At 30.0% G+C, this 66126-nt stretch overlaps 1 protein-coding gene across 1 annotated transcript; it reads right to left on the minus strand.

The window, feature by feature from the left end:
- Positions 1-22217: 22217 nt before the first annotated feature.
- On the minus strand, positions 22218-43854 carry LOC142222103 (uncharacterized). Its single transcript, XM_075292064.1, has 7 exons — positions 43804-43854; positions 28334-28418; positions 27623-28050; positions 23658-23781; positions 23409-23593; positions 22981-23134; positions 22218-22917 (listed from the first exon to the last, which is right to left on the minus strand). The coding sequence occupies exons 1-7, from the start codon at positions 43810-43812 to the stop codon at positions 22451-22453; spliced, it is 1452 nt and encodes a 483-aa protein (XP_075148179.1). The 5' UTR covers positions 43813-43854; the 3' UTR covers positions 22218-22450.
- Positions 43855-66126: the final 22272 nt, after the last annotated feature.

Below are 66126 nucleotides of genomic sequence, written 5' to 3' on the forward strand. Positions count from 1 at the left end.
TAGCCGACTATCAAACCTTTTTTCGGAAGGTTCAAGTATAATTCACTTTGGGTTGAGTGAATTACCCGAATTTATTCTGATAATTTTGCTGCAAGTAGAGAATGCTGATGAGGAATGTGGTAATTTCGAAACATCAATCATCTTGCAGTCTATAGGGCTTTGGTCAAATAAATTCCTTAAACATTATTTTCCTCTGTTGGTTAAGCTACACTTGTAGTTTAGTCAATGCATGGTTTTAAGCTGAAATCAAAAACAACAATAATATTTTATTTCTTTAGCAAATTTTGTCAACATTTTATTTCTTAGAAAATGTTGTCAAAATTTTATTTCTTTAGACAATTTTGTCAAAATTTTATATCTACAGAAAAATCTATTTCTATAAAAAATTTTGTCAAAATGTTATTTTTTTAGGAAATTTTGTCAAAATTTTATTTCTATAGAAAACTTTGTGAGCATTGTATTTCATTCGAAAATTTTGTCAAAATTTTATTTCTGTATAACATTTTGTCATAATTTTATTTCTGCAGTACACTTCTTGCTTTATAATAGTCATAAACCATTGTCATTTCCTCAACGTAGTCATTTGCGTTCCTGTCGGTTTTCATTTATGAAATTTTATTTCTATAGAAAATTTTGTCAAAATTTTATTTCTATAGAAAATTTTATCAAAATTTTATTCCTATAGAAAATTGTGTCAAAAATATTTTTTTATTGAAAATTTTGTCAAAATTTTATTTCTATAGAAAATTTTGTCAACATTTTATTTCTTTAGAAAAATTTGTCAAAATCTTATTTCTATCAAAAATTTTGTGACCGTTTTATTTCTTTAGAAAATTTTGTCACCATTTTATTTTTAATTTATTTTTATAGAATAGTTGTTCAAAATTTTATTTCTATAAAAAATTTTGTCAAAATTGTATTTTGTGGAAAATTATGTCAAAATTTTGTTTCTATTGACATCTTATTTTTGTGGAAAATTTTGTCAATTTTTTTCTATAGAAAATTTTGTCAAAATTTTATATCTATAGAAAATTTGTTCAAAATTTAGTTTTTTTTTCAAAATTTAGCATTTTGTGAGCATTTTATTTCATTCGAAAATTTTGTCAAAATTTTATTTCTATATAAAATTTTGTCATAATTTTATTTCTGTATAACATTTTGTCATAATTTTATTTCTGCAGTAAACTTCTTGCTTTATAATAGTCATAAACCATTGTCATTTCCTCAACGTAGTCATTTGCGTTCCTATCGGTTTTCATTTTATGAAATTTTATTTCTATAGAAAATTTTGTTAAAATTTTATTTCTATAGAAAATTTTATCAAAATTTTATTCCTATAGAAAATTGTGTCAAAAATTTTATTTTTATAGAAAATTTTGTCAAAATTTGATTTCTTTAAAAAATTTTGTCAACATTTTATTACTATAGAAAATTTTGTCAAAATCTTACAAAATTGTTTGTGACCGTTTTATTTCTTTAGACAATTTTGTCACCATTTTATTTTTATAGAATATTTGTTCAAAATTTTATTTCTATAAAAAATTTTGTCAAAAATTTATTTCGATAGACAATTTTGTCAAAATTGTATTTTGTGGAAAATTATATCAAAATTTTGTTTCCATTGAAATTTTATTTTTGTGGAAAATTTTGTCAAATTTTCTATAGCAAATTTATTCAATTTTTTTTTTCTATAGGAAAATTTGTCAAAAGTTTATTTCGATAGAAAATTTTGTCAAACTTTTATTTCTATAGAAAATTTTGTCAAAATTTTATTTCTATAGAAAATTTTGTCAAAATTTAGTTTTTTTAGAACATTTTGTGAGCATTTTATTTCATTCGAAAATTACGTCAACATTTTATTTCTATATAAAATTTTGTCATAATTTTATTTCTATATAAAACTTTGTCGTAATTTTATTTCTGCAGTACACTTCTTGCTTTATAATAGTCATAAACCATTGTCATTTTCTCAACGTAGTCATTTGCGTTCCTATTGGTTTTCACTTTATAAAATATTATGATCCGAATGATCTCGCACTCTACTGAATCAATTCTAATGGACTCAACAAAATTACTGAACCCTTGATCTATACTTGAACCATTTTCGTTGACAGTTTCCGAAATATGTTGCAATTGATCCTTCTATGTGTTTGTACGTTTTTAATAAAAACTCTTAATTAAAGTGTATTATGCCGCGTGACAGAAAACTTTGTGAAAAAAAAAACTGATTAAATTATTTATATGCATTTCACTAACAGAAACATTTAACTATAATACTTTATCATGTGAAAATGCTGCACATACAAGCACGGCTAACTTACTAGTTATATCTTTGTGCCTAGGATTTTCATGCAACCAACTAAGTCTGACATACACCCACACGAAAAATACAATATCGGAGATAGAATTACGACAGCATTAAGCTCAAAACATTTAATTGTCGAATAATACATGAAGAACATAGATGGTTGGTTGGATGGTTTTTTTGTGTTGGCGCCATGTGCCATAACGCATCTGCTTGCTACTGTTGCTGGCAGCAGATCTTCCCTTCATCCGTGTGAAAGTAATTTTTGTTTGTAAACTACTGTGAAGTCATGTAACCAAGTTTACAGGAGTAACGTTGGCATGAGGGTGGTTGCACTCATACATATGTAAACACTCATACATACGCTCACGTTCTATTCTATTCGCATTCCCGTTCATATTCCCAATTTCACATTCATTTTCATGTTTACAATAAACATGTAAAACTCTTAAAAACTTTGTCAGTTACGTGGTTGTTAAAACTTTTCTAAAAAAAATTGTTTACATTTGTATGAGTGTATACATATGTTTGTGTGTTTATGTGCGTTTGAATGTTTTTTGTTACATTAATGAATATGAATTTATATAAACATAAACTAGCAACAATAAAACACAGACTCACACACAATAATCTTCACAATGAGTAAGTAAAATAAAACCGGAGAGCGGTGTTTTGGGTACGAGCAAACTGTTTGAGTCTATGATGATATTTGTACACCCTCAAAAAAAAATCGCTTCTTTAACATATGTTCCAAACATATTTTGCAGGAAGCACATATATTATTGCATACTGCCGAAACATTAATATGTTTGTTTTATGTGAACATATTATATGTTTGGAAGCATTTTGAGCCAAAAATATTATATGCTTGGAAGAATTTTTCCCAAACACGATTGTGCTCATTCCCTAACATACTCGTAATTTTTACTTCCACGAAATTTTTTAGTTATTGGCACCTTTCTCTGTAATACAAATAATGTTGAAGAAATTATTCACTTTTATAAATTTTTTAAATTTTACCTTTCGCCTGCACGGAGAATCGAACCGAGGACCATACAGTTTGTAAGCCAACACACTATCCACTGGGCTACGTAGCTGTTATAGTCACCAGTAGATAATTATCGTTTTAAGTTACATTTATATAGCATAGTTTGCAGCGCCCACGAGCCCATGCAAACATAACATTATTTAACAGAAACATACATTTGTTTGCCACGTGGAGCAGTGGTTAGCATGTTTGCCTTGCATACAAAGGGTCGTGGGTTCAATCCCTGCTCCGACAGAACTTTTTTTTTGTTTTTTTTTTAAATTTACACATTTATATTTATACTATATTAAATTTTTTTAAATGAAACTTCGAAATGTGTGTTATTAAAGATTTATAGTCAGTAACAGTGCTTAATATAAACGAAATTGACTGATTTTTGGATAAAATATTATTTTTTATTGCAAAAATAAAAATTTTTTAATAAAAACTGTTTTTGTACAAAACTTTAAAATTTGGAAGGAATTCAAAAACTAACAAAAGAAGAATGTGGAGTCGAGTATAAACATTTATACATAATTTTATAATATAAACATAAATTTATTTAGGAGTGAACAGTTTTTTACTAGCATTTAACACCATCGCTCTAAAATTCCTTTTATTTTTCTTTAATAATTCATTTTAAAGAAAATAAACTTTTTAAATTGTTTTAGCTGTAAAACTCGAACTTAATGCCCGCTTTTATATTTGATGGTGTCCGTCAACTCCTCGTGGACTACTTTTTAATAAAGAGGAACTAAAGTTTGTTTTTTTACATTTTACTGTGTAATTTTTCACTATTTCCTCCTTATTTAATTTTACTGTCCCAACTCTAAAAAGAGTATAGTGCCCTTTCGTTATTTTTATGAAGACCCCTGATTTATTTTAACGAAAAAATGTGCCCATAATGCCAAAATGATAAACAAAACACATGTTCACACATGCATAAAATGCTGCTCTCAAGGCGAAAACATATGCAGTTTGTTTTTCAAATGTCTATTCTCTTGGTTCCGAATGTCTATTCTCTTTATTCAAATTAAATAATATTTAGACTTAAGCATATCAAATATTTAGCCTTATCATAAAACAGTTTTCCGAAACAACATACAAGCGGTTTCACAGAAATTGTTCTTTTTTCATTCTCTCGCTTTGTTCTGTTGATATCTTTCGTCAACCCTCCCGGTTCCCATCTCTATTTCTTTCTCTATACTCTCTTTTTGTCGCTCTCTGAATAAAATATCACAACATATATATGTTTACTCGAAATTTGTTAATTTATATTTATGTTCACATTCACACATATTATGTGAACACATATTATTTTTATGAAACATTCATGCCCCAAACATAATATATTCTAACATATTAACATAGATGTCCCAAACATTTAGTGTTAGTTTAGGAACATTACATGTTCGCACTTAAATATATTGTGGTTTAAAATCGTGCCCGAAACACATTTTGTTTATATCGGAACATATGAAAAACATATTTTTCTAACAGTGTACATTTAAATATCACTCGATCTGGACAGAATTTGATAGACTTCTACAAAATCTATATACTGAAAATTTAAGTCGGCTAATGCACTAGGGTGGAACACAATGTTAGTAAAAAACAAGTAAGTAAAGTCTAAAGTCGGGCGGGGCCGACTATATTATACCCTTCACCCCTATGTAGGCCAACTACTTCACATTTGCTGGAAGCTATATAAAGGAGACAATTTGTATATATGCTGTACGTATATATGGGAGCTATATATAATCTGAACAGATTTTGACTAAATTTGACATGTATAGTTAGAATAATAATTCTGCTATCTATGCGAAATTTCACGTAAATGGGAGTATAACTTTAGCCCCCCTGGTCATATGAGTGCAAATAGGACGGAAGATATATATGGGAGCCATATCTAAATCTGAACCGATTTCAACCAAATTTGGCACAATTACCGATACTACTAAACGCACTCCTTGCGCGAAATTTGAAGCAAATCACGGCAAAACCCTGGATTTTGAGGCCATATAAGTTCAAATCGGACGAAAGATATATATGGGAGCTATATCTAAATCTGAACTGATTTTGACCATATTTGGCACATACAATAGTATCGCTAAAAGTACCGCTTGTGCAAAATTTGTAGTAAGTCAGGGCAAAACTCTGGCTTTTGAGACCATATAAGTCCAAATCGGGCGAAAGATATATATGTGAGCTATATCTAAATCTGAACCGATTTTAACAAAATTTGACACACTTAACCATACTATTAAATGTACTCCTTGTGCAAAATTTGAAGCAAGTCAGGGCAAAACTCTGGCTTTTGAGGCCGTATAAGTCCAAATCGGACGAAAGATATATATAGGAGCTATATCTAAATCTGAACCGATTTTAACAAAATTTGACACACCTAACGATACTATTAAACGTACCCCTTGTTCAAAATTTGAAGCAAATCACGGAAAATCTCTGGCTTTTGTGGCCATATAAGTTCAAATCAGACGAAAGATATATATGGGAGCTATATCTAAATTTGAACCGATTTCAATCAAATTTACCAAGCATTGGTAGAATGTCAATTCTACCCTCTGTGCAAAATTTCACGAAGATCGGTAGTAAACTTTGGCCTCTGTGGTCATATGAGCCTAAATCGGACGAAAGATATATATGGGTGCTATATCTAAATCTGAACCGATTTGGCTGATATTTTGCAAGATTTTCGAGATTTATAAAATATTTGGATGTACGGTATTTCAAGAAAATAGGTTGAGAAACACGCTAACTACGACCAAATCGGGGATAAATATATATGGCAGCTATATCTAAATCTGAACCGATTTTTTCTCTGTCCCAAGAAACGGCCCTATGCCAAATTTGATGACGATCGGACTTAAATTGCGAGCTGTACTTTGTGCACAAAATTACATATACAGATAGACGAACGGACAGACAGACAGACGGACATCGCTAAATCGACTCAGAATTTAATTCTAAGCCGATCGGTATACTAAAAGATGGGTCTATGACCACAATTTCTTGGCGTTACATACAAATGCACAAACTTATTATACCCTGTACCACAGTAGTGGTGAAGGGTATAAATATGGGAAACATTTAAATCTGAAGCAATTTTATGAAAACTTCGCAAAAGTTTTTTTGTGATTTACCGCTCGATATATATGTATTAGGAAAATTAGAGTCATTTTTACAACTTTTCGACTAAGCAGTGGCGATTTTACAAGGAAAATGTTGGTATTTTGACCATTTTTGTCGAAATCACAAAAACATTTATATGGGAGCTATATCTAAATCTGAACCGATTTCAACCAAATTTGGCACGTATAGCTACAATGCTAATTCTACTCCCTGTGCAAAATTTCAATTAAATCGGAGTAAAAGATTGGCCACTGTGGTCATATGAGTGTAAATCGGGCGAACGATATATATGGGAGCTATATCTAAATCTCAACCGATTTCAAAAAAATTTGGCACACTTGACTACACTACTAATTGTGCTCCTAGTGCAAAATTTCAACCAAATTGGGGTAAAACTCTGGCTTCTGGGACCGTATTAGTCCATATCGGGCGAAAGATATATATGGGAGCTATATCTAAGTCTGAACCGATTTCTTCCAAAATCAATAGGGTTCTATTCTGAGCCAAAACACATACTTGTGCCAAATTTGAAGTCGATTGGACTAAAATTGCGACCTAGACATTGATTACAACAATGTGTTCACGGACAGACGGACATCGCTATATCGACTCAGGAGCCCACCCTGAGCATTTTTGCCAAAGACACCATGTGTATCTCGTCTCCTTCTGGGTGTTGCAAACATATGCACTAACTTATAATACCCTGTTCCACAGTATGGCGCAGGGTATAAAAACCTCCAGATTTTCAATTTCATGCAAATTGAACAACAACTACGCTTTCTACAAATCCAAAAAGTAAAATCTGGAGATCGGTCTATATAGGGGCTATAGTAAAATATTGACCGATAATCTATATTTTCGGCGTACCTCCTTATGGTCCTAAAATAATTCTAGATTTCAAATTTCATGCAAATTCGATAAAAACTATGGTTTCTATAATCCCAAGAAGTGAAATCAGGAGATCTGTCTATATGGGGGATATACCAAAACATGGACCAATACACGCCGTTTTCGGTGCACGCATTTGTGGTCATACAATTCCAATTTTAGGCAAATTGGATAAAAACTACGGCTTCTATAAGCCCAAGAACTAAAGTGTGGAGATCGGTCTATATGGGGTTTATATCAAAACATGGACCGATACTCACCATTTTTAGCACACATTTTCATGGTCCTAAAATAATTCTAGATTTAAAATTTCATGCAAATTGGATAAAAACTAGATTTCTATAAGCCCAAGAAGTAAAATCGGGAGATCGGTCTACATGGGGACTATACCAAAACATGGACCGATACTCCCCATTTTTGGCACACTTCTTTATGTTTCCAAAATACCTCTAAGTTTAAAATTTCATGCAAATTGGGTAAAAACTACGGTTTCTATAAGCCCAGGACCCCAAATCGGGAGGTCGGTTTATATGGGGACTATATCAAAACCTGTACCGATATAGCCCATCTTCGAACTTGACCTGCCTGCAGACAAAAGTAGAGTTTGTGCCAAATGTCAACACGATTGCTTCATTATTGAAGACTGTAGCGTGATTACAACAGACAGACAGACGGACATCATTATATCGTCTTAGAATTTCTCCCTGATCAAGAATATATATACTTTATATAGTCGGAAATCGATATTTCGATGTGTTACAACCGGAATGACAAACTTATTATACTCCCGTCACCATTCTATGGTGGTGGGTATGAGAAACGGACGGAAGGACATCGATAGTTTCACTCATTATGGAGCTTGAGACCAGTATTTCGATGTGTCACAAACGGAATGAAAAAGTTAGTGATGTGGATTAGATTCCGTGGAGGTTTCTATAAGTCGCATGGTGCCAAATCAGGTGAATATAGAGGATATGGCTCAAACTGATCCTGACTAGGTATGAACTATGAGCAAAAGCGATACGCTTAATCGGATCCAGAGATGGTCTGTATCAAACTTTGCGACTGTCGCAAAGTTGTAAACGCCACATACGCGTCGTAAATATTAAATGTAGAAAATGTAGACAACGTAATAAAAGTCGCAAATTCAAATTACTTCAGTCGCGTCAGCAAGGCAGCGAATTCGATGATATGCAAGATGATGATATGTGCGAAGAAGTTTCAATTGTAAATTGTCAAAACTAGTCATTCGCTGATGCAAAAAAAGCTCAGGTAGAAAACTTGTAAAGTTTTCACTAAGTACAATATAACACCATATTTTTTGCATTCCTTTCATCGGGTAGCCAAACTAAATTAAAAAATGCTCATAATTTCTTTTATTCAAAATTAGGTTTTCTACAGTAGGGTTACGACTTTTACGACATACGTATTATACCGTCGCAAATGTATGTCGCCAAAGTCACAGTTTGTGATAGGCCAACCCTGATTGGACCGCATTTTTTCTTCTATTTAACGTCGAATCTACCCACTAATGGTCCACTTCTTCATTTGCAATACAACCCAAAACTTGGAAGTTCTTACTATGTCATTACTTCTAATGTATGTATACAGGAAAAAAATATCACCAACATTTTTCGAATTAAATTTTTAATTGAGTTTTAAAAAATATTCAATGAAATATTTTATTGATTCAAAAAATTATGCAAAAAGGGTCTTCTAATGATGAGCCTACACGGATGAAAAAAGCTGTTTTTCATATGTTTGGCTATAAACATTATATGTTTGGAACACAAATTTTTAAACACAATATTTTGAGTGCAAGCATATAATGTTCATAAACTAGCATAACATGTTTGGGACATATATGTTAATATGTTAGAACATATTATGTTTGGGACATAAAATGTTTGTAAATATAAAATGTTTGGATGCAAACATATATTAATTTAGAAATAGCCTATAAACATATATGTGTTTAGTAGCTTGGAGCGCTATTTAACAGGGAGCGATATTGAATTAAGTTGGTGGTTGTTGCTTGTTATTACAAAATTAACATTTTATTTTTCCTTGGGCAATCGATCAGCTACTTTGATCCTTACAAACTGTGTGGTCCGCTGTTCGAATCCCCGTCCGGCAAAAGGTAAAATTAAAATAAAAAAAATCATACAATTGAATAATTTCTTCTACAATGTTTGTATTACAGAAAAAGGTGCTAAGAACTAAAAAATCTCGTGGAAGTGAGAAAGATGTGGCGGAATATACAATTGGGCAGAAACAAAATTTTGAGCATTCAGGTCGAAAACCTATGTTGTTAGCACCTATATTACCTGTTTATTTTCATAATTCATTATGATTGTAAATACATAAATAAATAAAATTTTGAGCACAATATTGTTTGGGAGAATTTTTTTAAACATATAATATTTTTGGGTGCAAAATGCTTCCAAACATATTATATGTTCACATAATAACATATTGTTTTTTTGGAAGACAACATTATTGAAGTTGGATGCAAAAATACAAAATGTTTGGAACTTAGACTACCCAAACATATATTGTTTAGACTAATATGCTTTCAAACATATTATATATTGGAAGAGATCAAACATATAAATGTTTGGGCAATACCCAAAAATGTATATGCTTGAAGCAAAATATGTTTGGGAGTATATGTTACAGAAGCGATTTTTTGTGAGCGTGTAACAGGTTGGCTGATAAGTCCCCGGTGTAACAAAGAAAAACACATTTTTTTTGTCAAAAATCCTTTTTTATTATTCAACATAGTTCCCTTCAAGAGCGATACAACGATTATAGCGACCTTCCAATTTTTTGATACCATTTTGGTAGTACTCCTTCGGTTTTGCCTCAAAATGGGCCTCAGTTTCGGCGATCACCTGTTCATTGCAGCCAAATTTTTTCCCTGCGAGCATCCTTTTGAGGTCTGAGAACAAAAACAGTCGCTGGGGGCCAGATCTGGAGAATACGGTGGGTTGGGAAGCAATTCGAAGCCCAATTCATGAATTTTTTTCTTCTTCATATGGGGCCGTTTTGCCGCGATTTTGACCTTGAAACGCTCCAATAACACCATATAATAGTCACTGTTGATGGGTTTCCCTTCTCAAGATAATTGATAAAAATTATTCCATGCGCATCCCAAAAAACAGAGGCCATTACTTTGCCAGCGGACTTTTGAGTCTTTCCACGCTTCGGAGACGGTTCACCGGTCGCTGACCACTCAGCCGACTGTCGATTGGACTCAGGAGTGTAGTGATGGAGCCATGTTTCATCCATTGTCACATATCGACGGAAAAACTCGGGTGTATTACGAGTTAACAGCTGCAAACACCGCTCAGAATCATCAACACGTTGTTGTTTTTGTCAAATGTGAGCTCTCGCGGCACCCATTTTGCACAGAGCTTCCGCATATCCAAATATTGATGAATGATATGACCAACACGTTCCTCTGCTATCTCGATCAACTTCATTTTACGGTCATTCAAAATCATTTTGTGGATTTTTTTGAAGAGGATATACCACATTATAACAAATTGTTCTTGAGATAATCTCGCATCTTGCATCTTTAATTTGAACCACCAGCGTAGTTCAAATTAAAGCTTTTGTTGGAACAAAGTAAAAAGGTTTTAAAACACTATTTTAAAGCACAGCATCTCCAGTCTTGTTCCTGGGACTAAGTCCATAAAAATGTGGACTTAGCCCAAATATGCTTAACTTTCACCAAATATCCGCGAATATCGGTGAGAAAAGAATCTGCATAAGAAAAATGGAAATGTTCGAGTCGAGCACCTTTCCTTTGAGTGATAGAAAAAAATATGCAACGCATTTGAGCACTAAACACATATCAATGGCTAAGAGACATTAAAGCCTTTCTAACCATGTCTCTTTTACAATCCGGCCCATGTGAGTGCAAGTAGTGCGAATGTTTGTACTAGCGTGTCGAGAGAAATATGAATGTGTGTATGATATATGCACGAAGACTATACGGCACAATGAATTCACACAGATGAGTGTTTGATTACTTGTAGATTTTTGTTGGTCCCGGTTTGCAACTGAGATCTTTAGATGGTTTTTGTGACTAAGTGAGTTGTGAGTTGAGGGTGTATGGGAGTGAGTACAAACATACTTGTAGCCAAGTACCTCTCAAGTCAACTATACAAGTACAATACACAACTAGTACTACTCGTAGCTGACACAAAGGATGTTCGTTGTACCAACAAGCCAGCTTCATATTCATACCCTTGAACGATGTTACACTTACTATTCCTTTCCACTCTCGAAACAAAAGAGAGAAAAAATTATTAAAATCCCATATGATGTTGGATGTTGGTGGTAGATAGAATTTTTATGTGCCCGTGTTTGTGTGATTCTATGTAAAAATGTCTGCTGAAGACTTGTTTTGCCCGCATAACCTATTTCACTGCTATAGTCCTAAAGTTTGGCTTACGTTTCTCTCTGTTTATCAACTCTTATTTGCGGCAATTTATTTGTAATCGTAAAAAGGGTGACAAATACAATAAAAAACAGTTAGCTATGAAAATGAAAAATACTTTCAACGTTGAGAACATCTTCAAATTTGAGAGGTTATGGAGATATGTAGTGCACCCTGCTGTACATTAGGTGAAGTAAACTTACAAGCGGGAATTTTAGTGGCCGATATTTGGGACAGGCAGAATTTTATGTACTCTCCACCTTGGATTGCGTTCAAAGTTATACTAAAGACTCTTATCCAAAATTTAAATACTTGGGTTGTGGTTACAGTAGCCGATGGCAAGGTATCTTACAACTTTTTAACATTAATTTCTAAATTGTAAGTTAGTCCATATGAAGTTAATGTTAGATAAAAAAGACAGATTAAATTCCTATATAAGCAACTTAAGTTCTTGATAGTTTTATATCGAGGATTCAAATTTCAACCGGATCGGAAGAAATTTGTTCCTCCTGAAATTTAACATGGGCTTGTCATAACACGGACGTCCACTATTTCAACTGCTGTTGCACTGAATTTGAAGCACTTTTTAAGGTGTGATCCGAGTACAGTGTCTTCGATGAGAAACCCTTTCAAATGGAGAAGTTTGTGAACAAACAAAGAGATCAGCTCGAAATATACACCTTCGATTGGCCACCAGAATTCAAGTGCTGCCGATGGTAATGGTGTGGGCCGCCGTTAGGGCCCATGAACGCTCCCTGCTCTTATTCATTGACCTTGGGGTCAAAATAAATGCCGTATATTATCGGGAAAATATACCACAGCAATGTTGTCAGATTAGGGGATTTTCCCCACACTGAGATTGGTTGGCGATATTTTTTTGACTTTGAGGGTCTGAGGATTTGGCTGGGGATAAAGCCGTAATTTGGAGATATTTACACCATCAATCAGATAGTATTACATTTTTTATAGAACATATAAAAGCGATGTTGGTCCAATAAGACATACATCAATCTTTTTTTCTTTCAAACTTCGAAAATTTCTTTATCAAGTGAAAATAAACATTTGAGCTTAAAACTTTTCTTGAATTTGTTGGAAAATATTAACTTATTTTTGTAAAATCGGCGTTTGTAATACAGTTTAGTTAAAATTTTCTAAAATTAACCTAAAGTATCTAAAAAATTAACCAAAAGTTTCCTTCTTGTTGGGTTCACCGTTATTTGAAAAAATTTAGTTGGGAAAAACTAAAAATAAAAAATACCCTTATTCCTGAAGTCGCCCTCGCCGTGGCTTTTCGTCTGTCGATACTAATTGGTATTCCGTTCGTCGATATATTCTGCTATCGACGAAAATCGGTATTCCTGGCGTCGCTTTTTGTCGCCTATATCGTCGCATTTTGTCGCCGTTAAATTTACCAGCGACGAGTTTAGTGATTCATTTTTGCAGAAGTTATTTAGACTTTATTAATCGAACAATTGAAAAATAAATTTAAACAAGTATATACGGCCGTAAGTTCGGCCAGGCCGAATCTTATGTACCCTCCACCATGGATTGCGTAGAAACTTCTACGAAAGACTGTCATCCACAAATATCAACTCACATGGTTGTTAAATATCATATGATACCATCACGTATCAAATTTCAACCAGATCGGATGAATTTTGCTTCTCCAAAAGGCACCGGAGGTCAAATCTGGGGATCGGTTTATATGGAAGCTATATATTATTATGGACTGATAGGAACCAATTCCTGCATGGTTGTTGGATACCCTATACTAACATCACGTACCAAATTTCAACCGAATGGGAAGAATTTTGCTCTTCCAAGGTGCTCCGGAGGTCTAATCTGGGGATCGGTTTATATGGGCCCTATATTTAATTATGGACCTATATCGACCAATTTTTGTATGGGTGTTTGAGGCGATATATTAACATCACTTACCAAATTTCAACTGAATCAGATGAATTTTGGTCTTCTAAGAGGCTACGGAGGTCAAATCTGGTGATCGGTTTATATGGGGGCTTTCAACTGAATCAGATGAATTTTGGTCTTCTAAGAGGCTACGGAGGTCAAATCTGGTGATCGGTTTATATGGGGGCTATATATAATTATGGACCGATGGGGACCATTTTTTTGCATGGTCATTAGGGACCATATACTAACACCATGTACCAAATTTCAACTGAATCAGATGAATTTTGGTCTTCTAAGAGGCTACGGAGGTCAAATCTGGTGATCGGTTTATATGGGGGCTATATATAAGTATGGACCGATATGGATCAAATTTTGCATGGTTGTTAAAGACCATATACTAACACCATGTACCAAATTTCAGCCGGATCGGATGAAATTTGGTTCTCTTAGAGGCTCTACAAGCCAAATCGGGGGATCGGTTTTTATGGGGGCTATATATAATTATGGACCGATGTGGACCAATTTTTGCATGGTTGTTAGTGACCATATACTAACACATGTACCAAATTGCAGCCGGATCAGGTGAAATTTGCTTCTCTTAGAGCCATCGCAAGCCAAATTTGGGGGTCCGTTTATATGGGGGCTATACGTAAAAGTGGATCGATATGGCCCATTTGCAATACCATCCGACCTACATCAAGAACAACTACTTGTGCCAAGTTTCAAGTCGATAGCTTGTTTCGTTCGGAAGTTAGCATGATTTCAACAGACGGACGGACGGACGGACATGCTCAGATCGACTCAGAATTTCACCACAACCCAGAATATATATACTTTATGGGGTCTTAGAGCAATATTTCGATGTGTTACAAACGGAATGACAAAGTTAATATACCCCCCATCCTATGGTGGAGGGTATAAAAATTAAATTTGGTAAGAAGTAAAGTGACTAATCTTCAAAAATTACAAAAAATTAAAAAAAGGAACTAGATATCAGCTACTAGATGAGCTAGACTGACTCCAATGATTTAAAACCAATTGGAACAAATGGTTTGTACTTCAATGCCTTTGGCCTTTAGAGACAAATTGTAACAAATGGTAAAAAGCTGTAACTATTATTAAAAAAAAAAACTATATTGTTCAAGTATTTATTCCAGCTTTCACTCTTTAAGGAACTCATGGAGTCCTGAGCTGACCACGATCACAAATCTATTGATATTAAAATGCGCTATTTATACTAAATTGACAAAGGTCTGTATATATAATAGTTATAGTCATCACATTCACATCATAGAAAAGAAAACTGCACAATTAAAGTAAACTTGTTGATTTTCAATTCCATTTATTTTTAATAGAAACTCTTCTAATGTATTTTATTTAGCATCAAACAAAGATAATGTAAATCATTTCCCGAGTCACATTTATCATTTATCCAATAATTAGAATTCAGTTTTGCTCATCAGCTGATTGTTTTCTTTCACGATGATTCTTGTGCCATTGATCTCATCGTCGTCGCCATTTTTATAGTTTTGGAAGCTTTTACTGTCCTTGAATATATATCCACATTTTTCCGCGTCAAATTAAATATATTTTTTTTGATTTTCCGACATAGAACTGCGTCAGTTATAAAAATTTCTTAAACCGAAAAAATTAAAATTTTTCACATCAGCTGATTGTTTTCTAGTGATATCGGCCTTTTATTACCCAGTATTGTAATTGGTACAAAAAGTAATCGTCGTCGTTGCCGTCGCCACTTCACAGGAATACCAAATGAATGACGAGACGACTTAAAAGCGACAGACGACAAAAAGCGGCGGCGAGAGCGAGGACGATTTCAGGAATAAAGGTGGGTATTAAGTTCGAGTTTAGCCGCTAAAAACGTCATTTTTTCACGATTACTTTTCTTTAATAATCCATTTTAAGGAATACAAACTTTAGCGATTTTAGCGGCTTAACTCGAACTTAATACTCACCTTAAGGGTGAATATAAAACTACTGCACCGTACGCGTTAGCAGACGGCTTAGCACAATGCACCACCGGCGAATCACGGTATTAATTGATCTAATTGTCTCCGATTATAGTTTTAATTGAGTCTTAAAAAATATTCAGCTAAACATTTAATTGATTGAACAAATGTTTTAATTGAAACAAAAATCAATCACAAAAAATTAATTTTTTTATGTGGATCAATTAATTTTTTAATTGGTACTATCATTTCTGTGATTGAAGATATTTTAGTTAAAAAATTGAGTCAATTAATTTCGTGATTGAATCAAAAAAAAATTTTTTGGTGTGAATCAGAAAAAAAAAATTAATTGAAAGTCAATTAAAAGATTAATTGATGCTATTAATTTTTGTGATTGATTTTTGATTCAATTAAAAAATTTGTTGAATCAATTAAATTTTTAATTGATTTTTTTTTTTTTAATTCAATCAAGACTTTTATTGCAAACATTTTCGTGAATTTTTGTGTGTGTAACAACGTCTAACGATTATTTTAAGACTTTTCGTGGCCAAAGAAAAACGAATGCCGTTTATGAAATCGAGAACACCCGTGGATGAAATCGTGAACATTCTGTTTTGAGTTTTTGTGAACGTAGGGTAATTATGGACCGATATGGACCAATTTTGCATTGTGTAAAATATCAAACAGAAGGGATGAAATTTGTTCTTCAGGAGGCACCCATGTTAAATTCATTGCTTCTGCGTCAATTTTGCACCACTTCCGTATCCAAAAAGAACATTTTCACTACTTTTTTGGCGAAGATTTTTTGCTGGGATATTGACAACCAATATATCACTATTTTATTCACGCAAAAAAATATTTTTTGTCTTCAATCACGAAATAAATGGATCCAATTAATTTTTATTTGAAATGTCTTCAATCACAGAAATGATAGTATCAATCAAAAAATTATTTGAAAGTCAATTAAAAACTTAATTGGTCCAATTAAAAGATTATTTGATACTATTAATTTTTGTGGTCGATTTTTATTTCAATTAAATAATTTGTTGAATCAATTAAATTGAATATTTTTTAAAAAATTGGAAAAATTTTTGAGATTTTTTTTTTGTGTCATATAATAGATTTTCTGTCATATAATAGAAGTTTGTCTACTATTCAACTGATAAAGAAACATCTTTGGCTCGGCATCAATACCAAAATCCTTAAGGGTATATAACAAAAATGTTGCAAGCATTTTATCGATACCAAGCAATCCTCCATTTAAAAAATAAATCGAAGCTCAAAGTTCATAAACATGCACGGATGAAAAAGACTGTATTTCATATGTTTGGCTATAAACATTATATGTTTGGAACACAAATTTTTAAACACAATATTTTTGAGTGCAAGCATATAATGTTCATAAACTAGCATAACATGTTTGCGACATATATGTTAATATGTTAGAACATATTATGTTTGGGACATAAAATGTTTGTAAATATAATATGCTTGGATGCAAACATATATTAATTTAGAAATAGCCTATAAACATATATGTGTTTAGTAGCTTGGAGCGCTATTTAACAGGGAGCGATATTGAATTAAGTTGGTGGTTGTTGCTTGTTATTACAAAATTTTATTTTTCCTTGGGCAATTGATCAGCTACTTCTTTGATCCTTACAAACTATGTGGTCCGCTGTTCGAATCCCCGTCCGGCAAAAGGTAAAATTAAAATAAAATCATAAAATTGAATAATTTCTTCTACAATGTTTGTATTACAGAAAAAGGTGCTAAGAACTAAAAAATTTCGTGGAAGTGAGAGAGATGTGGGGGAATATACACGGATGAAAAATACTGTTTTTCATATGTTTGGCTATAAACATTATATGTTTGGAACACAAATTTTTAAACACAATATTTTTGAGTGCAAGCATATAATGTTCATAAACTAGCATAACATGTTTGCGACATATATGTTAATATGTTAGAACATATTATGTTTGGGACATAAAATGTTTGTAAATATAATATGCTTGGATGCAAACCTATATTAATTTAGAAATAGCCTATAAACATATAAGTGTTTAGTAGCTTGGAGCGCTATTTAACAGGGAGCGATATTGAATTAAGTTGGTGGTTGTTGCTTGTTATTACAAAATTAACATTTTATTTTTCCTTGGGCAATTGATCAGCTACTTCTTTGATCCGTACAAACTGTGTGGTCCGCTGTTCGAATCCCCGTCCGGCAAAAGGTAAAATTAAAATAAAAAAAAAATCATAAAATTGAATAATTTCTTCTACAATGTTTGTATTACAGAAAAATGTGCTAAGAATTAAAAAATCTCGTGGAAGTGAGAAAGATGTCGGGGAATATACAATTGGGCAGAAACAAAATTTTGAGCATTCAGGTCGAAAACCTATGTTGTTAGCACCTATATTACCTGTTTATTTTTATAATTCATTATGATTGTAAATATATAAATAAATAAATAAAATTTTGAGCACAATATTGTTTGGGAGAATTTTTTTTAAGCATATAATATTTTTGGGTGCAAAATGCTTCCAAACATATTATATGTTCACATAATAACATATTGTTTTTTGGAAGACAACATTATTGAATTTGGATGCAAAAATACAAAATGTTTGGAACTTAGACTACCCAAACATATATTGTTTAGACCAATATGCTTTCAAACATATTATATATTGGAAGAGATCAAACATATAAATGTTTGGGCAATACCCAAAAATGTATATGCTTGAAGCAAAATATGTTTGGGAGTATATGTTACAGAGGCGATTTTTTGTGAGGGTGTGGGGATGTACGATAAATATATGAACAAAATTCAAAGTAATTAAGAAATATGTTATCTAATCAACAAAAACAATCCAACCTTTGAAAAAATTATCGTATGTTCGTTTTACCAATACTAGTATTGTCCACACTTTTTTTTATCACACATTTTTTTCTACAGGATAAATATTTCATCGAAATGGTATTAGTTTGATCTTTATTTTTTTCTAAGTAAAAAACACACATAGAAAATAATTTTTAAGAGTTTTATTTTTAACCTAATTATACAATTTTTTTTTTAGTTTTAATCAGGGCTGTGGAGTCGGAGTCGGAGTCTTGGAGTCGGAGTCTGAAGATTTGGCTGGAGTCGGAGTCGGAGTCGGAGTCGTAAAAATTTTGCTCGACTCCGACTCCGGCTAAACAAAATTTTTTAAAACACTTCACATTTTTGTAACTAAAAAAGTTTTTACGCAAATTAGTTTCCAATGCGTTATGCATTCGATCAATGTACACCATGATTGGAAATGAAAATCAACTTCCAATTACGGCTATCATTTTATGTTTTCTAGAATTTTAGACTAGCAAATGGGCTGGATCGATCCATTTTAATCCCCATATCAAGTTATTTGAAATAATTCGAACAATAATTCGAATTTATTGTTTTTAATTTTATTTTAAGGCTATATACCTACACACATATGACAGAAAAAATTGTCAAGGTTGTTTTTTATAGAAAATTTTGTCACTATTGTATTTGTATGGAATGTTTTGTCAAAATTTAATTTCTATAAAAAAATTATTCGAAATATTATTACTATAGAAATATTTTTTTCTATAGAAAATTATGTCAACATTTATTTCTATAGAAAATAAAAAATAAAACAAGTATATACAGCAGTAAGTTCGTCCGGGCCGAATCATAAATATCCACCACCATGAATCAAATATACTAATTTCCTTAGAAAATTTCATGGGGGTTTGATGACAGATCAGTTTAACCAGTTCGCATCCCGAAAATAAATGCAAAGATTTTACCTATCAGATTCCGGATTTATAAGAACTATTTTTGTTTGAGTTTTAAAGGAATCATAAACATATACTGTAAATGTGCAAGAAAATTAAGAAAAAATACCTTGATTTGAAATCTAAAATCTATAGTACACCAGCTGTTTTATGATTACGAGAAGTAATATCTGGCAAATTTACATTTATGGTAAATGCACCTTCTGTATCCTCAATATCTGAAATCGGTCTATATGGAGGCCTTACCAGCGTTGCAACAACGAATTTTTATTTTGGACCAAATTTTTCCAAAATTCGTACCAGGGAACCAGTTTTCTAATTTAAATTAAAATAATTTAAAAGTTACAATTTTTCTAAAATTTTTCTTCGAAAGAAAATTTTTTCAAAATTTTATTTCTATATAAAATGTTGACCTCATTCTATCTCTATCGAAAATTTTGTCCATGTTTTATTTCTATAGAAAATTTGGTCCAAATTTTATTTCAATAGATTTCATTTTAGCCAAAATTTCAATTTAGCCAAAATTTAATTTCTATAGAAAATGTAGCCAAAGTTTAATTCTATTGAAAATTTAGCCAAAATTTAATTTCTGTAAAAAATTTAGCCAAAATTTTATTTCTATTACATATTTTGCAGAAATTTGTACAAAATTTTTGCATAATATTGTATCCCAACATTTTTTAAGAAGCTTATTTCTATACAAAATTTTGTTAAAATTTTATTTCTATGAAAAATTTGTTAAAATTTTATTTCTATGAAAATTTTGTTAAAATTTTATTTCTATAGAAATTTTTGTCCAAATGTTATTTCTGCAGAAAAATTCCATTTGGTCTGACCATCGGACCAACTTCAATAATTTTTTGGGTCTATTTTTGTCCAATCGGACTAATGGGGCTACGCCAAAAACATGGAAGGATACGTACAGTATTCAGCACATCTATTGTAGTTCTAGTATATAGACCCCAAAACGGAGGGCCGGTTTATAAGGGGACTATATGAAAAACTGGACCGATACACAATATATTCGGCACATCTCTTAATGTTCCTAGAATACCTCCAGATTTTCAATTTCAGGCAAATTGGATAAAAACTACGGATTGTAGAAGTCCAAGAAGTAAACTCGTAACATCGGTCTAAAAGGGGGCTATATCAAAACTTCGTCCGATAATGACCATCTTCGGCACGCCTTGTAATGGTCCTATAATACCTCTAGATTTCCGATTTCAGACAAATTGGATAAAATCTACGGATTCTAGAAGCTCAAGAAATAAAATCGGGAGTTCTGTCTATATGGGAGCTATATTAAAACATGGTCCGATAATCACCATTTTCAGCACTCCTCCTTATAGCCCTAGAATACCTCTAGGTTTCCAATTTCTGGCAAATTGAATAAAAACTACGGTTTTTATAAGCCCAAGACCCCAAATCGGGCGATCGGTTGATATGGGAGCTATATCAAAACCTGGACGGATCTAGCTCATCTTCGACATGACAAACTTATTATACCCCTGTCACCATTCTATGGTGGTGGGTATAAAAATATTTTTATGTAGAAAATTTTGTCAAAAATTTATTTCTATAGAAAATTTAGCCAAAATTTTGCTTCTATAGAAAATTGTGCAAAATTTTATTTACACAAACAATTTTCCAAAATTTCTATTAATAATTTTTTCAAATTTTTTTCTATAGAAAATTGTGCCAAAATTTTGTTACTATAGATTTTTTTATACAAAATTCATACAACATTTTATGTCGATAGAAAATTTAGTCAACATTTTATTTTTATAGAAAATTTAGTCTAAATTTTCTTTCTATAGAAAATTTTGCAGCATTTTATTTCTTTAGAAAATTTTGCAAAAAACTACACAAAAAATTTTCCAAAAATTTCTATTGATATTTTTTTCAAAATTTTATTTCTATAGAAAATTTTGTCAAAATTTGTTTACTATAGTTTTTTTTATAGAAAATTTGGTAAAAATTTATTTATATAGAAAATTTTTTCAAACATTTATTTATATAGAGAATTTAGTTCAAATTTTGTTTTTATAGAAAATTTTGCAAACTTTTATTTACTACACAAAAATTTTTCCAAAATTTCTATTTATATTTTTTTTTTCAAAATTTTATTTCTATAAAACAATTTGTCAAAATTTTATTTATACAGCAAATTTTCTCAAATTTTTTCTTACTGATATTCACTGCTAAGTCGAAAACTGGTAAAAGTGACTCAAATTTTGCTATATAAAAAATTATGAATGTTTCCCAAATATTGCACGAGATTTTGTAGAAGTCTGATTTCAGATTTTATCAAAATGTAGATCTAAATACAAAGTTGTGCAGAGTATTTTACAATCGGCCCGCCCGACTTTAGACTTTCTTTGTATTTTTATTTTTTGCTATAATTGTGTTACGTCCCATAACGTTAGATTTAAATTTTAGATACAGAGATTTTCTAGAAGTATATACAATTTTGTCTAAATCGATTCAGATTCAAATTCATGCATATGGGAATATAACCCTTTATAATAATTTTCGTCCACAAATACATATACTGTCGGTATCTTCTCATATTATGATGGGTATTTATATCATTATTTTATTTATTAAACATTGCCCTAAATTTGAAATAAAGAGTTTAATTGGTATAAATGCGAAATTAAGACCTTTCTTGCACACAAAAATAAATACGATACTTTATATCGATCCATATATATACCCCATATATACCCCCTCAATAGAACTAAAATTAGTGGTACTAAAATGAGATTTAGTTATATTACCCGGAGTCGACTCCGGAGTCGGAGTCGGAGTCGAGCTGATGAAAAATGCTGGAGTCGGAGTCGGAGTCGGAGTCGAGCACAATTGGCTCGACTCCACAGCCCTGGTTTTAATAAACTTAGCAATTTTTTTTTAAATATTAGTATATATTGTATAGATTAAAGAAAATTCTTATTTATTTAATTTGTACATTTAGAATTTCATCCTTAATGCTAATAACTTTTGGTATATTTTTCTCCAATTTCATATCAAAGAAAAACGATTGGATAAAATTAAAATAGATTTCCGATTCTTTGGGAAATTCTATATTAAAGACAAAATATATTTTGTATAATAAATTCAAAGCTGTTAATACTTTTAGCGATGGATATCTAATGCCATCCAAATAAATATATATTTTATCGATTTTATGCACATCACCATATACAATCAGTAATGGCTGCAGTTTGGTTTTTTTCGATTTAAGAATTTTTAATTTATGCTCAACTTCATCATGAGTTTTTGCAATTAATGCAAAGGAGTTTTGGGAATCCAATATCGAAAATTTCTTTTTTCGTTTTTCACCATCCACATCGGTTATTACAGTTAGCTGAGGTGGAAACAAATTATGAAGGTACCAAAATACACAAAATATTTGAGATTCTAAAATTTCAGAAAATGTGTTTTAGAAGTGAAACATTTTTATTGAATATGGAATTAAAATACCTTCATCGATGGTCTCGAGTTCATCCAATATTTTAATAATAGATGCTGATGCAATTTTCACTTTGAGTGTGTATATGATTTTTTCTTTGAACATCGACCATGTACATATTAGATCGGCTGCATTGGGAAATTTTATATCGAAATCTGTTGCAATCTAAAAGGAATATATAAAAGTGGCTCTCAATTAAACAATTTACTTTTCTTTTTCTATATACGAGACCAACTCATTCTTCTTATAAATATAAATACAGTGAAACCTCTCAGAAATGGACACACACGGTCGACTAAATTTTTTGTCCAAATTTGGTAGGTCTCCAGTTATGTGAGGTTAATTTAAATGTCTCACGGTAATTGTCTATGTTGGAGAGATGTCTGTTTTTCAGAGTGTCCAAGTTTGAGAGGTTTCAGTGTATAACAAAATCAATTACCAAATCGAGTCCACAAGGTTTTAAATAGTCCGGCCAGGCTTTTAAAATCTCTTCCGTTGATTTTAAATTTTCAAATTGCGAAAATCGAATTTGCGCACATTTTTTCCAATATATGTCGAATTCATCCGAAGGAATATCTTGATTTTTTATCATTTCACATGCTTTCAATGCTTCAGAGTCGGGAACTAAAAATGTTCTTACATGTATTACAACCAATTTTATATTCATTCATACATTACCGATACTTACCGACATCTATACTTAGCTTTTGCTGGCCTTTTCCTCGTTTTTCTTTTAGAACGCTCTTAGATATGCGTCTTAAATTATAGATTTTATTATAGATTTTTCCACGTTTACCAGATGTATAATATTCCTGAAGTTATATTTAAAGTGTTGTAATTTAGAATTTTCAAAAAAAAAAAAAAAGCATATAAGTTCGGCCCGGCCGAACCAATGAAACAAATATAATTGTTTCCTTTGGAAACACTTCTTCACAGAGGGTTACTTGAAAATATATATATATAGAATTTCAGGTGGATTTGATGAAAAATACACTCCCAAGTAAATGAGTTTAAGAAACTCAAGTCATATAACTTGAAAACGAATTCGACACATGTTTTTGTGGACCTAAAATGCTCCTAGATTTCGAATTTCAGGCAGATTGGGGAAAGTTGCGGTGTCTTCTGGCCCGGGAAGTCAAATCGAGAGATCGGTCTATATGAGGGCTTTACCAAACCGTGATTCGATAAAACTAAATTCAACACAGACCTTTATGCGCCTAAAGTACGTCGACGGTTGTCACTCGAGCCACGGTTGTCACTCGAGCCAAAAATAATCTACCAAAATTTTTCGAAAATTTTACCAAAAAACTTCCAAGCGAACAAATCTTATATTGCCAAATTTTATTTCTATAGAAAATGTTGTCAACAATTTATTTCTATAAAAAATTTTGTCAAAATTTTATTTCTATAGAAAATTTTGTCACAATTTTATGTCTATAGAAAATTTTGTTAAAATTTTATTATAGAAATTAGCGTCAAAATTCAAATTCTATAGAAAATTTGCGTCAAAATTCTGATTCTATAGAAAATTTTGTCAACATATTAATTTTATTGAAAATTTTATTTTTATAGAAAATTTTGTCAACATTTTATTTTTATAGAATAATTGTCAAAATTTTGTTTCTATAGAAAATTTTGCCAAAATTTTATTTCTATAGAAAAAATTTGTGAGAATTTTTTTTTCTATAGCAAATTTTATGAAAATTTTATTTCTATAGAAAATTTTGTGAAAATTTTATTTCTATGCAAAAGTTTTTCAAAATGTTATTTCTATAAAAAATTTTGTCAAAATTTTATTTCTATAGAAAATTTTGTCACAATTTTATGTCTATAGAAAATTTTGTTAAAATTTTATTATAGAAATTTGCGTCAAAATTCTAATTCTATAGAAAATTTTGTCAACATATTAATTTTATAGAAAATTTTATTTTTACAGAAAATTTTGTCAAAATTTTATTTTTATAGAAAAATTGTCAAAATTTTCTCAACAGTTTTAATTCTATAGAAAATGGTGTCAAAATTGTATTTTATATAGAAAATTTTAGTTCTGTAGAAAATTTGGTCACAATTGTATCTCTATAAAAAAATTTTGTCAACATTTTATTTCTATAAAAATTTTGTCATAATTTTATTTCAATAGAAACTGTTGTCAGAATTTTATTTTATGGAAAAATTTCTCAAAATTTTATTTCTATAGAAAATTTTGTCAAAACTTTATGTCCATAGAAAATTGTGACAAAATTTTACTTCTATAGAAAAAAATATTTGTTTCTATAGAAACTTTTGTCAAAACTTGGTTTCTACAGAAAATTTTATTAAAATTTTATTTCTATAGCAAATTTTGTTAAAAATTAATTTCTATTGAAAATATTGTGCAAATTTAATTTCAATAGAAAGTTTGTGAAAATTTTGTCCAAATTTTATTTCAATAAAAAATTTTGTCAAAATTTATTTTCTATAGAAAATTTTGTCATAATTTTATTTTTATAGACAATTTTGTCTAAATTTAATTTCTATAGAAAATTTTGCCAAAATTTGATTTCTATAGAACATTTTGTCAAAATTTTATTTCCATAGAAAATTTAGTCACAATTTTATTTCCATACCTTACAAATTTCGTTAAAAATTAATTTCTATAGAAAATATTGTCCAAATTTTTTTCAATAGAAAGTTTGTGAAAATTTTGTCAAAATTTTATTTCTATAGAAAATTTTATCAAAACTTTATTTCTATAGAAAATTTTATCAAAATTTTATTTCTTTAGAAAATTTTGTCAAAATTTTATTTCTTTAGAAAATTTTGTGAGAATTTTTTTCTATAGCAAATTTTATGAATTTTTTTTTCTATAGAATATTTTGTGAAAATTTTATTTCTATGGAAAATTTTTTCAAAATTTTATTTCTATAGAAAATTTTGTCTAAATTTAATTTCTATAGAAACTTTTGTCAAAATTTAATTTCTATAGAAAATTTTGTCAACATTTTATTTCCATAGAAAATTTAGTCAAAATTTTATTTCCATACCTTACAAATTTTGTTAAAAATTAATTTCTATAGAAAAAATTGTCTAAATTTTATTTCAAAAGAAAGTTTGTGAAAATTTTGTCCAAATTTTGTTCCGATAGAAAATTTTGTCAAAATTTTATTTCTATAGAAAATGTTGTCAAAATTTTATTTCTGCAGAAAATTTTGTCAAAATTTTATTTCTATAGAAAATTTTGTGAAAATTTTATTTCTATAGAAAATTTTGTGAGAATTTTTTCTATAGCAAATTTTATGAAAATATTTTTTCTATAAAAAATTTTGTGAAAATTTTACTTCTATGGAAAATTTTTTCAAAATTTTATTTTTATAGAAAATTTTGTCAACATTATATTTTTATAGAAATTTTTGTCAAAATTTTACTTCTATAGAAAATTTTGTAAGAATTTTTTTCTATAGAAAATTTTGTACTTTTTTTTTCTATAGAACATTTAGTCAAAATTTTTTTCTATAGAAAATTTTATGAAAATTTTATTTCTATAAAAAATTTTGTCAAAATTTTTTGCTATAGAAAATTTTATTTCTATAGAAAATTTTATGAAAATTTTATTTCTATGGAAAATTTTGTCAAAATTTTATTTCTATAGAGAATTTGTCAAAATGTTATTTCTATAGAAAAAGTTGTAAGATTTTTTTCTATAGAAAATTTAGTTAAAATTTTATTTCTATAGAATATTTTGTGAAAATTTTATTTCTATAAAAAATTTTGTGAAAATTTTATTTCTATGGAAAATTGTGTCAAAATTTTATTTCTATAGAAAATTTTGTCAACATTCTATTTCTATAGAAAATTTTGTCAAAATTTTATATCGATGGGAAATTTTGTCAAAATTTTATTTCTAGAGAAAGTTTTGTCAAAATTTTATTTCTATAGAAAATATTGTCCAAAGTTTATTTCTATAAAAAATTTGGGAAGTACCTCTTAGTTGAAGAGAAATATGTTGCAATATCTAACAAAACATCAGGAATTCTACCCAACAGTAAAACATCTACCATATTTGGTTGAATTCTATGACCTGTGGCAACCGAGCTCTAGACCCCCATGAAGTCAAATTGGGGGATAAGCCTACATGGGGGACTATACCAAAACATGAACCGATATACCTTATTCAGCACACCCCGTTTTGACCTAAAATATATGTACGCTACCAATTTCAGGCAAATCGGTTGAAATCTGCGGTGTCTCGATGCTCAAGACCCCAAATCGATTTACATGGGGGCTATATCTAAACATGGACCGATAGAACCTATCTTCGAAATTGATCTGCGTGTATATAAAGCACGAATCACTGCCAAATTCCAGAATGATAGCGTCATTATTAAAGGCTGTAGCGTGATTTTAACAGACAGACGGACGACCAAACGGACAGACATGGCTATACCCCTCCCTGATCAAGAATGTATATACTTTATATGGTCGGAAAACGATATTTCGATGTGTTACAAGCGGAATGACAAACTTATTATTCCTCCATCACCGTATAGTCTTTATGAGGCCTGAGACCAATATTTCGTTACATTACAAACGGAATGGCAAACTTATTATACCCCCATTACCATTCAGTGGTGATGAAAATAAAAATAATCAATTATATAAAGATAACTCTCTCACCATTGATTCAGTTGGGAATAGAGAGCATATCTGATTTTCGATTCTAGTACAATCGGAAATTGTACAAGAATACCCTTCGGCCTCCATGTATTTAGCGATGGTGTCAATCAATAAATTTCGTTGGTCTTCATGTAAAATTTTATTTTCCTCATAATATTTAAGAATACGCCTTCCATTTTGGGTATTCATTAGCATTGTCTTCACTGATGGAATAGCAGCTTTGACCAAACTTTCACAGTCATCCGACGAAGACATATTTTGAGTTTCTTGTGGTGATGGTAACATTTTCCCCTGGGCCATGCAATGTGATTTCCATTTTTTTAATCTGTCTTCGAAAATTACCATATCTCCAACCGCTAAACCAGTAAATAAAATCCTAATGTGTGAAGTATGCATAAGTTTCAGTACCTCTGTTGTGATGCGATGATCTAAAATATTATTAGTTGTGGTATTAAATATTATATAGTTATTTATTTATATGATATATTTCATAAAATAAATTTGCAAAATATAAGTATTAAATATATTAATTAAAATATAGTTCCAAAAATGTATGTTTAAAATATCATCATGATTTGTGAATTGCCATTAACTTAAACAATTAATAAATTTAACAAAAATTAGTTTTTGTTTTTAAATTGGCATATTTGAAAAACTCGTAAATTTAAATTTTTATGACTTGACAATGATAAATATTCAATATGTACTTACCAATGAAATGTTTATGTAAATGATATAAATTCCATTGCATTAGCAAACTTCCAACATCGTCGTCAACTTCATAATCTACAAAAGTCTAGGGTGAATTGCAATAAAGTTCCATTAATTCAATAAAAGTTTAACCATTATATGTTTTCATTTGATGAAATAAACATGCAACTTAATAAATCGTTTGGAATCGGGTTATGCTTTTTTCAATTTTTTGAATTTCTTCCAAAAATTCATACTTTTGTCACCAAAAAGATATGTTTGTTAGAAAAAACATTTTTTTGCAGCAAATAAAAAAAAATATTTTAAAATCATACTCCCACACAAGCACGGTTGCCACAATTGGTAGAATTCTACCAAACAGTAAAAGTTTTTGAATTTCTTCCAAAAATTCATACTGTTGTCACCAAGAAGAAATGTTTGTTAGAAAAAACTTTTTTGTAGCAAACAAAAAAAAACTTTTTTATTTTAAAATCATACTCCCTCACAAGCACGGTTGCCACAATTGGAAGAATTCTACCAAACAGTAAAAGATTTTTTACTTTTTGGCTGATTTGTAGATTTCCTGATGTTTCGATAGATTTTGCCTCTCTAAGCGGTACTTCACAAATTTTCGATAGAAATAAAATTATGACACAAATTTCTATAGAAATAAAATTTTGACAAAAATTTCTATAGAAATAAAACTTTGCAAAATTTTCTATAGAAATAAAATTTTGACAAAAATTTCTATAGAAATAAAACTTTGCAAAATTTTCTATAGAAACAAAATTTTGACAAAAATTTTCTATAGAAACAAAATTTTGACAAAAATTTCTATAGAGATAAAATTTTGAAAACATTCTCAATAAAAATACAATTTTGACAAAATTTTCAATAAAAATAAAATTTTGACAAAATTATAGATAGAAATAAGATTTTGACAAAATTTTCTATAAAAATAAAATGTGACAAAATTTTCTACTACAGAAATAAAATTTTGACAAAATTTTCTATAGAAATAAAATTTTGACAAAATTTTCTATAGAAATAAAACTTTGACAAATTTTTCGATAAAAAAAATTATAAAATTTTCTATAGAAAAAAAACCATTTGGCAACATTTTTTTTCTATAAAAATAAAAATTTGAAAAATTTTCTATAGAAATAAAATTTTGACAAAATTTTCTACAGAAATAAAATTTTGACAAAATTTTCTATAGAAATAAAATTTTGACAAAATTTTCTATAGAAATAAAATTTTGACAAAATTTTCTATACAAATAAAATTTTGGCAAAATTTTCTATAAAAATAAAATTTTGACAAAATTTTCTATAAAAATAAAATTTTGACAAAATTTTCTATAAAAATAAAATTTTCTATAGAAATAAAATTTTGACAAAAATTTCTGTAGAAATTAAATTTTGGGAAAATTTTCAATAGAAATAAAATTTGGAGTAAAATTTGCTATGGAAATAAAATTTTGACAAAATTTTCTATAGAAATAAAATTTTGACAAAATTTTCTAAAGAAATAAAATTTTGAAAAATTTGCTATAGAAAAAAAATTTGGCAAACTTTTCTATAGAAATAAAACTTTCGATAAAAAAATTTATAAAATTTTCTATAGAAAAAAACATTTGACAACAATTTTTTTCTATAAAAATAAAATTTTGAAAAATTTCTTATAGAAAAAAGATTTTGACAAAATTTTCTATAGAAATAACATTTTGACAAAATTTTCTACAGAAATAAAATTTTGGCAAAATTTTCCATAGAAATAAAATTTTGACAAAAATTTCTATAGAAATTAAATTTTGCAAAATTTTCTATAGAAATAAAAATTTGACAAAATTTTCTATAGAAATAAAATTTTGACAAAATTTTCTATAGAAATAACATTTTGACTAAACTTTCTATTGAAATGAAATTTTGACACGATAAAAACATTTATAAAATTTTCTATAGAAAAAAAAAAACATTTGACAAAATTTTTTCCATAAAAATATAATTTTGACAAAATTTTCTATAGAAATAAAATTTTGACAAAATTTTCTACAGAAATAGAATTTTGAAAAAATTTTCTATAGAAATAAAATTTTGACAAAATTTTCAATAAAAATAAAATTTTGACAAAATTTTCTATAGAAATAAAATTTTGACAAAATTTTCTATAGAAATAAAATTTTGACAAAATTTTCTATAGAAATAAAATTTTTACAAAATTTTTAAACATTTGACAAAATTTTTTTATATAAAAATAAAATGTTGACAAAATTTTCTAGAGAAATAAAATGTTGACCAAATTTTCTATAGAAATAAAATTTGGACAAAATTTTCTATAAAATTAAAATTTTGACAAAATTTTCTATAGAAATAAAATTTTGACAAAATGTTCTATAGAAATAAAATTTTGACAAAATTTTCTATAGAAATAAAATTTTTACAAACTTTTCTATAGAAATTAAATTTTGACAATATTTTATATAGAAATAAAATTTTGACTAAATTTTCTATAGAAATAAAATTTTTACAAAATTTTCTATAGAAATACAATGTGGACAAAATTTTCTATAGAAAGAAAATTTTGACAAAATTTTCTGTAGAAAAAAAATTTTGACAAATCTTTCTATAGAAGAAAAAGTTGGCAAACTTTTCTATAGAAATAAAACTTTGACAAAATTTTCGATAAAAAAATTTATAAAATTTTCTATAGAAAAAACATTTGACAAAATTTTTTTCCATAACAATATAAAATTTTCTATAGAAATAAAATTTTGACAAAATTTTCTATAGAAATAAAATTTTCACAAAATTTTCTATAGAAATAAAATTTTGACAATATTTTATATAGAAATAAAATTTTGACAAAATTTTCTGTAAAAATAAAATTTTGACAAAATTTTCTATAGAAATAAAATTTTGACAAAATTTTTTTTCTTTTAAAAAATAAAATTTTGAAAAATTTGTTATAGAAATAAGATTTTTACAAAATTTCCTATAGAAATAAAATTTTGACAAAATTTTCTATAGAAATAAAATTTTGACAAAATTTTCTATAGAAAATAAAATTTTGACAAAATTTTCTATAGAAATAAAATTTTGACAAAATTTTCTATAGAAATAAAATTTTGACAAAATTTGCTATAGAAATAAGATTTTGACAACATTTTCTATATAAATAAAATTTTGGCAAAATTTTCTATAAAAATAAAATTTTGACAAAATTTTCTATAGAAATAAAATTTTGACAAAATTTTCTATAAAAATAAAATTTTCTATAGAAAAAAAATTTTGACAAAAATTTCTGTAGAAATTAAATTTTGAGAAAATTTTCAATAGAAATAAAATTTTGAGTAAAATTTGCTATAGAAATAAAATTTTGACAAAATTTTCTATAGAAATAAAATTTTGACAAAATTTTCTATAGAAATAAAATTTTGACAAAATTTTCTAAAGAAATAAAATTTTGAAAAATTTGCTATAGAAAAAAAATTTGGCAAACTTTTCTATAGAAATAAAACTTTCGATAAAAAAATTATAAAATTTTCTATAGAAAAAAAAACATTTAACATTTTTTTTTCTATAGAAAAAAAATATTGACAAAATTTTGCTATAGAAATAAAATTTTGACAAAAATGTCTATAGAGATAAATTTTTGACAAAATTTTCTATAGAAATAAAATTTTGACAAAATTTTCTATAGAAATAAAATTTTGACAAAATTTTCTATAGAAATAGAATTTTGACAAAATTTTCTATAGAAATAAAATTTTGACTTAACTTTCTATTGAAATGAAATTTTGACACGATAAAAAAATTTATAAAATTTTCTATAGAAAAGAAAACATTTGACAAAATTTTTTCCATAAAAATAAAATTTTGACAAAATTTTCTACAGAAATAACATTTTGACAAAATTTTCTATAGAAATTAAATGTTGACAAAATTTTCTATAGAAATAAAAGTTTGACAAAATTTTCTATAGAAATAAAATTTTGATAAAATTTTCTACAGAAATAAAATTTTGACAAAATTTTCTATAGAAATAAAATTGTGACAAAATTTTCTATAGAAATAGTATTTTAATAAAATTTTCTATAGAAATATCATTTTGACAAAATTTTCTATAGAAATAAAATTTTGACTAAACTTTCTATTGAAATGAAATTTTGACAAGAGAAAATCTTGACAAAAATTTATGTAGAAATACAATTTTGACAGAATTTTCTATAGAAATGAAATGTTAACAAAATTTATTCAATTTAAATCTGGGAATCGATTTATATGGGAGCTATACCTACAAGTGGTCTGACATGACTGTTTTGAAATTCTATCCGATCTACATAAAAAACAACAACGTGTGCAATTTTTCAAACCGACATCTTGTTTCGTTCAGAAGTGAGATGGATATTGATGAATATATTGGTTGTTTTGACAATATTGTGGCAAGACTAAACAGTTTATAAAAATAATAATAAGTTACAATGAATATACACGCAAAGAAAAAAAAAAACGTTTGGAAAACGTGTACCGAAAACGTGTTTCGTTTCTTAGAGTTTTTTGAATTGCTTTGAACGTTTTAAACTTTTATCACCAAAAAAATTCGTTTGTTACAAAATTTTTATTTTTTCAATAAAAAAGTTATTTTTGAAACAACAACACAGTCTATTTCGTTTATATCAAACACTGTTCTTTTCTGACCTTAGGTCTTTAATAAGACACATTTTACAGTTCAAAATTTAATATACTACAATGTAATGTTGAACATTTTTTCGGAATCTTCCGAACATATCTGGAATATATGTAAAAAAAAAATAAAATAAAAAATTTGGTCGAAGCAGGGATCGAACCCACGACCCTTGGCATGCAAGTCGGACCTAGCAACCACTGCTCCACGGTGCCAAACTAAATGTTTGTTTCTGTTAAATAAACTTCGTTTATTCGGTTCGTGGGCGCCATAAGCTATGCTATATAAATATAATTTTTATAGATATTTATCTATTGATGACCATAACAGGTACATAGCTCAGTGGTTAGTATGTTGGCTTACAAAATGCATGGTCCGCGGTTCGATTCTCCGTCCAGGCGAAAGGTAAAAAAATTTTAAAAATTTATAAAATCGTATAATTTCTTCTACATTGTTAGTATTACAGGAGAAGGTGTTAAGTACTGGAAAACCTCGTGGATGTGAGAAAGATGTGAGGGAAAATGCACGATAAAAACATTTATAAAATTTTCTATAGAAAAAAAAAAACATTTGACAAAATTTTTTCCATAAAAATATAATTTTGACAAAATTTTCTATAGAAATAAAATTTTGACAAAATTTTCTACAGAAATAGAATTTTGAAAAAATTTTGTATAGAAATAAAATTTTGACAAAATTTTCAATAAAAATAAAATTTTGACAAAATTTTCTATAGAAATAAAATTTTGACAAAATTTTCTATAGAAATAAAATTTTGACAAAATTTTCTATAGAAATAAAATTTTGACAAAATTTTTAAACATTTGACAAAATTTTTTTATATAAAAATAAAATGTTGACAAAATTTTCTAGAGAAATAAAATGTTGACCAAATTTTCTATAGAAATAAAATTTGGACAAAATTTTCTATAAAATTAAAATTTTGACAAAATTTTCTATAGAAATAAAATTTTGACAAAATGTTCTATAGAAATAAAATTTTGACAAAATTTTCTATAGAAATAAAATTTTTACAAACTTTTCTATAGAAATTAAATTTTGACAATATTTTATATAGAAATAAAATTTTGACTAAATTTTCTATAGAAATAAAATTTTTACAAAATTTTCTATAGAAATACAATGTGGACAAAATTTTCTATAGAAAGAAAATTTTGACAAAATTTTCTGTAGAAAGAAAATTTTGACAAATCTTTCTATAGAAGAAAAAGTTGGCAAACTTTTCTATAGAAATAAAACTTTGACAAAATTTTCGATAAAAAAATTTATAAAATTTTCTATAGAAAAAACATTTGACAAAATTTTTTTCCATAACAATATAAAATTTTCTATAGAAATAAAATTTTGACAAAATTTTCTATAGAAATAAAATTTTCACAAAATTTTCTATAGAAATAAAATTTTGACAATATTTTATATAGAAATAAAATTTTGACAAAATTTTCTGTAAAAATAAAATTTTGACAAAATTTTCTATAGAAATAAAATTTTGACAAAATTTTTTTTCTTTTAAAAAATAAAATTTTGAAAAATTTGTTATAGAAATAAGATTTTTACAAAATTTCCTATAGAAATAAAATTTTGACAAAATTTTCTATAGAAATAAAATTTTGACAAAATTTTCTATGGAAATAAAATTTTGACAAAATTTTCTATAGAAATAAAATTTTGACAAAATTTTCTATAGAAATAAAATTTTGACAAAATTTGCTATAGAAATAAGATTTTGACAACATTTTCTATATAAATAAAATTTTGGCAAAATTTTCTATAAAAATAAAATTTTGACAAAATTTTCTATAGAAATAAAATTTTGACAAAATTTTCTATAAAAATAAAATTTTCTATAGAAAAAAAATTTTGACAAAAATTTCTGTAGAAATTAAATTTTGAGAAAATTTTCAATAGAAATAAAATTTTGAGTAAAATTTGCTATAGAAATAAAATTTTGACAAAATTTTCTATAGAAATAAAATTTTGACAAAATGTTCTATAGAAATAAAATTTTGACAAAATTTTCTAAAGAAATAAAATTTTGAAAAATTTGCTATAGAAAAAAAATTTGGCAAACTTTTCTATAGAAATAAAACTTTCGATAAAAAAATTATAAAATTTTCTATAGAAAAAAAAATGTTAAATGTTTTTTATTTAACATTTTTTTTTCTATAGAAAAAAAATATTGACAAAATTTTGCTATAGAAATAAAATTTTGACAAAAATGTCTATAGAGATAAATTTTTGACAAAATTTTCTATAGAAATAAAATTTTGACAAAATTTTCTATAGAAATAAAATTTTGACAAAATTTTCTATAGAAATAGAATTTTGACAAAATTTTCTATAGAAATAAAATTTTGACTTAACTTTCTATTGAAATGAAATTTTGACACGATAAAAAAATTTATAAAATTTTCTATAGAAAAGAAAACATTTGACAAAATTTTTTCCATAAAAATAAAATTTTGACAAAATTTTCTACAGAAATAACATTTTGACAAAATTTTCTATAGAAATTAAATGTTGACAAAATTTTCTATAGAAATAAAAGTTTGACAAAATTTTCTATAGAAATAAAATTTTGATAAAATTTTCTACAGAAATAAAATTTTGACAAAATTTTCTATAGAAATAAAATTGTGACAAAATTTTCTATAGAAATAGTATTTTAATAAAATTTTCTATAGAAATATCATTTTGACAAAATTTTCTATAGAAATAAAATTTTGACTAAACTTTCTATTGAAATGAAATTTTGACAAGAGAAAATCTTGACAAAAATTTATGTAGAAATACAATTTTGACAGAATTTTCTATAGAAATGAAATGTTAACAAAATTTATTCAATTTAAATCTGGGAATCGATTTATATGGGAGCTATACCTACAAGTGGTCTGACATGACTGTTTTGAAATTCTATCCGATCTACATAAAAAACAACAACGTGTGCAATTTTTCAAACCGACATCTTGTTTCGTTCAGAAGTGAGATGGATATTGATGAATATATTGGTTGTTTTGACAATATTGTGGCAAGACTAAACAGTTTATAAAAATAATAATAAGTTACAATGAATATACACGCAAAGAAAAAAAAAAACGTTTGGAAAACGTGTACCGAAAACGTGTTTCGTTTCTTAGAGTTTTTTGAATTGCTTTGAACGTTTTAAACTTTTATCACCAAAAAAATTCGTTTGTTACAAAATTTTTATTTTTTCAATAAAAAAGTTATTTTTGAAACAACAACACAGTCTATTTCGTTTATATCAAACACTGTTCTTTTCTGACCTTAGGTCTTTAATAAGACACATTTTACAGTTCAAAATTTAATATACTACAATGTAATGTTGAACATTTTTTCGGAATCTTCCGAACATATCTGGAATATATGTAAAAAAAAAATAAAAAAAATTTGGTCGAAGCAGGGATCGAACCCACGACCCTTGGCATGCAAGTCGGACCTAGCAACCACTGCTCCACGGTGCCAAACTAAATGTTTGTTTCTGTTAAATAAACTTCGTTTATTCGGTTCGTGGGCGCCATAAGCTATGCTATATAAATATAATTTTTATAGATATTTATCTATTGATGACCATAACAGGTACATAGCTCAGTGGTTAGTATGTTGGCTTACAAAATGCATGGTCCGCGGTTCGATTCTCCGTCCAGGCGAAAGGTAAAAAAATTTTAAAAATTTATAAAATCGTATAATTTCTTCTACATTGTTAGTATTACAGGAGAAGGTGTTAAGTACTGGAAAACCTCGTGGATGTGAGAAAGATGTGAGGGAAAATGCAATTACAACTTTTTTTTTTTGAATTTGTCTTTATGAAATTGTTTTTACATCCTGGAAAAGAATAAACGTTTATCACAAAAAGTATACACTTTTCTTCCAAATACACTTCCTTACAGCGAAAAGCAAATGAGAAACGAACTTTGTTTGTCTAAAATTTCGTTTGGGAGGAAAGAATTATTTTTTTGCGTGTACAATCGATATAAAATGGCCAATAAATGATATTTTAAATATAGCAAAAATAGCACAACTGAAATCAAAAATTGCAGTAATAGCAGTTTTCTAGCAAATTAGCATAAAAAATAACTACACCTAAAGAAAAAATACTTTCCTCCGGCACGAAATTTCCCTTTGTTAAGAAGTATTTTCGTTAAGAGCAACTAAATCCGAATTTATGAAAGGCATCCAGCCTTTTCTATTCACCTTTAAAGAAAATTTTCAGTGCCAAAAGAAAACTTCATTTGTCAAAAATTTCGTTCTTCAGAAATGAAAACTCTTCTCCCAGTGCAGATCTATATATAAAAGAGCTAAATTGGCATCACTGAAACCAATAGAGAAAAAGAGAGTACAGTTGACTTTTACTCTCTTTCTCCGCCTAGCGCAGTGGTGTCAATTTGGTGCTTTTTAATTTCCATCAAGCATCAAATTGCTTCTTTAGTGTTTTTTTTTAAGCACCAACTTGGTGATTTTTCGAATTTGAACAGTGTTAAGTGTGATTGACAAAAACGTTTGTATTAAATTCACAAAAACAGTTACAATTAATATAAAATATATATATCGATAAATTCATTGTTGTCTTCTGAATAACATATTTTAAAATATGTCGAAAAATTCATTGCTGATCAAACTTAATTGAATGAAATTGAAATATGCATTCAAAATATAAGGCTGTGTACTTAGAATATCCTACTAATCGAACAGATTCATTTTGGATAGAGATTCATTATTTTACTAAGTATATACGGCCGAATCTTATATACATAACACCATGGACTTTGTACCCAAGTTCTACTCAAGACTGAATTCCACAATCGAATTACTTGGGTTGTGCTAACAGTTGCCGACTAAATACTTAAACAATTAGGTACTTGATCGGTTTATATAGAAGGGTTTATAAATATGAACCTATATGACACAAGTTCACCTTGTAATTACAAGGCCAAATTTCAAGCTGGTCGTAAGAAATTTATTGGTTTATTTGAATGGTTTTTAGAAAACATCACGTACCAAATTTCAACCTCGTCGAATTTGCTCCTACCAGAATTTCCGTAAGTTAAATCTGGGGTCCGATTTATATCAGGACTTTATATAATCATGGAACTACTATTTTTTACTAGCATTTAACACAATTTTAAATGCATTTAAAATTTATCGTATTTAGAGATAATTTTGTACTTATTTTCATTTTTACCTTTAAGGTGGGTATTAAGTTCGAGTTTAGCCGCTAAAATCATCGTTTTTATACCCTCCACCATAGGATGGGGGTATATTAACTTTGTCATTCCGTTTGTAACACATCGAAATATTGCTCTAAGACCCCATAAAGTATATATATTCTGGGTCGTGGTGAAATTCTGAGTCGATCTAAGCATGTCCGTCCGTCCGTCCGTCTGTCCGTCTGTCCGGCTGTCCGTCCGTCTGTGGAAATCACGCTAACTTCCGAACGAAACAAGCTATCGACTTCAAACTTGGCACAAGTAGTTGTTATTGATGTAGGTCGGATGGTATTGAAAATCGGCCATATCGGACCACGTTTACGTATAGCCCCCATATAAACCGATCCCCAAATTTGGCTTGGGGAGCCTCCCGGAGCAGCCAAATTCATCCGATCCGGTTGAAATTTGGTACCTGATGTTAGTATACGGCCTCTAACAACCATGCAAAAATTGGTCCATATCGGTCCATAATTATATATAGCTCCCATATAAACCGATCCCCAGATTTGACCTCCGGAGCCTCTTGGAGGAGCAAAACTCATCCGATCCGGTTGAAATTTAGTACGTGGTCTTAGTATACGGTCTCTAACACCCATGCAAAAATTGGTCCATGTCGGTCCATAATTATATATAGCCCCCATATAAACCGATCCCCAGATTTGACCTCCGGAGCCTCTTGGAGGGGAAAAATTCATCCGATCCGGTTGAAATGTGGTACCTGATGTTAGTATACGGTCTCTAACAACCATGCAAAAGTTGGTCCATATCGGTCCATAATTATATATAGCCCCCATATAAACCGATCCCCAGATTTGACCTCCGGAGCCTCTTGGAGGGGAAAAATTCATCCGATCCTGTTGAAATTTGGTACCTGATGTTAGTATACGGCCTCTAACAACCATGCAAAAATTGGTCCATATCGGTTCATAATTATATATAGCTCCCATATAAACCAATCCCCAGATTTGAACTCCGGAGCCTCTTGGAGGAGCAAAATTCATCCGATCCAATTGAAATTTAGTACGTGGTGTTAGTATATAGTCTCTAACAACCATGCAAAAATTGGTCCATATCGGTTCATAATTATATATAGCTCCCATATAAACCGATCCCCAGATTTGACCTCAGGAGCCTCTTGGAGGAGCGAAATTCATCCGATCCAGTTGAAATTTGGTACATTTTGTCAATATATGGCCTCTAACAGCCATGTAAAAATTGGTCAATATCGGTCTTTAGTTATATATAGCCGATGACTTATTACACAAAAATTGGTCCATATCGCCAAAAATAATCTACCAAAACTTTATTTCCATAGAAAATTTTGTCATATTTTATTACTATAGAAAGTTGTGTCAAAATTTCATTTCTATAGAAAGTTTTGTCAAACGGCTATTTCTATAGAAATGTTTGTCAAAATTTTATTTCCATAGAAAGTTTTGTCAAAATTTTATTTTTATAGAAAATTTTGTAAAAAATTTATTTCTGTAGAAAATTTTGTCAACATTTTATTTCTATACAAAATTTTGTCAACATTTTACTTCCATAGAAAATTTTGTCAACATTTTATTTCTATAGAAAATTTTGTCAAGTTTTTATTTCTATAGAAAATTTTGTCAAAATTTTATTTCTATAGAAAATTTTGTCAAGTTTTCATTTCTGTAGAAAATTTTGTCAAACTATATTATATACGTATTTAATCGGCCTTTTTTTGTTTAATATATACCCCGTATGGGCTAACTTACAATTTAGAAGACAGTGTTAAAAAGTTTTACGATACCTTGCCATCGGCAAGTGTTATCGCAACCCAAGTAATTCGATTGTGGATGACAGCCTTTAGTAGAAGTTCCTATACATAAGATTCGGCCTGGCCGAACTTACGGCCGTATATACTTGTTTCACGATGACTTTTCTTTAATAATCCATTTTAAGGAATACAAACTTTGTTACAATTTACTTTGGGCTATTCCCCATCAAGTTATAATTAAATTTGCAACAAATATATATGATTTTATGCCTTTTTTTACTGATTTAGTTTTCACTTTAGTGAAAAAATTACGACTTTAGCGGCTAAACTCGAACTTAATACCCACCTTTAAGGCCGGTATTATGTTGGCATTATCGATCTAAAATGGGCATGTTTTCACGTTTATTTTTCTTTAATAATTCATTTGTAAAAGAAAAAATTTTTTCAATTGTAGCTTTGCTTCATTCTCCACTAAGTTATAATACAATTTGTCAAAAAAGTTATAATGTTATTCTGCTGTTAGAGATTCAAGCAAAACTCGAACTTACAGCGCGCTTTTATATTTTAAAGTGTCCTTCAACTCCTCTTGGACTACTTATTAATAAAGACGAACTAAACTTTGTTTTTATACATTTCACTATGTAATTTTTCACTGTTTCTTCTTTTTTCATTTTACTGTCCCAACTCTAAAAAGAACCCTTCGTTATTTTTTATGAAGATCCCTTTGTAATTTGTATATATGTTCTACTGAATATTTTGTTTTAGTCGTCGAACGTTCCGATTTCTTTTCATGAACCAAGAAAAACAAGTATATACGGCCACCGTGGTGCAATGGTTAGCATGCCCGCCTTGCATACACAAGGTCGTGGGTTCGATTCCTGCTTCGACCGAACACCAAAAAGTTTTTCAGCGGTGGATTGTCCCACCTCAGTAATGCTGGACATTTCTGAGGGTTTTAAAGCTTCTCTAAGTAGTTTCACTGCAAAGTGGAACGCCGTTCGGACTCGGCTATAAAAATGAGGTTCCTTGTCATTGAGCTTAACATGGAATCGGGCAGCACTCAGTAATAAGAGAGAAGTTCACCAATGTGGTATCACAATGGACTGAATAGTCTAAGTGAGCCTGATACATCGGGCTGTCACCTAACCTAAGTATATGCGGCCGTCAGTTCGGCAAGGCCGAATCTTATGTATCCTCCCCCATGGATAGCGTAGAAACTTCTACGAAAGACTGTCATCCATAATCGAATTAATTGCGTTGTGGTATCTTAAAACTTCTTAACATCGTTTTCTAAATTGTGAGTTAGTCCATACGTGGTATATATTACACAAAAAAGGTATGTATAGGTAAGTCTACAAATAATTACGAATCGATATGGACTTTTGCACGGTACCTAGAGAGCCAGAATTGAAATATGAGGGTCGCTTATATGTGGGATATATACAATTATGAACTTGATATGGACCAATTTTTGTGTGATTCGGGATCTATTTATCTGAGAGCTATATATATCTATAGACCGATATGGACTGACTAGGTCCATGGTTGTTAACGGTCATATACTAGCACAATGTACCAAATTTCAACTGACTCGGATGAAATTTGCTCCCCCAAGTAGCTCCAAAACCAAATCTCGGGATCGGTTTATATGAGGGCTATATATGATTATGGACTGATATGGACTACTTTTAACATGGTTGTTAAATATCATATACTAACATCACGTACCAAATTTCAACCGAATCGGTCAAATCTTAGGATCGGTTTATATGGGGGCTATATATAATTATGGACCGATTTCGACCAATTTTTGCATGGTTATTAGAGACCATATAATAACACCATGTACCAAATTTCAGCCGGATCGGATGAAATTTACTTCTCTTAGAAGCTCCGCAACCCAAATCGGGGGATCGGTTTATATGGGGGCTATATATAATTATGGTTGTTAGAGATCATATGCTAATTTCAACCGGATCGGATGAAATTTGCTTCTCTTAGAGGCCCCGCAAGCCAAATCTGGGGATCGGGTTATATGGGGGCTATATATAATTATGGACCAATTTTTGCATGGTTGTTAGACACCATATACTAACACGATGCACAAAATTTCAGCCGGATCGGATGAAATTTGCTTCCCTTAGAGGATCGGCAAGCCAAATTTGGGGGTCCGTTTACATGGGGGCTATTCGTAAAAGTGGACCGATATGACCCATTTGCAATACCATCCGACCTACGTCAAGGGCAACTAATTGTGCCAAGTTTCAAGTCGATAGCTTGTTTCGTTCGGAAGTTAGCGTGATTTCAACAGACGGACATGCTCAGATCGACGCAGAATTTCACCACGACCCAGAATATATATACTTTATGGGGTCTTAGAGCAATATTTCGATGTGTTACAAACGGAATGACAAAGTTAATATACCCCCCATCCTATGGTGGAGGGTATACAAATTGTGCCCATAATGCCAAAATGATAAACAAATCACATGTCCACACATACATAAAATGCTGCTCTCAAGGCAAAAATACATGCTTTTTTTAGGTGTCGATTCCCTTGCTTCTGAATGTCTATTCTCTTTACTCCGAATACTGATTTTAATACTCAAATTATATAATATATAGACTTAACAATTTTTGGAACAGAAATTGCTCTCTTTTGATTCTACCGCTGTGTTATGTTGATATCTTTCGTCAACCCTCCCGGTTTCTATCTCTATTTCTTTCTCTATACTCTCTGAATAAAATATCCCAACATCCATATGTTTACTCGAAACTTGAAAATGTATATATGTTTACATTTACACATATTATTTTTATGAAACAGTCATGTCCCAAGTATAATATATTCTAACATATTGACATATGTGCCCAAACATTTAATGCAAGTTTAGGAACATTACATTTGTGCACTTAAATATATTGTGTTTAAAAAATTCTGCCCGAAACACATTTTGTTTATATCGGAACATATGAAGAACATATTTTTCTAACAGTGTGTATGAACAGACGAAACATATAAAAAATCAAAATCAAACGAAACATATAAAAATGAGAATGCTATATAAAATCGTTATTGTTGCCAGAGGATGGAGAACAAAGTAATATAACATTCTTCGATGAAACTAGGTTTTAAATATTCAATAAACCTTGAACTAATGTATTATACTTTCTAGTTATTTTTCTACCAACCTACTTTTGGTTTTTATATGTTATAAGTACAAAATGTTTATACCCTTTAAAGGGTTCTCAATGTAGAGACTTAATTTTAAATGGTTGAAATACTTGCTGTGATGGGAAATGTGATGTTAGAAATTATAATATATTTTTGGCGTTTTTTCCCATTCGGCAATTGGCATCACTTGCTTGCATATAAACAAAGAGAACATGAACAAAGTTTTCTCATTGAATGCTACAAACATACGTATGTGTGTATATGTGGTATGTATGCATATGCGCATTATTTAGAGAAGACTGGTAAAACACATACGACATTTTTGTCAGTTGATGGTTTTCTTTTATCGCCCAACTCAATGGTAAAATTATGACAATATTTTTTATTTTTATCAAAAGCAGGCTTTTTTTATCGGAATGTACTCGTACATTTGTAGATATTTCAATTATTCTATCGTAATCAATATCATGGTATAGCAATGTCTTGATAACATCATATGTATGTACATAGTTAAAAAAAACTAATTCCAAGAAGTTTTTAATGTTTTTCCAACTTGCATTTCTTTCACAACGTCTGTGATCAATATTTATTTTTATTATATACAATACAAGAAATATGCTACCTAAGCATTAAAACTCACCTTTTCCATACTGCTAGCCGCAATTATTGCACACGCGTCTTTACTTCTCGATGCTCAATATACAACTGGTTTCATTAATGCTTGCGTTTAATGACGCTAGTACTAACTCGACTCGACTAAAATGTTTTCAATGTCTATAATAATTGCATATACCCACATATCGTTTGTTGTGTTATTTAATATGCTTTGTTCGTTTATGTTGTCTTGTTGACTTAGTCATTTTACATTCTAAAGTGTGCGTTCATAAACATGCAGTGTTGCCAATTTGGTGCTTTTAGCACCAAATTTAGTGCTTTTTGATTTCTAAAAAGCACCAAATTGCCTTTTTGGTGCCTTTTCAAAAAAAGCACCAACTTGGTGCTTTCTGGCATTTTCATTTAGTGCTTTTGGTGCTTTTTTTTATTTTGAACAGTATTAAGTTTAATAGGTACAAAAATTTTGATTAGACTTTCAAGAGAAACTGAAATTTATTGCCAAATATAGAATTTGATTGTTATGAAGTTGGTATTGATTATTTTTTAATTAATATTGTCATTTAGGGTATTCTGTAGGAAAGTCGAGTCATGAGTGTCGAATTTTTGAATTTGGTAAAGATGTCATTAAAAACGTTAGTATTAAATCCACATAAGCACGCACAACTGAAATAAGCAATAGACTCCTTCCATATATTGATATTTTGAAAGTTGGAAAACATCACTGATGAAAATGAATTTGACGAAAGCATTAAAACTGATGAAGGTGTATACTTGAATAGCGGTTCATAATGGTGAGTACTAAATTTGAGTTTTGCGCTAAAGTGAAAACTATATCAGTAAAAATGGGCATAAAATTATGCATAGTTGCTGCAAATTTTATTATAACTTGATGGGGAGTAGCCAAAAGCAAATTTTCACAAAGTTTGTATTCCTTAAAATGATTTATTAAAGGAAAGTAATTGTGAAAAAATTACTATTTTAGCGGCTAATAATACCCACCTTAACTTCTTGAAATTCAATTCACAAAAGTTCTATAATACACCTTCGGAAGTTTTTTTTTTTTTTTTTTTTTTTTTTTTTTTTTTTTTTTTTTTTTAGTAGAGCATTTTCGATTTTGTGGTGGAAGGTGGTATGTTAGAATTTAGAATATTTTGTTTGGTGCTTTTTGGCCTTGGGGAGTTGGCAACACTGTAAACATGTGCTTGCAGAGAGACTAAGAGAGAATGGGTAGTTTGCATTCTCTCCGAGCGTTCAGTGTTGTTTGTTCACATTGAAAAAGAAATAAAATGCCGACTTGGAGGTGCATTAGTGAACGCATGTATGCAATGAAAATCTATTCGATTCCATACGATTATTGTGCTAATTGGTTGAATAGTTCATCAAGCCGTTTTTTTTTTCTTTTTTGATAAAGAGATAACGACATATTTATCAATTTGCTTTTTGATAAAATAAATGTAATTCTATTGCAGCAGTGTTTATCGAATTTAGCAAAAAGTACTTGCAGCTTAGGCTATCGGTTTAAATAGAGCCTAAAAATAGGAACTATAAATAGTTAATATGCATAAATAAATTTTACTTCATATTTTATGTTGCAAATTTAACATTTTGATAATGTGGTAAATTTTGGTGAGGTATCTTGGTTTTACTTCTTGAGTAGAGTCAACCCGTTGGATAACCTAAGGGCAATATAACAAAAAGAAAATTTGAATACTACATTGAAAAAATACGTCATTCCGTTTGTAACACATCGAAATATTGCTCTAAGACCCCATAAAGTATATATATTCTGGGTCGTGGTGAAATTCTGAGTCTCTCTGAGCATGTCCGTCCGTCCGTCCGTCTGTTGAAATCACGCTAACTTCCGAACGAAACAAGCTATCGATTTGAAACTTGGCACAAGTAGTTGTTATTGATGTAGGTCGGACGGTATTGCAAATGGGCCATATCGGTTCACTTTTACGTATAGCCCCCTTATAAACAGACCCTCAGATTTGGCTTGCGGAGCCTCTAACAGAAGCATATTTCATCCGATCCATCTGAAATTCGGTACATGGTGTTGGTATATGATCTCTAACAACCATGCCAAAATTGGTCCACATCGGTCCATAATTATATATAGCCCCATATAAACCGATCCACAGATTTGGATTGCGGAGCCTCAAAGATAAGCAAATTTCATCCGATCTTGCTGAAATTTGATACATGGTGTTGGTATATGGTATCTAACAATCATGCAAAAAAATATAAACCGATCCCCAGATTTAGCTTGCGGAGCCTTAAAGAGAAACAAATTTCATCCGATCCGACTGAAACTTGGTATATGATGTTGGTATATGGTCTCTAACAACCATGCAAAAATTGGTCCACATCGGTTCATAATTATATATATCCCCCATGCGGAGTCTCTAAGAGAAGCAAATTTCATCCAATTCGGTTGAAATGTGGAACATGGCGTTAGTATATGATCTCTAACAACCGTGCCAGAATTGGTCCATATCGGTTCACAATTATATATAGCCCCTATATAAACCGTTCTCCAGATTTGACCTCCGGAGCCTCTTGGAGGAGCAAAACTCATCCGATCCGGTTCAAATGTGGAACGTGGTGTTAGTATATGGTCTCTAACATCCATGCAAAAATTGGTCCACATCGGTTCACAATTATATATAGCCCCCATATAAACCGATCTCCAGATTTGGCTTGCGGAGTCTCTAAGAGAAGCAAATTTCACCCGATCTGGTTGAAATTTGGTAGGTGGTGTTAGTATATGGTATCTAACAATCATGCAAAAATTGGTCCATACCGGTCTTAATTATATATATCCCCCATTTAAACCGATCCCCAGATTTGACCTCCGGAGCTCTTGGAGGAGCAACATTCATCCGATCCGCTTGAAATTTGGTACATTGCGCTAGTATATGGCCGCTAACAACCTTGCCAAAATTTGTCAATATCGGTCTATAGTTATATATAGCCCATACCCGAAAATAATCTACCAATATGTTATTACTATAGAAATTTTATTACTATAGAAAATTTTGTCAACATTTTATGTCTATAGAAAATTGTGTCGAAATTTTATTTCTATAGAAAATGTCAAAATTTTATTCGATAGGAAATTTTGTCAAAATTTTTTTCTATAGAAAATTTTGCCAACATTTTATTCTATAGAAAATTTTGTCAAAATTTTATTTCTATAGAAAATTTTGTCAATATTTTATTTCAATAGAAAATTTTGTCAAAATTAAATTTCTATAGAAAATTTTATCAAAATTGTATTACTATACAAAATTTTGTCAAGATTTTATTTCTATAGAAAATTTTGTCAAAATTTTATTCTAGAGAAAATTTTGTCAAAATTTTATTCTATAGAAAATTTTGTCAAAATTTAATTTCTATAGAAAATTTTGTCACAATTTTATTTATATAGAAAATTTTGTCAACATTTGATTGCTATAGAAAATTTTGTCAAAATTTTATTTCTATAGAAAATTTTGTCAAAATTTCATTTCCACAAAAAATTTTGTCAAAATTTTATTTGTATAGAAAATTGTGTCACACTGAATTATATACGTATTTAATCGGCGTTTTTATACCCTCCATCATAGGAAGGGGGTATATTAACTTTGTCATTCCGTTTGTAACACATAGAAATATTGCTCTAAGACCCCATAAAGTATATATATATTCTGGGTCGTGGTGAAATTCTGAGTCGATCTAAGCATGTCCGTCCGTCCATCCGTCTGTTGAAATCACGCTAACTTCCGAACGAAACAAGCTATCGACTCGAAACTTGGCACAAGTAGTTGTTATCGATGTAGGTCGGATGGTATTGAAAATGGGCCATATCGGTCCACTTTTACGTATAGCCCCCATATAAAGGGACCCTCAGATTTGGCTTGTGGAGCCTCTAACAGAAGCATATTTCATCCGATCCGGCTGAAATTTGGTATATGGTGTTTGTATATGGTCTCCAACAACCATGCAAAAATTGGTCCACATCGGTCCATAATTATATATAGCCCCCATATAAACCGATCCCCAGATTTGGCTTGCGGAGCCTAAAAGAGAAGCAAATTTCATCCGATCCGGCTGAAATTTGGTACATGGTGTTGGTATATGGTCTCTAACAATCATGCAAAAATTGGTCCACATCGGTCCATAATTATATATAGCCCCCATATAAACTGATCTCCAGATTTGGCTTGCGGAGCCTCAAAGAGAAGAAAATTTCACCCGATCCGGCTGAAATTTGGTACATGATGTTGGAATATGGTCTCTAATAACCATGCAAAACTTGGTCTACATCGGTCAATAATTATATATAGCGCCCATATAAACCCATCCCCAGATTTGGGTTGCGGAGCCTCAAAGAGAAGCAAATTTCATCCGATCCGCCTGAAATTTGGTACATGGTATTGGTATATGGTCTCTAACAACCATGCAAACATTGGTCCACATCGGTTCATAATTATATATAGCCCCCATATAAACCGATCCCCAGATTTGGCTTGCGATGTCTCCAAGAGAAGCAAATTCCAATCCGGTTGTAAATTGGAACATGGTGTTAGTATATGATTTTTAACAACCGTGCCAGAATTGGTCCATATCGGTCCATAATTATATATAGCCACCCATATAAAATGTTCTCCAGATTTGACCTCCGGAGCCTCTTGGAGGAGCAAAATACATCCGATCCGGTTCAAATTAGAAACGTGCTGTTAGTATATGGTTGCTAACAACCATACCAAAATTGGTCCAATCACACAAAAATTGGTCCTATCTGTTCATAATCATGGTTGCCACTAGAGCCTAAAATAATTTACAAAAATTTTATTTCTATAGAAAATTTTGTCAAAAAGATCGTTTGCCTCAGTTGCAAAAGACAGCCTTGTGATGGCTATTATTAATAAAGGAGCATTGGACGGTATGATTCCAAGGCAAAAATGGGGGGAAATTGAGAACGCGATGTCTGGTGTCTACTCAGAGATGCGAAAAAAGTTTCCCGGACCAAGTCCTCGACGGCAAGATGCTGGATGGTATCAAGGACGATATAAGTTAATAGCTTTTGCAGACCAGAGGTCTATGGATTGCTTTAAAGCTGCATTGATGCTAATTGGTGAAGTTTGGGAAGGAGCCGCTTTGGAGTTAGTCGATAAAAAAGACATACCGGCTAAACCTAGAGCACATGCAGAGAGACTAAAAGAATGTAACCCAGATCTTCCAACCGCCGATTGGAAGGTTGGTCGTTTGGATGAGGTGGATGGACCAAGACGACATGCGGTGTTTATATTAAACATAGAGTCGCTGCCACATCTAGCCCAGACCCAAGGACGCGTATGTTATGGCTTTCATGATATCCATATGAAGGTATACAAAAGCGATCAGCCAAAGGATACCGAAACGGACAAGCCTCCGGTAGAGTCAGCAGTGAAAAAATCTCCTAGCGAAGCCGAAGGAGAAATAAAACCTACAGACTACGGCGAAAATCATATGCGGGAAGTTTCTACAGGCTCAAGCCTCACCAAAGCTGAACCGCGGATTGTTGCGAGAGTCACCGAGATCTGTGAAGAGGAAGCCCTTGATGACTCAATTGAAGCGGCTGATGTGACGGTGGTTGAAAATTTGGATGGTTCTACGGTTCCTCCAGATAAATCTTCACCATTGTAAGGCCGCTTGTGCTGCCTTAAAAGTTCTCCTGATGAAAGGAGACATAGATATAGTTCTTATTCAAGAACCATACATATATAAGAACAAGATCTGTGAATTAAGCACTCCGGGTTTCAAACTTTTGCATAATACCGGTAACGATATAAATCGAGCATGTATAATTGCTAAAAACGAACTAAACTTGTTTCTGCTTCCTTCATTGAGCAATGCAGACACTGTCGTAGCCAGTCTAGAGATATCCACATGCAAATATTGGGTATCTTCGGTCTACATGGGACATGATAGGGATATGCCACCCTGTGCCGTTAAGACCTTAGTTGAGGAGTCACTAAAAACAAAGACAAAACTCATTATGGGATGCGATGCAAATGCACATCATAGTATTTGGGGAAGTAGTGATACTAATGCAAGGGGAGAGTCGCTAATAGAGTTTATTTTGCGTACTAACCTGGTAGTTTGCAATAAGGGAGATGCACCAACCTTCGTCACCAGGAACAGACAAGAGGTTTTGGACGTAACGTTGACCTCTCCGGAACTGAATGATAAGATATCTGAGTGGCAAGTTTTGAGGGAACATAGCTTCTCAGATCATCGCTACATCAGTTTCAGATTGGCTGTTCGTACTTCAAAGACCATATTTCCGCCAAATGTTAGGAAAGCTGATTGGAATAGGTATAGGGAATCGTTCAATTTGATGATACCGGAAGTGCCGGAGACAAATATGAGCACTGTGCAAGATATCGAACACGCAGTGGAGCGGATGACTAAGGCCTTCAACATTTCACTGAAAGCTGCATGCCCTAGAGGAAAGCCAAGGGGAAAAAATCGGCCGCCATGGTGGACTACGGAGTTAAGTAATATGAGGAAATCCTGCAGTAAGCTCTTTAACAAAGCAAAGTCCACAAGAGCTCCGGAGGATTGGGACACTTACAAGATGAATCTGAGAGAATATAACGAGAACGGAGAAGGTCTCAACAAAACTCTTGGGATGATTACTGTAGCAGTATTGAGAATACGTCAGAGGCTTCCAGACTACGGAAGGTACTAGCATCCACTAACACCGCTCCAGGTTTCATTAAAACATCGGAGGGAAATTGGACAACGTCCAGTGAGGAGACGTTGGAGGTACTTTTGGACACACACTTCCCTGGAAATCAGACGGTTGAACCATGTTCCGGCGGTGTAACAGAGGCTCAGCGATCATTTCCTATCGAGGAAATTGTGTCGGAATCTAGAATAAAATGGGCTTTAAATAGCATTGGACCATTCAAATCCCCCGGACCTGATGGAATTACTCCGGCGGAGTTACAGGCAGTGGCTGAAAGAATTATCCCCTGGTTGACGGTGATATATAAACAATGTGTAAACTTAGCATATATTCCAGAAAAGTGGAGGGAAACAAAAGTCGTCTTCATACCTAAAGCAGGAAAAGCCTCTCACTCGAGTGCGAAGGATTTCCGACCAATCAGCTTATCCTCATTCCTACTTAAGACCCTGGAGAGGATGATAGACATGTATCTTAGAACTACCGTGGATTCAGGTTTGCTCTCGAAAAGACAGCATGCATACTCGAAGGGCAGGTCTACTGAGACCGCATTGCATGAACTGGTCAGCTTTATTGAAAGCTCACTATCTGTCAAAGAATACACAATCGTGGCGTTTCTAGACATCGAAGGGGCGTTCAATAATGTCCATCCGAGCTCGATATTAAATGGACTGACAACTCTCAATGTTGATCCAGGTATACTTAGGCTGTTAGACGAACTTCTAATAAAGAGACGTATTTCAGCCGCACTAGGGCAAGCAAACATACAAAGGTATGTGAACAGAGGCACTCCCCAAGGAGGAGTTCTATCACCTCTTCTTTGGAATGTTGCTATAAACAACCTTCTGGTTTCTCTAGAAAAAGAAAGGATAAAAGTGGTGGCATACGCAGATGATGTGGCGCTAGCAGTCAGGGGAAAATTCCCATCCACAATCAGAGATATTATACAGAGAGCTCTCCGGATGACTGAGAAATGGGCGAAAGATAATGGTCTTGGTGTAAATCCAGCAAAGACAGAAATAGTCATGTACTGCAAAGATCGCAAAACTCCCACGGTTAGGCCCATTTCGTTAGGGGGTACTGAAATTCCCTTTGGTGAGTGTGCAAAATACCTTGGAGTTATTTTGGACAGGAAGCTGAATTTTAGGCTTAATATTGAAGAGAGGGCGAGAAAAGCCACGGTAGCTTTGTACTCGTTCAAAAAGGCAATAGGGAAAAAGTGGGGACTAAGACCAAAAATTGTGCATTGGCTATACACGGCAGTGGTTAGACCTATAATGCTATATGGTGTTGTAGTCTGGTGGCCGGCACTTCAGAAACCGACTTGTTTAGATAAAGTTCAGCGTATGGCGAGCTTATGTATCTCAGGCGCATTTAGTAAGACAGGAACAGACTCCCTTAATGTCATGCTACATCTATTGCCTTTAGACATTTTGGCCAAACAGTCAGCTGCAACAACGGCTGTGCGGTTGCGCGAGCTATCGCTGTGGTCGGAAAAAATGTACGGTCATAGTTCGGTCCTCAAAGTAATGCCAGATGTGCCTAACGTAGTGGATTACACCCTGGCAAAACCACTTTTCGACAAAAAGTTTGAAACTAATTCCCAACAGTGAGGCGTGGTATACACAGACCCCGGGGAATAAAAGATATATAGATTTCTATACTGATGGCTCCAAATTGAACGGACAAGTGGGGTTTGGAGTATATTCTAAAGATCTGGAAATTCGAATAGCGAAAAGATTACCTAGTCACTGTAGTGTTTTTCAGACTGAAATATTGGCAATAAGAGAGGTGGTGAATTGGCTGAGAAGTAATGTTCCAACAAATATTGGCATTAATATATACTCAGACAGTCAACCTGCAATAAAATCCTTGGACTCTGTGTTCCTTAACTCAAAAACGGCCATAGACTGCCGCAAATCTCTCAACGAGATGGCTGAGCAGTACAATATTTACCTAATATGGGTGCCTGGTCATAGGAACATAGCGGGGAACTGTGAAGCAGATGTGTTAGCAAGGCTAGGAACTACCTTACATATTCCAGGGGAACTAGAATCTGTTGGTATGCCTCTGGCCACCTGCAAGCTCTTACTGCGAGAGAAGGCTGTTATGATGGCCAATATTCGATGGGAAAATTGCAAGGGTTGTAACGACACCAAGCAAATATGGCCCCATTTAAACTTAAACCGCACACTAGATATGCTAGTGTTCTCAAGGCGTCAGATAGCACTCCTAATATCTGCTATAACGGGTCGCTGCCTGATAGGCGAATTTGCAAAAACTATAGGTGCGAAGTTAAATGACTATTGTATAAGCTGTCATGACGTGGAGGAAAAGGAATCAATTAAACACCTCTTGTGTGAGTGTCCTGCTTTTTGTGTAAGGCGTAAGCGAATTTTAGGAGCATATAGCTTTAGATTACTGGCTGACCTGGAAAACGTTAAATTAAGCAGTTTGTTAATGTTTTTGGAGCAATCTGGTTGGTTCCACAAAAGTAAATAATAGAGAAGGTTCAGTGGTTAAGACTAGAAATGCCCATATGTAATAGGTACTTTTAGTTAAATGTGGTATCACAATGGACTGAATAGTCTAAGTGAGCCTGAAATTTAATCGGGCTGCCACTTTAACCTAACCTAACCTTTGTCAAAATTTTATTTCTAGAGAAAATTTTGTTAAAATTTTATTCTGTTCATAATAAAATTTTCATCATTGTCAAAATTTTATTTCTACAGAAAATTTTGTCAAAATTTTATTTCTATAGAAAATTTTGTTCAAATTTTATTCGGTTCATAATCATGGTTGCCACTCGAGCCAAAAATAATCTACCAAGATTTTATTTCTATAGACAATTTTGTCAAAAGTTTATTTCTATAGAAAATTTTGTTAAAATTTTAATTCTGTAGAAATTTTTGTCAAAATATTCTTTCTATAGAAAATTTTGTTAAAATTTTTATTTCTACAGAAAATTTTGTGAAAATTTTATTTCTATAGAAAATTTTGTGAAAATTTTATTTCTATAGAAAATTTTGTTAAAATTTTATTTCTGTAGAAAATTTTGTCAAAATTTTATGTCAACTTTGTCAAACTGAATTATATACGTATTGGATCGATCTTTTTATACCCTCCATCATAGGATGGGGGTATATTAACTTTGTCATTCCGTTTGTAACACATCGAAATATTGCTCTAAGACCCCATAAAGTATATATATTCTGGGTCGTGGTGAAATTCTGAGTCGATCTAAGCATGTCCGTCCGTCCGTCCGTCTGTTGAAATCACGCTAACTTCCGAACGAAACAAGCTATCGACTTGAAACTTGGCACAAGTAGTTGTTATCGATGTAGGTCGGATGGTATTGAAAATGGGCCATATCGGTCCACTTTTACGTATAGCCCCCATATAAAGGGACCCTCAGATTTGGCTTGTGGAGCCTCTAACAGAAGCATATTTCATCCGATCCGGCTGAAATTTTGTATATGGTGTTTGTATATGGTCTCCAACAACCATGCAAAAATTGGTCCACATCGGTCCATAATTATATATAGCCCCCATATAAACCGATCCCCAGATTTGGCTTGCGGAGCCTAAAAGAGAAGCAAATTTCATCCGATCCGGCTGAAATTTGATACATGGTGTTAGTATATGGTCACTAACAACCGTGCAAAAATTGGTTCACATCGGTCCATAATTATATATAGCCCCCATATAAACCGATCCCCAGATTTGGCTTGCCGAGCCTCAAAGAGAAGAAAATTTCATCCGATCCGGCTGAAATTTGGTACATGATGTTGGTATATGGTCTCTAACAACCATCCAAAAATTGGTCCATATCGGTCCTTATTATATATAGTCCCCATATAAACCGATCCCCAGATTTGGCTTGTGGAGCCTCTAAGAGAAGCATATTTCATCCGATCCGGCTGAAATTTGGTACATGGTGTTGGTATATGGTCTCTAACAATCATGCAAAAATTGGTCCACATCGATCCATAATTATATATAGCCCCCATATAAACCGATCCCCAGATTTGGCTTGCGGAGCCTCAAAGAGAAGCAAATTTCATCCGATCCGGCTGAAATTTGGTACATGATGTTGGTATATGGTCTCTAACAACCATGCAAAAATTGGTCCACATCGGTCCATAATTATATATAGACCCCATATAAACCGATCCCCAGATTTGATTTGCGAAGTCTCCAAGAGAAGCAAATTTCATCCAATCCTGTTGTAATTTGGAACATGGTATTAGTATATGATCTTTAACAACCGTGGCAGAATTGGTCCATATCGGTCCATAATTATATATAGCCCCCATATAAAACGTTCTCCAGATTTGACCTCCGGAGCCTCTTGGTGGAGCAAAATTCATCCGATCCGGTTCAAATTAAGAACGTGGTGTTAGTATATGGTCGCTAACAACCATACCAAAATTGGTCCAATCACACCAAAATTGGTCCATATCGGTTCATAATCATGGTTGCCACTAGAGCCAAAAATAATCTACCAAAATTTTATTTCTATAGAAAATTTTGTCAAAATTTTATTTCTAGAGAAAATTTTGTCAAAATTTTATTCGGTTCATAATAAAATTTTCATCATTGTCAGAATTTTATTTCTATAGAAAATTTTGTCAAAATTTTATTTCTATAGAAAATTTTGTTCAAATTTTATTCGGTTCATAATCATGGTTGCCACTCGAGCCAAAAATAATCTACCACGATTTTATTTCTATAGAAAATTTTGTCAAAAGTTTATTTCTATAGAAAATTTGGTTAAAATTTTATTTCTGTAGAAATTTTTGTCAAAATTTTCTTTCTATAGAAAATTTTGTCAAAATTTTTATTTCTATAGAAATTTTTTTTTAAATTTTATTTCTATAGAAAATTTTGTTAAAATTTTATTTCTGTAGAAAATTTTGTAAAAATTTTATGTCTACTTTGTCAAACTGAATTATATACGTATTGGATCGATCTCTTTTATTTAATATATACCACGTATGGACTTACATACAATTTAGAAGATGGTGTTAGGAGGTTTTAAGATACCTTGCCATCGGCAAGCGTTACCGCAACTTAAGTAATTCGATTCTGGATGGCAGTGTTTAGAAGAAGTTTCTACGCAATCCATGATGGAGGATACATAAGCTTCGGCCTGGCCGAACTTACGGCCGTATATACTTGTTTGATTTAATATATACCCCGTATGAAGTAACTTACAATTGAGAAGACGATGTTAAGAAGTTTTAAGATACCTTACCATCGACGTGAATTCGTGATGGAATGATTTTTGAGTCAAAAATTATATATGCAATGAAGACAAGAATTCGAGTGTTTATTTATTTAACACCATTTTATTATTTTGATTGAACAAATTATATCTAAATAAAAATTATGAATCTACTACGACCGAATAGTGGATTGGTGAATAGAGGATTTCTTTATCGGTTTTATTAGTGATGCCTACGATATTTTTGTTGAATAGTGGATTTTTTTATCAGTGAAAATTAGAAAATATTTTCAATAAAACGCCTACAACTATGGACTTTGAATTTTTGAAAAGTTTATCGCGGTAAAATTGAATAATGTTTCATGTGGATCTTGTCTATTTTTATGAAATAAAATTATTTTTTCGTTCTGTGTACCGGGGATTAGGATCAAAATCGGGAGTGACATGGAATTCATGAACAGACATCTACAATTGAGGGTACATCTCTGTAGAATAGGAGAAGTGGATGACGGTGAGTGTAGGAAGCTTTGGTAGGAGCAGGAGACCTTCGAGCCCACCACCACCGATGAAAGATTCGGAATATTGCCCAGCTTGGAAACGGGGACTGCAAACAAATTAGAGAATTCGTTGAAGAGGCCGAGTTCATAGAATAAACCCGACCGCCAATAATAGAACGAGTAAGTAAATCTGAATACTGTATATTGCTTTCAACCTAACTGACAATATTTGTTCTCACCAATTGTCTTAATAAAATGTTAATTAATATGGGATGGTTGGATGGAATTTCCCTACCAGCAATGACAATTGCAATTATGTCACAGGTACTCGTAGGATAAATGGAGGAGAGCTAGAGACGATCATAATTCATTAATCCGCTACTGAATTCTGGATAATGGAGATCTACTACGCATGATTAATTTTACTAATACACGTTACTGTACATCTATCTAAACGTATTCCTTTTATGAATCATAAAAAGTATTAATAGACTATGTCTACCTACCTACCAGATATGCCATAAGAATTCGTAAAATAAAATATAGAATATCTTCTACCCATATGTGAAGGCGTTGCCAATAACAGGTATACTTTTGGCATTAAAAGCAAAATGTTATTGCTTGAAATTAATGATCGGATGTTTCCTTAACAAAACAGCCAAATGGACTCCACGACCTTACAAAACCTTTTTATAACATTTTGCATAGCCAAATTGCAAAGTGGTTGAGGTCTTGAGGTCTTATCTTAGTCGAAATTACAAGATCTCAGTGACCAGTAGTGATCAACTCTTCGAGAGATATGAAAGTCCGAAAGTTTTTTTCGGTTGATATGTCAAAGTACAAGCATAATTGAATCTTATGTACCCTCCACCATGGATTTGCACACAAAGCTCTACTAAAGACTGCAATCCACAATTGAATTGGACTGTGGTAACTGTTAAAAACCAATATTTCGATGTGTTACAAACGGATGGACAACGTTACCCTCCTATTACGGACGGTATAATAATTAAAATAGAATTTCTTTCATTCAAACTATAATCTGTCTTCATGAACTACAATAACATTAAAGTGTCTTTTGAAATTTCCTTTGAGTATTTAAGATTCTCATACAATTCGAGTTACCATAAAATATGGCATCTCTAATTCAAAGTCAATAATCCGATTTTAGTCAACATCATAAGTCAACTTTGGGCAACATCAAAAGCCGATTATGGCAAACATTAAAAGTATATACAGCCAAAAGTTCGGCGATGTCTAATCTTATGTACCCTCCACCATGGATTGCGTCCAAAGTTCTACACACAAAAAAAAATTTCTGATTCAATCACGAAAGTAATTGATCCAATTAATTTTTTAATTGAAATGTCTTCAATCACAGAAATGATAGTATCAATTAAAAAATTAATCGAAAGATATATAAAACCTTCCTACCTTTGCCTTCTAAATTATTTTATTTCTATAGAAAATTTTGTCAAAATTTTATTTCTACAGAAAATTTTGTCAAAGTTTTATTTCAATTGAAAATTTTATTTCTATAGTAAAATTTGTCAAAATTTTATTTATAGAAAATTTGGAGTCTATGGTAGATAAAAAGGGTAGAATAAATGCCTATATAAGTCTCTTTAGGTTGTGATCGTTTTATATAGCGATCGTTTTATATGGTAAATAATTAATTGCGGTTGCCATTCGAGTCAAGAATGATCTACCAAAATTTTGAGAAAATTTCACCAAAAACTGCCAAACACAAAATTTTATTTCTATAGAACATTTTGTCAAAATTTTATTTTTATAGAAAATTTTCTCAAAATTTAATTTCTAGAGAAAATTTTGTCAAACTTTAATTTCTATAGATGTTGTCAAAACTTTATTTCTATAGAAAATTTTGCCAAAATTTCATTTCTATAGAAAATTTTGTCAAAATTTCATTTCTATAGAAAATATTGTCGACATTTTATTTATATAAAAAGTTTTGTCAAAATTTTTTATCTGTTGAAAATTTTGTCAAAATTTTGTTTTTTAGAAAATTTTGTCAAAACTTTATTTAAATTGAAAATTTTATTTCTATAGAAAATTTTGTCAAAATTTAATTTCTATAGAAAATTTTGGCAAAATTTTATTTCTATAGAAAATAAATGTCAATAGTTTTATTAAGCATGAGATCTTATTTATTTTTAATCCATCATTCCTAATATTTCGCAATTATCATTGAATTGCTTTTTCACAGGCGATTTGATATATGAGCCAATGATCACAAAACAATTATTGTTCTAATGGAGCATCACTGCTTTCGTCTACTATATCTATTGCACTGTGCATATATCAAATCGCCTCTGAAGAAGCAATTCAATGATAATTGCGAAATATTAGGAATGATGGATTAAAAATAAATAAAGGTAACTAAGATCTCAAGCTTAACCCTCTAATGCCCAAGTCCGCCTTTAGGCGGGCTTCATTTAATAAGAAAGCTTTTAGTAAAACACACCTTAAGACAACAAAAATGGGCAAAATAAAAAGAAAACTTATTTGAAACTATTCAAGAGGCTTTGCAGCATATGCTGAATTTTGTCGTATACATTTTTTTGTTTAGTTCTCTCGCTTTTGTGTCATTAACATTGAAAATTTAATCAGCTGGCAAAAAAATTGGGGCATGAGAGGGTTAATAAAACTATTGACATACATTAAAAAGAAAAAGATCGAATAAAGCACCAAGAAACAAAAATTTGTATAGAAAATTTTCTCAAAATTTCATTTGTATAGAAAATATTGTCGACATTTTATTTTGTCGAAATTTTTTATTTCTATAGAAAATTTTGTTAAAATTCTATTTTTAGAAAATGTTGTCAAAATTTTATTTCTATAGAAAATTTTGTCAAAATTTTATTTCTATAGAAAATTTTGTCAAAATTTTATTTCTATAGAAAATTTTGTCAAAATTTAATTTCTATAGAAATTTTTGTCAAAATTTAAATTCTATAGAAAATTTTGTTAAAATTTTATTTCCATAGAAACAGTTGTCAAAATTTTATTTCTATAAAAAAATTTTTCCAAATTTTATTTCTATAGAAATGTTTGTCAAAATTTTATTTCCATAGAAAAATTTGTCAAAATTTTATTTCTATAGAAAAATTTGTCAAAATTTTATTTCTCTAGAAAATTTTGTCAAAATTTTATTTCTATAGAAAATTTTGTCAAAATTCTAATTCTTTAGAAAAATTTGTCAAAATTTTATTTCCATAAAAAAATTTGTCAAAATTTTATTTCTATAGAAAAATTTGTCAAAATTTTATTTCTCTAGAAAATTTTGTCAAAATTTTATTTCTATAGAAAATTTTGTCAAAATTTTATTTCTATAGATAAATTTGTCAAAATTTTATTTCTATAGAAAATTTTGTCAAAATTCTATTTCTTTAGAAAAATTTGTCAAAATTTTATTTCTATAGAAAACTTTGTCAAAATTTTATTTCTGTAGAAAATTTTGTCAAAATTTTATTTCTATAGAAAATTTTGTCGACACTTTATTTCTATAGAAAATATTGTAGACATTTTATTTCTATAAAAAATTTTGTCGAATTTTTTTATTTCTATAGAATATTTTGTCAAAATTTTATTTCAATTGAAAATTTTATTTCTAGAGAAAATTTTGTCAAAATTTTATTTCTATAGAAAATATTGTCGACATTTTATTTTGTCAAAATTTTTTATTTCTATAGAATATTTTGTCAAAATTTTATTTCTATAGAAAAGTTTATCAAAATGTTATTTCTATAGAAAATGTTATCAAAATTTTATCTCTCTAGAAAATTTTGTCAAAATTTTATTTCCATAGAAATGTTTATCAAAATTTTATTTCTATAGAAAATGGTTTCAAAATTTTATTCCTATAGAAAATTTTGTCAAAATTTTATTTCTATAGGAAATTTTGTCAAAATTTTGTTTGTAAAGAAAATTTTGTCAAATTTTTATTTCTATAGAAAATTTTGTCAAAATTTTTAATTTATTGAAAATTTTGTTTAAATTTTATTTCTCAGAAAATATTGTCGAAATTTTATTTGTATAAATAATTTTGTCGAAATTTTATTTCTATAGGAAAACTTGTCAACATTTTATAATTTTGTCAAAATTTTATTTCTATAGAAAATTTTGTCAAAATTCTATTTCTTTAGAAAAATTTGTCAAAATTTTATTTCTATAGAAAACTTTGTCAAAATTTTATTTCTGTAGAAAATTTTGTCAAAATTTTATTTCTATAGAAAATTTTGTCGACATTTTATTTCTATAGAAAATATTGTAGACATTTTATTTCTATAAAAAATTTTGTCGAATTTTTTTATTTCTATAGAATATTTTGTCAAAATTTTATTTCAATTGAAAATTTTATTTCAATTGAAAATTTTATTTCTAGAGAAAATTTTGTCAAAATTTTATTTCTATAGAAAATATTGTCGACATTTTATTTTGTCAAAATTTTTTATTTCTATAGAATATTTTGTCAAAATTCGATTTCTTTAGAAAATTTTGTCAAAATTTTATTTCTATAGAAAATGTTGTCAAAATTTTTTTTCTATAGAAAATTTTGTCAAAATGTTATTTCTATAGAAAATATTGTCAACATTTTATTTCTATAGAAATTTTCTCAAAATTTCATTTGTATAGAAAATATTGTCAAAATTTTATTTCTATAGAAAATTGTGTCAAAATTTTATTTCCATTGAAACTGTTGCCAAATTTTCATTTCTATAGAAATTTTTGTCAAAATTTCATTTCTATAGAAACTATTCTCAAAATTTTATTTCTATAAAAAGTTTTGTCGAATTTTTTTTTTAGAAAATTTTATTTCTATAGAAAATTTTTTCAAAATTTCATTTATATAGAAAATATTGTCGACATTTTATTTTGTGGAAATTTTTTATTTCTATAGAAAATTTTGTCCAAATTCAATTTCTTTAGAAAATGTTGTCAAAATGTTATTTCAATTGAAAATTTTGTCAAAATTGTGTTTCTATAGAAATGTTTGTCAACATTTTATTTCTATAGAAAATTTTGTCAAAATTTTATTTCTCTAGAAAATTTTGTCAAAATTTTATTTCTCTAGAAAATTTTGTCAAAATTTTATTTCTATAGAAAATTTTGCAAAATGTCATTTCTATAGAAAATATTATCAAAATTTTATTTCTTTAGAAAATTTTGTCGAAATTTTATTTCAATTGAATATTTTATTTCTATAGAAAATTTTGTCAAAATTTTATTTCTATAGAAAATTTTGTCAAATTTTTATTTCTATAAAAAGTTTTGTCGGAATTTTTTATTTCAATAGAAAATTTTGTCAAATTTCTATATCTTTAGAAAATGTTGTCAAAATTTTATTTCAATTGAAAATTATGTCAAAATTTTATTTCTATAGAAAAGTTTATCAAAATGTTATTTCTATAGAAAATGTTATCAAAATTTTATCTCTCTAGAAAATTTTGTCAAAATTTTATTTCCATAGAAATGTTTATCAAAATTTTATTTCTATAGAAAATGGTTTCAAAATTTTATTTCTATAGAAAATTTTGTCAAAATTTTATTTCTATAGGAAATTTTGTCAAAATTTTGTTTGTAAAGAAAATTTTGTCAAATTTTTATTTCTATAGAAAATTTTGTCAAAATTTTTAATTTATTGAAAATTTTGTTTAAATTTTATTTCTCAGAAAATATTGTCGAAATTTTATTTGTATAAATAATTTTGTCGAAATTGTATTTCTATAGGAAAACTTGTCAACATTTTATTTCTATAGAAAATGTTGTCAAAATTTTATTCCTATAGAAAATTTTGTCAAAATTGTGTTTGTAAAGAAAATTTTTTCAAAATTATATGTATATAGAAAGTTTTATCAATTTTTTTTTATCAAAATTGAAAATTTTGTCAAAATTGAAAATTTTGTCAAAATTTTATCTCTCTCGAAAATTTTGTCAAAATTTTAATTCTATAGAAAATTTTGTCAAAATTTAATTTCTGTAAAAAATTTTGTCAAAATTGTAATTCTATAGAAAATGTTGTTAAAATTTTATTTCTGTAGAAAATTTTGTCAAAATTTTATTTCTATAGAAAATTTTGTCAAAAATTTATTTCTACAGAAAATTTTGTCAACATTTTTTTTCTATAGAAAATTTTGTCAAAATTGTATTTCTATAGAAAATTTTGTCAAAATTGTATTTCTATAGAAAATTTTGTCAAAATTGTAATTCTATAGAAAATGTTGTTAAAATTTTATTTCTATAGAAAATTTTGTCAAAAATTTATTTCTACAGAAAATTTTGTCAACATTTTATTTCTATAGAACATTTTGTCAAAATTGTATTTCTATAGAAAATTTTGTCAAAATTTTATTTCTATAGAAAATTTTGTCTAAAATTTATTTCTTTAGAAAATTTTGTCAAAATTTTATTTATAAAGAAAATTTTGTCAAAAATTTATTTCTAATAAATCTTTTGTCAGAATTATATTTCTATAGAAAATTTTATCAACATTTTATTCATATAGAATTTTTTTTTATTTCTATGGAAAATTTTGCCCAAAATTTATTTCTATAGAAATTTTTGTCAAAATTTTATATCATTTGATGGGCACGAAGTAAATATGAAATGATTACTTAGTTTTGAAATTGAACCAAAATAGAATGTGTAAAAATATGTGATGTTTGCTTGCACGTCATTATTAATACAAATAAACAATGAATTAATTTATAAATAAATAAAGTTAATTTTTTGTTTTCTTTTCTCAAGTGGCGTCCTTTTTTCGACGGAGAAAAAATTTTTTTTTTCATAAAGATCAAAACATTTTAGGTGGTGACCATGTTCTTTTAATTGGAAGAAAAACTTTTTTGACGAATACCATAACATTTTAGATCGTGACCATTGTATTTTGATTCAAACAAAATTCTTTTTATCAATATAATAACATTTTAGATGAGGACAATTTTATTTTTCTTAGAACCATGTTCACTGAGCCAACATGGTTGCAGGGGAAAATGTTACATGGTCGCCGCAAAAATAGCTCCTATCATATTATTTTGCTCTTCGAATATAATTGTGACAATCATGTTTCTTCTGATAGAGTTAGTATACCCCCATCCTATGGTGGAGTGTTGATTATGGATTTGAGAAAAAAAATTGTTAAAAGTCTATGTCGACTTTAATTTACCAAAGAGTTGATTAGTCAAAAAATCGAGTCAAGTTTTCCATCCACATCTTATCCATTATTATCGAAAATTTCTTTTGCGAAAACAAATGAAAGGCTATAACAAATCTGCCCACTGCATTTGATGTAGCGTTCATTATTAAAGGATTTGTGAGTAGTTAGATGTAAACATATGTACTGAACTCTTACGGTTTTTATCATTTCTGGTGAAATATTTTGAAAATTACTTTTTTGCTTCAACTTTGTTTACGTGCTCTTAGGTGCATATGTGCTTGCTCCTTACGAAAAAATAGCAATGTGTGTGCGTGCGTATATGTGTGTAATATGAATGTTTGCGTTTGTTTTCTATGTTGCCCCAATAGAGATCCTCTTTAAAAGGGCCACCTCCATTTAAGTGGAGAATGGGAAAAACGCAAAAAATATGACAAACGAAAGGATTACGGCCATATTGTAGTTCTACAAGGAATGTTATAATTTTTGTTCTCAAAATCTTGTCTTTTTTTACATTTTTATTTTCTTTTGCATTTCCACCACCTCCATATCCTTTATTTTTTGTTGCCTGTCACATTTATGCTCATCTATGATTATTTGTGTGTGGATGTGGGTGTGTGTGAGTGTAGATCTTATGCTACCAAAAATATGACAAGACCACATCTGTGGCTGGTTTTGTTTTTCTCTGCTGATTCAACTCTCATTCGAAATTAAAGTGGTACGAGAAAATGGCAAAAAGACACAAAACAAACGTTACCAGAGAAAAGTAGTACCGACATTAACAAGTACTCAAAAAAAAAAACAAGCTACAATAGTGCTTGTAAAAGTAGTAACTGCCGAAAATTCGGTACAAAAATCGAAAATTGACTGTTTGGGTTTTTGCCAAAAAAAAAAAATGAAAATCATTTTTATGTAGTGTTCAAAATCGACTAATCGATTTTTGATAGTTTTGAAACTCAACTCATTAAATTTCTGTGTTGTTTGAAATTAACTCGAGAAGTCGACATTATCATATTTCCAGAAAGTGAAAACTTTAAATGTCAACAGTTGGATTTTGATAGAATTCCGTTTGTGACACATCGTAATATCGATTTCCAACAATATAATGTATTAACCGAACCCGGTCCGCTTCGCTGCACTTCCCTGATTTTTTTATACCCTCCACCATAGGATGGGGGGTATATTAACTTTGTCATTCCGTTTGCAACACATCGTAATATTGCTCTTAGACCCCATAAAGTGTATATATTCTGGCGTGGCGAAATTCTAAGTCGATCTTAGCATGTTCGTCCGTCCGTCTGTTGAAATCACACTAACTTCCGAACGAAACAAGCTATCGACTTGAAACTTGGCATAATTAGTTGTTATTAATATAGGGCGGATGGTATTGCAAATGCGACTTTCTTATTTCTCTCGGTTTGGTAGACATTTTGTAGACTGGTATTATTTTGGAATATACGTTCGATCTCCTTCTCCATAATTTGTGCTATTTTATTATCCATAGCTATATAATATTCTGACATTACATTCACATAAATAAGAAGCAAATAAAAATCGAATAAACTGAAATTCAAAGCTTCATGAGCATTGGATGCAAACGAAAAAGAACTTTTTTCTTCTTTCCCTACACTTGCATAAAAGTCTATGCATTAATGTTTGTAATCAAAAGCAAATTAGTTTTTGAAGCACTTTTTCTTCTCTTGTATTTTTTTTTTGTTTGTTGTTTTTTGGTATGAAAATTAAAAACCGAAAAACTTTTACTCTTTCCTCAGACCACCATCCCCCCCCTCTCCAAAAAAAGGGTTACGATGTAGTTGAGTAGAGTTAGGAAAATGTCAAAACCACAAGCTGATTTTCTAGAAATTCATAACGAGTAGCAGTGCACCATCAACAAAAAATGAGGACACCTATGAATTTATTTGCCAAAGACATATGGAACTTTTGCACATGAATATTTCCTGTTGCTGCATGAATCTTTCCTTCTTTTCGGTAATTGCAATTTAAAGGATTATGAAAATTCATCTAAATATGAGAATGTAATTCCCTTTTTGAGATGTTCTGCTGTTAGACAACATCTGTGGCATTTCTAAATCCTATTAAAATGTTCTTGGAATAGAATGAGACTTAGTACAGATTACCTCAGAGAAAATTTAAGTATTTGACTAATTGCATAACATGGCTTTGTTTTCTTAATGATCCAAATGCTTAGACTTCAAGTGTGTTATAATAGAGTCGTGGGTTCAACCACGACATTACTAAATTATGGTTTTTCTGTTCCTTGTTAAAAATAAAAAAAAAAATTACAAAATTATATTCAATCTTCTAAATTTCCTATATCGTGCAAAATATTACATTTTCCAAGTAATGACTATTGTATCATTCAATTCAAATCAAATCCACACACACTGTTTAATAGGGTATTATAAAATATTTAGTATATATAGGTTCCAATTTTATTCCAATCGACTTTAAAATTGGCGCAAGAATGTATTTTGTGTCAGAATAAAACTTTATTGATTTTGGAAGAAATCGGTTCAGAATTATAGAAGAAGAACAGAAGGCAAAGTTTTACTGCGATGCACAGTGAGTAGACGTAACATTCTTACTATGCTTGCCAAATTCGGGTGAAATAGGTTCAGATTTATATATAGTTCCCATATATATCTTTCGCTTGATATGCACTTTATGGCTCCAGAAGGCAAAGATTTACTCCGATGTACATGATATTTCCCACA

Source organism: Haematobia irritans, chromosome 1 (assembly GCF_050003625.1).
Source record: "Haematobia irritans isolate KBUSLIRL chromosome 1, ASM5000362v1, whole genome shotgun sequence".
NCBI lineage: Eukaryota > Metazoa > Arthropoda > Insecta > Diptera > Muscidae > Haematobia > Haematobia irritans.

Coding starts and splice junctions, on each gene's coding strand:
- LOC142222103 (XM_075292064.1), bottom strand. Junction 23,782..27,622: donor TATTCCCAACTGAATCAATG/GTGAGAGAGTTA, acceptor ATATAACTTCAG/GAATATTATACATCTGGTAA. Junction 23,135..23,408: donor AACCTTGTGGACTCGATTTG/GTAATTGATTTT, acceptor TATTCCTTTTAG/ATTGCAACAGATTTCGATAT.